At 35.9% G+C, this 72,089-nt stretch overlaps 1 pseudogene; it reads left to right on the top strand.

Annotated features, from left to right (window-relative positions):
* The first annotated feature begins 39,314 nt into the window (after window positions 1-39,314).
* On the top strand, window positions 39,315-40,153 carry LOC115296076 (annotated as a pseudogene).
* Window positions 40,154-72,089: the final 31,936 nt, after the last annotated feature.

Raw genomic sequence — 72,089 nt, 5'->3', positions numbered from 1 at the left:
CTAACACATGTGAGGTGATATCTCACTGTGGTTTCGGTTTGTGTTTCCCTGATGATTAGTAATGTACCTGCTGGCCATTGGATGTCTTCTGTGGAGAGGTGTCTATTCAGTTTCTCTGCCCATTTTATAAACAGGAATTTTGTGTTTTTTGTTATTGAACCATATGAGCTCTTTATATATTTTGGATATTAATCATTTTTCTAATATATGGTTTGTAAATATGTTCTCCCTTTCTGTAGGTTGCCTTTTCATTTTCTTGATTGCTTCTTTTGCTGTGTAGGAGTTTATAGACATCTTAACAACACTAGTTCTGCTAGTCCATAAATACAGGATAGTTTTCCATTTCTTTGTGTCTTCTACAACTTCTTTTGTCCAAGTCTTGTAGTTTTTACTATTCTTATCTTCCACTGCTTTTGTTAAGTTTATTTTTGGTATCTTACTGCTTTTGATGTTATTGAGAGTGAGGCTATTTTTTCTTTATTTTTCACATGTTTTGTTGTTGATGTATAAAAATGTAACTGATTTGTTTGTTTATTTTATATCCTGCAGCTTTTTGGTTAAGTCTTACCTCTTTCTTTTTTTACTTGAGTGTCTTTTATTTATTTACCTTCTCTGATTATTCTATCTAGGACTTACCATACTGAATAAGAGTGATGAGAGTGGGCACTCTTACCTTCTTCCTGATCTTAGAGGAAAGGTTTTCAATATTTCACCATTAAGTATGATATTAGCTGTGGGTTTTCCATATACGACGTTTATTATGTTGAGGTACATTCCTTCTATTCCAAATTTATCATGAAAATATGTTGTATTTTGTCAAATGCTTTCTCCCTGTGATTACATATAAAATCATCAACTCCATTCCCAGGGATATTAGAAGTTTAAATTATTAGAAGATGCAAATTTTTCCAGCTTGATGAAAGAATTTTATTTAATAAGATATATTGTCAATAGCTTAAAACAAAACTAATTTTTCCTTCAGCTTTTCTTGTAAACTAATAAGGAGGCTGTTTCTTAGAAATCCAAGTGCTTCTAAATCCTTACAGTGTTTTGTAACAGGGTATTTTCAGAAAATTTCCCATATTACATTAGCTCAATTATCATCAAATGATTGGTCTTTCCCTGCTTTCATTCAGGGAAACAATTTAAAGCAATTTTTTAAACTTTAAGAAAGAGTTTTAGTAATACAAATGTCAGTACTTTTGGCTTGTTTAAGAAGACTAAACAAAACAAAGAACACATTATTAAATAGTCATAGGACTTTCAAACTTTGAGAATGTTTACTTAGATCATTTTGGAAGATGAAAACATAGCAAACAAATTCTTAGTTGAGTCATATTTCTTTTATTCTTTCTATATCAACCAGAGTTAATAGTACCAAAGAAGTCAAACAATCATCCTTTTCCTATTTTTCCTATCCCCCAAACATGTGACCATAAAAAAATTCCTATTATAAATAGAGGCACATGAAAGTAGTATTCTCTGGAAGAAAGGGACAAGAGATAATGGGGGTAGAGTTTTATATTAAAAATCTTGGCTTCATTGGAAAAAGTATGTATATAATTTTAAAAAGTCTTATCGGTGAATCTAAACCATTTTTCTCTCCACCTCCTTATCCATACCTACTCAGATCAGAATTACAGTATTACAAAGAGGTTCTTTTTGACATGGGAATCCTATATTGGGGGCCAATCAAAAAATGAATTAAATGGTGAGGTAGGCAGAATAATGGCCTCAAAAGATGTCCACATCCTAACACCCAGTAATAGAATATGTTAACTCCCATGGCATAGGGGACGTCACATATATGATTAAAGTTGACACTGAGACAAGAAGATTATTCTGGATTATCTAGTAGGCCCAACCTAATCACACAAGCATTTAAAAGTACATCTTTCCAGGCTGTCATAAAGAGATATGACAATATAAGAAGGGTCAGATGCAAGGAGATGCAATGTTGTTGACTTGTGAAGATGGAAGGAGTTCATGAGCCAAGGAGTAGTCCTTAGAAGCTGAAACAGAAGAGAAATGGATTTTCCAGAAATACAGGCGCACTGACATCTAGATTTCAGTCCAATCATACCCATGTCACACTTCCAACTTACAGAACCATGAGGAAGAAATCTTTGTTGTTTTAGCCATTAAGCTAATTATGGTGATTCGACAAAGCAGGTAAGATTTTGACTTTGACTACTCTTTCTTAAGAAGTATCAGAGAGCTGCTGAACTTCTTTAACTTACTCAAATTCTATTATTATATTAATTAATGTATTACATTTGGGCATATTACAAAGCGTATTGTAAGCAAGTAAACCCATTCATTCACAATCATGCCGTTTGAGTAAATGTTTTCATTGTATTTAATTAGCAACTTCAAGTTTACTCAAAATATCCCTAATCACACTGATATGATGACATAGCTATCTGCAAATAATAGAGTACAAATGAATAGATTGTTGAAACTTTTCATAGTCTCCATGACAGGATAAATATAATTTAGTAAGTTTTTTTCTCAAAACATCCCAAAATCACATATAGTAATATCCAAAACAATGGATAAAGTGAAAATTTTTATGAAATATGCTTCCTAATTTTTCATACTCTGGCCTCACATTTTTGAATATAGAAATCAAATAGTGTATGCCAAGATTAAATAAATATATAATAATAATAAAACTTTGAGATGTCATGCAACTTATAATTCCTAAAGATAATAAATTTATTTAGGAGCCACACTAAAAAGAGAATATATGTATTAAAATGTATTACATATTATTTGTGGGAAAAGTCCGTATTTTTGATCCAGAGGAAATGAACACTCCCAAATAAGCAATTTCTCTGCTGAGTAGTCTCTATGGGCAGATCTGCTTAACATAATACTCAGGGGTTTATGAGCAGTTGATGGGGTTGAAGAAGATGAAGTCAGGGTAGTTCACTGCTCTCCTCCTTTTGTCTTGTTGCCAGTTTACCACACATATATACACAGACACCAACCCTCAAGTAGTACTAGAGTCAAGGTACATGGTAGTAAAGTTGGAGAAAGGTAGAGGGAGCATGTGTGAAAATTTTTATAATGCTCTAAAACGGTTAATCGAGAGCATATTATGTCATCTTCTATAATATTCACCTTTGGAAAATGAGTATCTTTTTGACCCCAGAAAAGTGATACAGAAAAAATACATATAAGTACTATCTTCATTTTAATAAATGAAACATAGAAACATAGAAATAAATAAGAATTCTCTAGTGATTAAATTTTTTTAATTCTCAGGCAAAAATATACTATACTTCCTACATTTTAAAAATGTACATTTTCCAAATTTTAGCATATCTGAAATTGAAATTAGCCTTAAAAGTGTTTGCTATACTTAATCTGTTATTTCAGTGGTACATCTTGTTGCTGATTGTTTCTCACAACAGAAAAAATTATGGCACGTAAATGAGAACTAAATAATTCTTTTAAAACAGTGATTATTATAGAAAACACATAGCTTTCATTTAAAGCTGATGACATAAAAATTATATGGCCAGATAAATAATAAAGCAGTGTTCTAAAATTTTAATCTAAGATCTTTAATGATGGGAAATCAAGTAAGAATTTCAATAAGAAACTGAATTTGTAATATGTTTCTTATAAACAAGATTGAAACTGATACAAAGCTGTATAATGAGTTTTGCAAAAAAAAAATTCATTATATTAACTCATACTGCCATGGAAAATATAACTTGTATGAAACTAAGCAATTTCCTACATCAGCCAAGGATTCCATTACTAGTCATTGATCTGACATTTAAATATTAGGCTAAAGAACTGGTGTCATTATGAAATGGAATAGCCTACAAGTAAACTTCAATATTGTGTTCTTAATGCCTTTAGTAGATCATGAATAGAGTTTAGAAAACCAGAAATGCCCTTTTCTTATTTTGTAGAAAGTGGGAGTCAATGTAACTGATTTGATTTTGGGTAATGTTTCACCATCTACATGTAAAATACTACTTTACTAAGAACTCTGAGTCTTTATCTACATCTAAGATCAATTCTAAGAAAAATCGCAGTAGGCTGATTCGGTTTTTTGTGGCCTCTTTTTTCCTCCATGTATACTCTCCATGCTTGCTTGTTTTTATAGGAAGAATATGCATTAAAAGGAATGTGGTTTTCACAATTGAGAAAAAGCCCTGAGCATCCTTACTTTTGGGGGGCTGATATCTAACTAACCTTGGGAAAGTTATCTGTGAAACTGTTCATCTGCAATGCACAGGCAAAGATAACCTTCTAGATTTGTTTTAATAAAAAAATGTTACAGAAATGTTACTGTATTCATGTCAGACATGCATGAAACAGAACTATACCAGTATATTGGGGGGGAGGCAGTAAATTGCAGACATTGTTTATAATCCTCTATTGATTTCTAGATTTTTCTGAAATTTTAACTCAAATTATGCATACATACATATAGTAAGAATTTTTAAATAAAAATAAAGTTAAGAAATAATGTAAATTTCCATCATGGATGCCAAGTAAGATAATGCCCAAAGTAATTCCCAATGTCTTTGGCAAAGAGGTAAACAAATGGTTACCCAAAAAGGACATTGCTAGTGAGGTGGCAAAAGCAGGAGCTAGAGTTACACAGTTGGAGAGCAAAGGCAGAGTTTGGAAAGGGAGACAGTCAATGGGATACAGGTAGAAAAGTCAGACCTGTGGTCTAATTACAAAGGACATTCAATCAAGTATGAGATCTGTCCTCAAGAAACATAACGGTTTTCGTCTCATATTCACATCTTCTACCAAAGAGACCGGGGAGTGTGACCCAGTAACTACCTTTCAAACCCATACTTTCTGCCTAATTTGTTGAGGCTTCATATAAATGACCCTAGAATTTAAATAAAAATTTGAAACAAACAAAAAATAATTTTAAAAGTACATCTTTTTTCTTTTCTCTGGGAGGAATCAAATATCTCCCAAAGAAAGAAATGTTAGTGGCTCTCAATAGGTGAGTGACTATATACATTACAGCCTCATCCAAGTTGTTCGCTTTTTTAATACTAATGTCAATGGACTGTCAAATTAGGATTTTCTTTTTTCTTCTTTCCTCCCTCCCCTCCTCCCTCCCTCCCTCCCTCCCTCCCTCCCTTCCTCCCTCCCTCCCTTCCTTCCTTCCTTCCTTCCTTCCTTCCTTCCTTCCTTCCTTCCTTCCTTCCTTCCTCTTGCTCTCTCTTTTTCTTTCAGTGGCAGCGGGCAGGGAGCAGGCTCTAATGTTTACAAAGCCTCCCAGGTCCTGGGAACACACAGCCAGGACTGGAGACCATCATTATATGGGAGCAGTTCACTGACCTGGGCTTGAAGAAGGGCTGGAGCAGAGAGGATGCAGCCCAGGCAGACACTGACAGGTGGTTTAGCTGTTGGGCTCGTGCATGGGCATAATGCTTCTGAAAACTAATTTTAAATTTTAAATTCTAATTCCATAACTCATATACCTTTACCTATGCTTTTAAGAGGATGGAATCAGACCGTCAGTGCTCTCTGCTTTTGCTGTGCAAGCTCATTCAGTTCTCAGTCAGCTGAGCTCTTCCTCACCCATGCACACTCCAGTGCGATGTTTTCTCTGTTCACTAGCAATTCCAATAAATGTTTTCTTATAATTGGCAGCTTTTTACAATAAAAATAAATAAAGCAAAAAGTTACTCTCAAAACCAACATTTTAAAATTATTTTATTTGTGGTTTCATATGGTGAACAGGAAGTCTTCCTTTTTCTGCCTTCTGTGCCTTTTGAAATTTGGATATGCCTTTCTCCGACAACAATATAAAGAAAACATGCTTTCCCTTAATTGTGTCACCCAATCCTTCAACCATGGTATTGAATGAATTAAGTCCGAGGAAGGCAAACTTTCCTGGTTTCATTTTCAAAGCACTGGGCTTCATCAGGAACATTTCTCTTGAGGAGACGGGACTGGGCATAAATCTCAGGCACAGGTGTTAGTTTCTCTGAGCCCCGAGGCCTGCTAGTGCACAAATGACCATGGTCCTTCCTCTTGGGTCTAATAATATCCTCCATAGGCTTTTATTATCACACTGACAACTTCTTTTTTTTTTACACTTGTTTAAGGTATTTTCCCCTCTATTACGTTCACAACTTTTTGAGGAAACAAATATACACCCAGCGCCTGGCACACACACTAGCACATGTGATTCCGTACCTGTTGCATTCCAAGGTCCACAAATAAATAAAGTAAGAAAATTGAGATATTTTTTTCATTCTTTCTTTGGACTAACTTGTTTTCCATGCTTGTAATAAAGACATCTAGCAGTACACAAATCTGTTCAATTACATATTCTCCTTTCTGATTTGTCTTTATTTTTCCTACATAAATTCGACAATTTGGGTGAGAATAAGTTGATTCTCTATCAGTTAGAGTTTATAGCCTATTCAGTACCCCATTCTCAATCAAAACATTTTTATTACGATTTCAAGAAAAATGAGAAATATAGGAATCCATACCAGAAAAACACAAAATGTTAGTTAAAAAACAATCTAAGTTTACTTCATATTTATTTTTATTATGTAAAAAATTAATACATGAAGGACTACAGAGTGTTGAGTGAAAATGTTTATAAACTAGGATTTGTTATGTTTTTACCCAAAAGTCCTGTTTTTTAAATTTCTTAAGAAAGTAATAAGCATAATACACATATAAGGACTAAGAAAATATTACAGCTGTAGGCCCAGACTGAAAATATTTCTCAAAGATACACTAACCATAAAACCACTTAATTATGGACTTGAAAGTAAGCAGTTTCTGTGAATATAATGACAAAATTATTCAAATGTTTAAAAATATTTAAGAGAAGACAAATTGCAAAACCCAATAATGTAATAAAAAATTTATTTCACATGTGAGATTAGACTAAGAAGAATAGGAAAAAAATAGAAGAGAAATACAAAAATAATAACATTTTCCAACAATGAATAAAATAAGAATTGGGTAATAAGTGAAAGATTAGTATGGTACCTTTTCCAAACACTTATTGTTAACAAAAAAGAGAAACAAATGTAATTCTTCTACATTGCTATTGGAAAAAAGAACAAGAATGAAAAAACTTAGCTCATAAAATAAAAGATACAAAACACAGGGGACCAAAAAAAGAGTATAAGAACCATAAATAAGATGAAATTAGTGAAAATTGATAAATCTGCATCTGTTATCATACTATATGCAAATCTTTTAATTCCTCTACCAAAAAACAAAGACTCTTGGCCTGGGTTAAAAAAGTCTAACCATATGCTTTTTAGAACAGACGTGTCTTAAATAAAGTATTTGAAAAGTTTAAAAGTAAGAAAATGTGAAAATATATATGTAGAAAATACACAATAAAATAAAAATAGGAATCTCAAGGGGAATAGTTGGTAAAGTGGGATTCAAAAAAAACAAGCAAGGATAAGATTTTTAAATATTATTTTGTATAAAACCTACAAATATGTCTACAATAGTGACCATCCTTTAGAGTAATATGGCATTAAATTAAACATAAAAGATTTATAAATATAAGAAATACCAGTAGAAAGAAAGTAACAGTACACAAACAAGTAGGTGACAATAAATTAGAATATAAAGGACTAATGGGGAAATTAAAATTTCAAAAATAAGGAAATAATACACAAAAAGCTTTTGGAGGAAAAAGGAAATGAAGCTGTAATTTTACAATGTTTAGAAAATAATTATTTTTTAAAAACCTTTATATAAAAATATAGAATGTATAGTCAAATTTTCTCAAAAATAAATTCATAGCCTTAAAGGATTTTATTATTAGAACTATTAGGAGCTAGATAATTAAAATATAAGACAGAAAATGTAAGAAAGGGAAGAAGGAATGTATAAAGAAAACTGAATAAGTAAATGAATTAAAAACAAAACAGTAATATATAAAAATTTGAGGATACAGATTTTGAACAAAAATAAGTTTATAATAACATGTGTAAACTTAAATTAATATAATTGAAAAAAGAAAAATAAGATAACAGGACTAAAAAACGGCACAAAATACAGATGCATGAGTTTACAATTATTATAAAGTACCATGTATATACTCTATCATAAATATGTATTATTTTATACATAGTCACAAAAATTAAAATTTAAAATAGATTTTCTTCTACAGTAATTTTAGTAGCCATGATAAATTTGGTGGTGGTTGTTGTTTGAGAGTGAGAGTGGCAGAGGGTGAGAGAGAATCTTCAGCAAGCTCCAATCTCAGCTCAGAGCCCGATGCTGGGCTGAGACAACCCTGGGAGCATGACCTGAGCTGAAATCAAGAGTCAGACGCCCTGGGCACCTGGGTAGCTCAGTTGGTTATGATCGCACAGTTCGTGAGTTTGAGCCCTGCATCAGGTTCTGTGCTGACAGGTCAGAGCCTGGAGCTTGCTTTGGATTCTGTGTGTTTCTCTCTCCCAGCTTCTCACCTGTTGGCACTCTCTCTCTCAAAAATAATTTTTAAAAAATACATTTTAAAAAAGTCAGATCCTCAAATGACTGAGCCTCCCTGATCCCCCCATGCTCTTATTGTAACGATATAAGTAATCATAAAAATAAATCAGACAGAGATAGAGATTCTATTTCTATTATGAAGAGATATTTAATATGCCCTTGAGTAAATAGTTTACTGGAAAAGAAGGAAATAAAAACATAAAAGCACTATCTGTACATTGTTTTCTTTCCCTTAAAGTAGGACTCATAACAATTTTACTTTTCTCAAATAAATTCAAAGAAGAATAAAATTTTAAATAAAACTTCATAAAGTCTGGAAATGGAAAGAGAATATATTTTTCATTTAAAAATTGAATTTTACCTTTAAAGTAATTTATACTATTTCCATTTCCAATCATAGACATGACTTTTTCAGGGCTTACAGCTCAGGTCACAAACCATGCTATGAAGTATAGTGAGTAGATCTGGATTCTGGGAACGTTGTATCCAGTATTTTCTCACTAGGCAGCCAAGATAGCAGTAATAAATTGAGGGAAAATATCTGGTCATTAAGAAAACAGTCTTTAAAATACACTATTTATAGCACAGGTTTCAAGAATGGTTCTGATTCCCTAATGAATTCATTAGCTGTTTAAATGCATTGTTTTCTAAACCTCTTGGAAATGTCTGATTTCAAGTTTTAATTTCTAAGCATTAACTTCATGAATGGGTAGATATTAAACATTTAAAGTAGATATCCAGGGATTCTCATCCCTCCCATGTTTTCCATCTATAAGGCACTTTGGATTCCTCAAAGTTCCGTAAGTAATACATAATATGTGAGGAGGCGTACAGATGCCAAACCTCTGTCTGTAAAGACAACTTTTTCAGGAGATGAAAACAGAAACAGAGCTTGCTAAAAGGTTTCCAGGCCTGGAAGTCCAAAAATGTTGGGCTGAAATGTGACCTCCATAGCACTGAAACCACTGGTGATATTTAAAAGTAAAATGTGGGCTTTAAATAACATTGCACATGCTGACTATAGAAAACGGAAACAACTTCTGGGTGTCCAGGCAGGACATCGAGAAGTCTTTAACAAATGGCAAATCACAAATCAAGTCAAATGTGAGACCAAGAATAAAAATACAGTGACATTGCATTATAATGAAGGAAAGTGAGTTTTTCTTATGTCTTTGATCTCCTTGAAGTTTGTTTATTTTCTTGAGTTTTAGAAGCATACACACCAGAGGCATAGCATATTATTCAGGCTTCCCCCCCCGCCCAAAGTGAGGTCTTTTCATGTTTCAAATATACAAATGAGAGCATTCTTAAAAAGAAACAGTCTTTTAAACCTCATGCTCCAAGTAGGTGTAGTCTGCTGACAGTACACGTGAAGGACTGTCAGGCATTAGTGTGGACTGTTCAGGGCTCGTCTTCTCTACACTGCCTGACTGCAGCTCACCGCCTCCATTACTCGGCCCCACTGTGTGGATGGACTTGCACAGCTGTGACAAATTTAATTACGTGCCAGAAGCCACTCTGTTCCCGTTCTGCTCCTCTTCTTCTCTATTAAGTTCTATTTCTATTTAAAAATATGGAAAATTAGAGCTGGAAACAGTCTTAAAATCACCCCTCTGATATTTTCTCACTAATTGTCCCTACATGCTACCAGAACAGTTAAATAATTGGGAGAAAAATCCAGTAAGTTGATTAAAAAGTTAATCCAAAATGAGTTTGGTTTTCCAATTGCTCTGCTCACTGGTACTACATTCTCGTTGCAGAGCTGAGCCTCTTTCTTAGTGAGTCGTGGGCTCAACGTGAAGATGAATGGGAAGTCTCAGACTATGGTCGGCCTCCACATTCCGACCTGACCCTGTGACCTGGCCACTGCCTTTGAGCAACCCATCTCCATGTTACAGGGCTCTAGCCCAGCTAGAGAATCTACCCGCTGCTTTCCTCCTTACTACCCTCCGTGTGTGCAACAGATGCAACCATTCCACTGTGGCTCTTGGCCTCGCAGGAGATTTCCTTTTTGCTTGTCTGAAGTACAGTCCCCTGACCTGGGAATCAGACTCATCCAAAGGGAATGATCATGTGATAATGGGATGTTATGGACAGAATATTTATGCGCCCCCAAAACACACATATTGAAGTCCTAACCCCCAGTGGGATGACATTTGGAAATGGGGCATTTGGGAGATTAGTAAGGTTAGGTGAGGTCATAGGAGCCCATTATAGGATTAGTCCCTTATTAGAAGAGGAAGAGAGAGCAGAGCTCTCTTTCTCCCCACTAGGTGCAGACACAGTGCAAAGCCAGAGAATCTTCACAAGGATGTGAATCTGCCAGCACCTTGACCTTGGACTTCCCAGCCTCCAAAACTGTGAGAAATAAATGTCTGCTGTTTAAGCCACTCAGCCCATTGTATGTGACTGTCATGGACTAAGCTGACTAGAGAAAAAAACCAATGAGGCGTCCCTCAGCACTGGCCCAGTGCATTTTCCCTCACTCAGCTTTGGTGCCCTGAATGTCTCCTTCAGTTAGTGCCTTAAAAGCTGAGAGATTTCCCTTATTCTCCCCAGGACTACTAGGTGGGGCTTGGTTGCTATTCTCCATATGTCCAGCCCATTACTCTTCCTCACCAAACCCTCCCTCTAATCAAGGATGCCTGGTAGGCATGAGTGTGTATATGCTATTCAAACTAATGGTGTGTGTGTGCACACGTGTGTGCGTGTGTCTTTCTTATGTTGCAATGTGTCTTATATTACAATGGAATATAATAGAATCAAAGTTATAAACTGAGCTGTAGCTTGGAGATCACCTCTGCTGTAATAGCTTTATTCTACCACTAAAGAAACAGAATCTTAAAAAGATTAATAGCTTACATGAATTCACATAGTCAGGATAGAAATAAGCACAGGAATAATACTCTGTCAATCTGTGCTGCACAGCTCATTTTTATTTTTAAAAATGTCAAGAAAAGCCTAAGGTATATTTTTCAAATCACACACACATACATATGCCCCATTCTATCCTCTAAGATTTTGGAAACATTAATATCACCATACATGCTTAATATTTTGCCACATGCTGCAATGACAGCATGACAAATCAGAGCCATAATCGTAACCATAGCTTCATGTTCTTTCAATTTGAATTGTCATTTCCTAAACTAAAAGTCTTGCACATCAGTTGAAGCAAAAATCAGACAGACCTGCTTGTTATGCATTTGGGGATGGGGAGATAAACGAGCAAGTCATGACTTAAGCAAAATATGGCCAATTTGGAGAGACTGACAGATGCACAAACTCTGTCGGTTGGCAATACGCTGGGTTCATTTCGAAGCTGCTATAATCAGAGACCAAAGTCTTACAACAAAACAGGGAAGGTCATTTCTTTTGGGAAGAATGAAGCGATATTTCATGTAAGATATCTTAAGTGGTGCGTAGGCTTTAGGCAGAGAGAAGACAGAGGAAGAAATGGGAAATAAAGAAAATTCTATGAGTGAGGAGGGAGCTCCAGGTGGACAATGACAGGGATCTCCAGAGAGGGCGGACCAGATCAGTGGCACAGGAGGTAAAGAAGGACGGAGGCAGTGGTAGTCAGGCAGAGACCTGGGAAGCCCGTTCAGAGCCTGCCTGATCCCGGAGGACTCACCATCCCATGCTAAGAAGTTCATTTTAAATGTAGTAGACAGGGGAGCCAAGAAGGGTGATTCTCAGTAGAGAAATGATCAGGTGTCTGTTAATTACAAAATTACAACAACAAAGACACATAATAACAATAAACAATTTTAAGACATTCTCCTTCTTTCTCTTCCTTTAGATATTCAGAACCTTGGTAATCCAGTTTATCATCAGTTATCAGTGAAACCATATCGCCAGAGTTATCCTTTCATTGTGATTTGTGATTTGTTTAATCTTTTCAAAATCTGCTGATGTTTTCACTTGTTGGCTGCCAAGACCCTGGCTCCGGCTCTAGTCATCACTGAACAGCTCCTTGGCTGCCCTTCTCCATTCATCCATCACATGCTTAAAGTCCATCCAAAATACCGCAGCACATCTCACTTTTTCCATTTCTTGTAATGCTCATGTTACATTGGCCTCACGTACACCTGAAACTTAGAGTCAAGTAGTTTTTGGTTCTGATGCTTCAAGCACTTCAGACCTCCAAGCTTACAGAGTGCCCTCCAAGGCCTGGTGGCACCCTTGTTGTTGAGACTGGATTTAGGCGAAGCTCATGGTCAAGCTTTAGCCTGATCAAGAATGAGAAGAACAAGGATTGTCCTGGACTTGTCAGTTAAACTGAGTTAAAGAATATCAGAGTGTTGATTAATCTGATGTATTATTCCTAAAACTGACCTCTATATAACCTGCTTCCTGTCCTCTTATATATTTTTCATAAATGTAAAACCACCTTACCCAATTATTTAGTATTCTGATGGTAGCTGCTGAAAATAGGAGTGTTGTAATTTCATAGAGATAAGGTTTAAGTGAAATGTGCAAATCCCTGTTTCAACAGACAAATCCCTATTTCCACAGATGAATTCCTCTCAAAAGTCACCTGTTTCTTCTCTCAATCTTTTTCCCTCTCTTCCTCTCTGTCTCTCTGTCTCTCTCTATCCCTCTCTGTCTCTCTCTCTCTGTCTGCCTTTCACTCCCTACCCACATACTTTTCATCTGTTTTCCCTATTTTTCATCTCTGAGAACTTATCCCTAGTGGCTCCCTCAGCAATTCTACAGTCAATACTTTCAAAGATCAGAAAAAAATTCCTTAGAGAAATGTGTTCATTTGGGGGATGAAATACTGAGGTACAGAGAAGAAAAAACTTTAGGTCTTTTTGTAAAGGCGGTTACAAACCTTTAGTATGAAAACTCAAATCTCCCAATCCTTATTCCACAAAGAAAATTATAACCTTGATTTATAATTAGTTTGAAAGAGATCATGATTCTTTCTTCTGTCTTGGAAATAATCTTGGCTTCTGGCTAAGAAACCAATTACATCACATCAATTAACTCAAGGACAAAAAAGTCTAAGACCTGACTGGGCCCACTTAGAAGAAATCCAGCTGTGGCTCAAGGAACCTCTTCTAGAAATGCACTAGTCTCAGCAGCTACCACAGAATCCTATCATTTGCTTACATCATTTTCCAGTAAATTGTTAATTTAGCAAATGTCATAGGCATGACGTATGTTAGTTTTCTGGACCAAGAGAGATACTTGGATTCAGTTTAGAAACTAATTTGTTTGTTTCTAGACTGCTATTATATATAAATTGATAGTTCTTTCCTCTGTGATTTGTTATCATTTTTAAATAGCTTTTTTCAATACCATTATAAATTTGGCTTCAATTTCTGAATACTGTAGAAATAACTGTCAAGAGTTATTATCATATCTGCATTAAAACCATCTTAGTTATTCATCCTTTATGGAAACTGACTGAATTTTTGGCATTACTTGTACTGCATTTACTGATAAATAATTGTTTAAATAATTATGCATAAGAAAAATAAAAAAATTTATAACTTACAAAGTAAATTGGAGACAGCTAGTTTTATGGATAGAGGTCTGGCCTTGGAAAAATAAAAAAGGAAGCTGTGCCATCTAGGGTTTAGGCAAATCACTTTATAGCTCTCTACATGGAACATGGACTTCTGGTTATAATACTCTTGTACATATTTAATATTATGGATATATTAGAAATTTTCCAGTTCAAGGACGGATCATATATATGTGCTCAAAAATATTAGTTCCCCTTCTCCTTTCCCAAGATGTAAGAACATTGCAGCATTGCAGTGATGCTTTTCACGTGGACTTTATGATCTCCTAGAAGTGACCATTCTTAGTTTCAATAGTGAAAGAAATTGTTTGCAAACTGAAAATGAGTCCATTTGTCTCTAATCATTGCAAAAGCACTTTGCAAACATATTTTAAGAGATAAATATTTTAAAGAAAACTATACTTTCCTCAGTCAAGCAGTAGAGCATTTATGGGGATGTTCTATAAGTTTTACTTTACTTACAACCTAAAGTCCAGGTAGTTTTTCTCATTAAACTGAAAGAAACTATTGCCTGGTTATATGTCTATTAAAGCCTTTGTGGGGACTTTTAGAATTATTCAATTAAATTAATATGTACTGTGTCTCAACTATGTGCAAAATCAGAGTCCCATTTGTAAGGCAGTAAATTATGAGCACTCATAATGGAGTAAAGATTGAATAAAGGAAGGAAAAATATACTAGAGGAACCATAAAAAAGAAAAAGAAAAGAAAAACCTTGCATCTATTTCTTTAACAAACTTTCAAAATGTTAATATTTTGCCATGGCCTTGGCCATATCACAATGTAAAACATGATTTATCTTTCTGTTTACCAATGTTTGGTCTTAAACATAACAAAAAGTCCTATTTATAAATTTATTCTCAAAATTATTACTCAGTTGTTTAGAAAATCTTGAAAATGTTGGATATACTAAAGGAAAGGTGAAATCCGATGCATGTTGGACTATGCAACTTAAAAGGTTTTCCAAACATTTTTACTTCTATAAAATCTAAATTTATTTTCTCAGAAATTATCAAATGTTTGTTTATGATGAAAAAAACAGGAAACCATTTTCCAATCTCTTTCATGAAGTTCAGACTTCTTTTTAAGAACACTTATTATACTGAAAGAATGAATTTTTTTACTAAAACTAATAAGTTTTTATTTTAACAGAGCTAGGAAAAAAATTTAAAATGCAGGAATTAAGGGTGTTAATTTTCACTTGGTTTGAAATTTATGACATTTTTTTGGAGAGTAAAAATCTGTATAACTTCCCGCCAAAATCCTTATCTCCCATGCAAAAAGCAATTCTAGGCAGAAGTGTAGTTCAAATCAATGCATTCTAAAAATGTAATAGAGCGGTGCCTGGGTAGCTCAGTTGGTTAAGCGTCCGGCTTCCTGCTTCTGCTCAGGTCATGATCACATGGTTCATGGGTTCAAGCGCCGCACCAGGCTCTGTGCTGACAGCTCAGAGCTTGGAGCGTGCTTCGGATTCTGGGTCTCCCTCTCTCTCTGACCCTCCCCTGCTTATGCTATCTCTCTCTGTCTCTCAAAAATAAAATTAAAAAGAAAAGCATAAAAAGTAAAAATAAAAAATAAAAATGTAGTAGAGAAAAAAGTACAATTATGTAACTTTGAAAATACCATCTTCTCACCTGATAGGTCAGTTTCATCAATAATCACAAGGGAATCCATTTAGAGTTTATATACATAAACTCCTTATTCTCAGAAAATTTAGGGGCAGATAGTAATAACAAAATTGCTTGAATGGTAATTATAAATTTTTCCTTATACATCTATATGTGACTTATTTAGTCATAATTAATTTACTCATTCATACAATATTGATTGAGAAAATTCTGTGTGCCAAGCACCATTCTAGGCTTTGAAACCATAGCATTGACAAGAAAGACAAAGTTTTTGTTCCTGCAAGTTGACGTTCCAGTGAGAGGCAGCAGATCATAAATAAAGTAATTTCAAAAGAAAATAAAACAGGTGATGGAGTACATAACGACGGTGGGAGGAAGCGTGGATAAGCTTCCTGTAGTGAGGAATCAGCCATGGAACGATTTGGAGGCAGAATTCCTGGAAGAAAGAACAAGTATGAAAGGCACTCAGGAATGATCTTGGAGTGTGCCTGTGGTAGATAAAATTCTTAGACACAGTTCCATTGTAAGGTGGCTTTTCTTCCCCTCCCCTTGAATCTGAACCAGCTTACAACTGCTTTAACCAAAAAAGTGTGTTAGAAGTGAGGATGTGCCAGCTCCAGGCTAGTCTCCTGGAGAGCAGATGGCTTCCACCTGGTCTCTTAGAGCCCTTAGCAGACATGTAACCTCTCCTAAACCTTCTGGAGAGAAGGCAGGGAGAGGACCCAAGACCCACAAGGAGACGCAGATGGAGAGAAGCCCCACTTGGCACAGCCTTCCTGCTGTCCATTATGAGCTCCAGACATATGAGAGACGCTATCTGTGGTCTCCCCCAGGCAGTGGCCAACTGAATACACCAGGGATGACAGACGAATCGTTGAGCCAAACTCTACTAGATTTCCTGGTCACAAACTTGTGAGAAGTAGTAAGATGGTGGTTATTGTTGTAAGCCACTAAAGTTTGGAGAAGTCTGTTATGCAGTAAAGGGTAACTGGAACATCTAGAGCAGAAAAGACCAAAATGTTAGATGCATAATGAAGCAAGGAGACTGATCTGGAATGGGGCCAGACATTTTATTTTGGATATACATGGGCAGCAAGATGCGGGAGAGAGTATGATTCTGACCCAATATACATCTTTTAAAGCACAGCCCTGCTACTTCTCAGGTAATAGATTTTAGAGAGGAAAGAGTATAAGAAGGAAGAACAGTTTTCAGAAAAGTATTATCTCATTTAATTCTCAGAACACTTGAGCTAGCATCTTGGAATGTCTTTATTTTACAAATATACTGAGAAATATAAAGGGCAAATTATTTGCCCAGGGTTTAATAGTAGAACTATGGCTGAAAGCCAGGTCAATTCCAAAGCATTTGGCTTAATTGGTTCTGTAAACTAGGCATTGTCAAAGAGTGGTCCCTGGATCAGCGGCATCAGCCATCGCCTGGAAATGCACAATAAATGGACATTCTTAGATCCCACCCTAGATCAACCAAATCAGAAACTCTGACAGATGGCCCCATGAGTCCGATTTTTGACAAATGCTCCAGATAATTCTGATAGAAGGACAGAAATTCTCTCTGTGCCACAAAAAAAAAAAAAAAAAAAAAAAGGAACAGCACTCAGAATTGAACTGAAAGACACAATCCGGGGGGTGCCTGGGGGGCTCAGCTGGTTAAGCATTTGACTTCTGCTTAGGCCAGGATCTCATGGTTTGTGGGTTTGAGCCCCACATCAGACTCTATGCTGATAGCTCAGAGCCTAGAGCCTGCTCCAGATTCTATGTCTCTCTCTCTCTCTCTCTCTCTCTCTCTCTCTCTCAAAAATAAGTAAACATTAAAAAAAGAAAAAAAGAAAAAATAGAATTGAGCTGAAACATAACTCCTGCATTTGAGGTCTGGCCAAGAGCAAGGAACCAGCACAGAAGAATGAAGAGGAGCAGTCAGTGGAGTAGAAAGGAAACCAGGAGACTGTAGTGTCAGCCAAGACAAGAAAATGATTCAAGAGGGAGAGGTTGTTCCATTGTGTCAAACATTGCTGAACAATCAAGTAATAGGAGTCTGAAGCATGATTAGTGGACTTGCCAGGAAACATAGAGCCACAGTTATCAAAGATAGCCACTGGTTACCATAAAAAAAGGGCAATTTTGTGGATTGTCGAAGAAAGCCTAATTAGAATAAAAGAAAGAATAGGAAGGCAGAAAAAGTAAACAAAAACATCATTTTTTTGAGAAAATTTTTTCCTATGAAGTATACAGATATAGAACGATAAAAGGATTTGAAATAAGTATTGTTTTTTTCTTATATAAAAGATATTCAGGCATTTTTATATGCCATTAGAAACCATCCAATATGGGGAGCAATTAAAGATGAAAAAGCAAGATATGATAATTACTTGAGCAAAGTTCTTGAGTAGCCAAAGGTAAAGTGTTCACCCTTAGGTAGGATCACAGACTCTTAACAGGAAGTGAAGCAAAGTATCTTGGAATTGATGGAGGTATGTCTGAAGACATGGTGGTGAGGTGAGGTGGGTCTTGTACTGCTTATAGCGGTGATATATGGTCTAAGAATGTATGTCAGAATTGAGAGTGATATGAAGAAGAGAAGGGGTCAAATAACTGTCTTAAAATGAGGGGAATAGAAATCTAGTAGAAGAATGAAAGACTGCTAGCCAGTGCGGGAGACCATCTGGAATTTGTGATTATAAATTTAATGTGAGACCGTTGAGAAGAATTATTTTCTCCTATGAGTTGAATCCAAGGCAGATGCTTTTCTGGGCTAATATAGTAAAGTAATACTGGAGAAAGACCATTTACAAGAAAGTGATTATAGTGATGGACATGGAACCAAGGACTTCAATGTGAGTAGAAGAAATTGAACTATAAAAAGGATGCTGTGCAGTGAAAAAGAGAGTCACAAAGGCAGGTGCCTGGAAGGATGAGAAATCGTGGGTGTAGGAGTTACTGGAATAAGTGAGCCAGATGCATGGCAAGTAGTAGTTGGAGGCTCAGATTCCTGAAACTGAGAATCTAAACTTTACATAGTCTTTATTGATTCAGAGTTACAGGAACGACCACAGGAGTGAGTGACCAGGGTGGCTGGAGAAAAAGCATGACTGTAGTAAAGGAAGTCAAGCGTGGAGTGATCAAGATACCAGGTAGACCATAAAGAAGGTAGCCAACAGCAAGAATGATGACTGAGTAGGGATAAAAAGAAAATCAATGAGTCAGGTATTAAAGTATGTGCTTCTGTGTAAATATAAAACATGTTTTATCTTTCTTTCTAGAGTACAAAGTTCTTGAAGGCAAAGTCCATATTTGGTTACTTTGGTCTTGCCTGTTGTATGGAGTATACATTGTTATATTCAGTATATGGTACTCTAATTTGATTTGGATAAAGGAATCAGTTGCTAACAATTTAAGAAAACTAGTCAGCACAGTAAAAAAAAAGGCTTAATAAACAACATTTATTTAAATCCTGATAGGTGTAAAGAATTGCTAATCTCCTACATTTACAATTCTTATATCAGTCTTTTAAGAACACAACTCTATACTCTGTTTCAGTTCTGCCTGTGACTATGCTCAAGAATCACACAAAAACATAGGTACAAAAAAGGATAATGTTGAAGAACTGCTTTTAAGAATTGCCATAGTTTCCAAACTTCCAATAAGGTGAAGCTCCAGTGAAAGGACACAGGTCTGAACCAAACTGACTCCAACACAGGCTTCAAGTTTCCCCTCTGACCTTGGAGGCCTAAGTGTTGCTTTCTCAGAATCATTAGACAATAAAAGGGCACAGAGTGCTCAACCACGGACCACCCTAGTAATACCCAATCAGAAGTGGCCAGCTAAAATGCTTAACATTCCTAAGGGCAGGCCTAGAGATAGAAGCTATAGATAATCACTTATTGCTTAAGGCTAGTTACACCCTACGTGAAGGTCCTTGGCCCACCCTGTAATTGGTTAATTTCAAAGATACTCTAAATATTGTGATTGGGTCCCGCCAAAAGTAATGAGCGCTCTAAACAAAAGGTATGGTTAAAGTTGCTGCCAATGATGTTATGCAATAATGATTGGATCACTGTACCTGTGTCACAATTTCCTGTAACTCCCCCTTCCAAACCCCATAAAAACCCTGCTCAGCCCTTGTTCGGGGCTCTCAGCACGGACCCACTGCGCTGGTGAAGTCTGTGAGCCTGAGCTCAAGCCCATAATAATAATAAGCCCTTTGCTTTTGCATGCGTGACTCGGTCTCGCCGGTGGTCTCTGGTTTTTGGGGACGACACTGTGATCTGGGCATAACACCAGTAACCTTAATTATTTTTATGGTACCCACGTATGTCAGTTTTCCTGGTTGATTAAGTATTTGTTCCAGGTTCTTTTTCACTAGGTATAATTGTTAGCAATTTCCTTAAGATTAGCGTGACTGGGTTTGATGGTACTCCATCTGGTAGTTCTAACGTCTGCCATGGTATCTCTTAACTAGTTGCGTGTGAGACACACATGAAGAACACAGAGAACTTACACACTATGAGAACCTACCACGTTTCTTTTCTCAACTATTTCCTGATGTGAGGAATGAATATTTCACTTTCCAGGACAGCTTGAAGGGTACTTACTGATAAAATTTTAGTACACTGGGCAGGAATGTCTGGGGACTACTCACTCCTCATCTTAGGTACCAGAGGGAGGAAAACTGAAGTTGGCATGCCAACCGGTGTGCCATGGTTGGTGCCTCAGTCTTCAAGGTGCATAAATTCCCCAGGCCACTGGGAAGTGAGCTCAGTGGGAACTATACAGGGTAGTCAGATGGAGGAGATCCATAAAATATGTGCAAGAGACTGAGGCTAAGCCCTGCCATAGGGCAAAGACAGAGTAATACTCTGAAGCTTTGGCTGCGCTGTTGTCATTTAATGTATGACACATCTTCAACTATTTATTTTGCTTGCAATGTTTTGTTTATTATTTTTAATAAATTTTTTCAACACACTAAGGTCAGCAGAAGAAAAGTACATTTGAAATGAATTAAATATATAGCTGCTATTCCTCAAGAAAGTTTATAATAAACATATACGGTACGTAAGATCTTTACTGATAATTGCTACCCACAGTGAGGCCCATGTTAATATTACTTCTGCAAACCAAAAGATATAAACATGCAGAAAAATCATGGTCATCTTTTTTTTTAAGGGTAAAAGCTTCATATTTTAATTTCTTTATCAGCACATTTCCCCCTGCTTTTTTTAATAGTTTATTGTCAAATTGGTTTCCATATAACACCTAGTGCTTCTCCCCAAAATGCCCCCCACCATGACTATCACCCCCTCCCTCCCTCCCCCTCCCCTTTCAGTCCATGGTTCGTTTTCAGTACTCAGTAGTCTCCCTTGATCTGTGTCCCTCACTCTTCCCTGCTCTTTCCCCCTTCCTCTCCCCATGGTCCCCTGCCAGGTCTCTCTTGTTAGACCTATGAGTGCAAACATATGGTATCTGTCCTTCTCTGCCTGACTTATTTCGCTTAGCATGACACCCTCAAGGTCCATCCACTTTGCTACAAATGGCCAGATTTCATTCTTCCTCATTGCCATGTAATACTCCATTGTATATATATACCACATCTTCTTGATCCATTCATCAGTTGATGGACATTTAGGCTCTTTCCATGATTTGGCTATTGTAGAAAGTGCATGGTCATCTTTTTAAAATGTTAGTTTTTTTTTTTTAAACTAACTGTGCCAAAAGATGGTATGTATAATTGTAGAGGATATGCTTAGGATTTCTCCAGAAGCATGACTTTTTCCTTCAGATCCAATGGAATATTCTTCTACATTAATTTTGTTCATGTTTTGCATTTTAGATTCCAAGTTTGTTTACTTATTTTTAACATAAAGAAAATGGAAACAGTTGTTCTTAATGTTTCAGTTCCCTTAGCAGAGGGAATATCTGTACAGACATATAAGTCATGAAAGGTTTAAAAAAATGATCAGTGTCATCATGGAGTAAAAACACAGTATTTGGAAATTCATTCTATTAAGGGTAAACTATCTGATATTATTATAAATGCTATTATAAATTCACTTAAAAGATTAGCTAGAAGAGAAAATTATTTGGGTTTTGCAGTAATAATACAAATATTAATTTTATTAGAGCAGAGCATAACACTACAAATAATATTCTTTTACTGAAAAGCAAAAGGAAAAGAAATATATTTAGAATTCACTGCAACACATACATAATTCACAATTGTGCTCAAGATTCTGTCAGTCTAAAAGCAAACCATAGTTGTTAAAATTTGTCATTTTTATATATTTCATAAAGTAACTGTCCCTCAAAATTTTGTTACAAAGTAGATACTGAATATGAAAAAAATTTTCTTCAGCACGACAGAAAGCAATTTTACTTTCTGTTACCATCATCGTTTAGATTTAAAAATGTTTAGAACTTGGAAGACTTATTCTAAACCAATGTATCTTACAATTCAAATTAATATTTTGCAAATGAGTTCCTTTTATTCCTATTGCACCATGTTCCAATTAGCTAGAAATCTTTCATCAAATCATTCTACAAATGCAGTATCAAAAAGTAGCATTTAAAGATTTTACTCAATTGAATTTATTAAAAGCCAAAATTATAATTGGGAAGACATCAAAATTTCTCTGTAGAAAAGCACAGGAGGAGCTGAATCAATTAAACAATAATTTGAAAGTATACAAAATTCATTTTGAAATTTTATAATTTTCCATGGAATATCATGACATAGGAGAAATCTTTTGATACAGTTCCTATATCTAACTGCAAACCAACTGCAAACATATATATGTATGTCAGTAGAATTTCTGCCTAAATTGGGCAGAAAATCAAAAGGATTATGAATGGAGACCTGCATTTTGATCATTTTTCTTTAAAAATATTGCTGTGGTAATTAAAGTTTAAAAAAAAACAGTACCTGTGAAAATATTTGGGTTGAAATATTTATTCATTTCAATTAAAAAACAGGAATGAGAATATCCCATATTTAGCAAGAATTTGCTGCAGACTTTTCAGGTCACTTACTATCTGCAGAGAAAATGTTTCCTCAATTAATAAGATTATACAGAGAAAAGGCGAACCTGGCTGGGTCAGTTGGTTAAGCGTCCAACTTCAGCTCAGGTCATGATCTCATTGTTTCTGCATTCGAGCGCCATGTCAGGCTCTGTGCTGACAGCTCAGAGCCCAGAGCCTGCTTTGGATTCTGTACCTCCCTCTCTCTCTGACCCTCCCCTGCTAGCGCTCTCTGTCTCCCTCAACCCCCCCCAAATTTTTTAACAACAAAAAAGATTATACAGAGTAAAGTCTAGTGTAAAAACCTTTTCAGATTTATTAACCACAAAATGTTAACTTTGAGCAAGAGTTCATGTACTGCTATGAAAAAAAAGTATTACAATAACAAATACATTAACTAAAAAAATACCAGTGATGTGGCATTAGAAATATATGTAGATTAAACAAATTGATGGAAGTTCTTGAATATGGAACAGGAATAACAATTCTACTTTTGCTATTTTTAAAATTAAAATAAGCAATATGAAGAATTGTTTTACATTACTTTTATGTACTATTATTTTTTAAATAATATTGATTCTTAATACAGTTTTTGAAAAGAATTACAGAATAACCAGTATAATAAAAACAATTTGTCAGTAGATGAATATGTATTTTTGCAGTCAATTTCAAAAACTAATACATTTTTAATTATTTTAGCTTTCCTCTCAAAACTGCTCTGGTTTATGACAAATTATATAATTGCCATAGTCATAGATTTGGGATTTTGTTTTTAGAATTACTGTATTATTTTATTTTATTCATAATGAATTATTGAGCAATGTTCTGGAATTCAAATAAACAAATGTGTACTATAGGTGTTTGTACTGGAGCCTCAGAAAATTTTAGAGCTGAGATAATAAGAAATCATGTAGTCCAGACTCCAGATTTTACTGCTAAGAAGCCAACACCTGAGGAGCTAAATGTTAGGCTCGAGTGTGTACCACTGATTAGGAGCGGAGTTAGGCCTGGACTCCCCTCTCTCCAACCAGTCAATCAATGTTCCCTTCAGTAAACGATGCTTCAGATGCCAGCTGTCTACTCAATAGTCCTACAAAGTGCTAATCTTTTCCAAACAGTGAATCCCGTTTTGCTATTCTTTGTTGGTTTTAATTTGCAAATTTACAAGTCAAAATTACATGTTTTCACCAACTTACTTCTTCCTAATAATTTTTCCATGTACTGCCCAGATAAAAACAATTGCATATGAATAGACAGTAGCCTGGCTTTACTTTTTATATTTTTGGCTTGGATCATTCCAAATTTTTTCCATAACTTTATGGTGATATGAGAACAATAATTTAAGGTCTTGATTTTCAATCTGTGGTTTAAATGCCGACATTAGGGAATCAGTAGTTCTTATTTATCTGAAGACTACTATTATGATGCAATTTCCTTTTTACAAAGCTTAAAAAAATAACCAGCCCACGCTTTTGCTGATTTATAGAGGGTGAAATCATGTTTGTATTTCAAGAGAACAAATAACCACCAAGTTAAGAAGCAGGTTGTCTTCAGTGCATGATATTTTCAATAGTTGTGGATGGGGACTCATAAATCAATGTGCTCCCATTTCTTGCTGTAAAATCCACTTGAGAGATTTCTGAAAATCTCTCCTAGGTTCTGAGAAAAAACACACTAGCAATGCTTTGTGCATTAGCTGATGGGAACTGACATCTTCTGGCTATTCTTTCAGACTTTGATACTTTTCACATTGATTAGAAAAAATAAAATGTCAGTGTCCAAGTAAAGATGAAAGGTTTTCCCGAGACTGTGTGTTTACCACAATCATTATCAGTATTACTCTTGGGAAATCATACACAAAAATTGTCAAAACAAAAAGATCTTTTCCCCACATAATGCTAATGGAAAAAAATGGATACAATAGCAAAAATGATAGAGGTAAATGTATATGCAGTCAATCCTCATTATTCTAGAATTCTGTATTTGTGGATTCAGCTCCTGTCTCAAATGTATTTGTAATGGCAAAATCAATACTCCCCTTCCAGCTCTGGACTTTCACCCTCATTCACAGACATGAGCAGAGTGGCAAAACATTTGGTCGACCCAATGTGCACCTTCCTGAGTTGGAACGTGACTATTTTCTCCATCTTCTTCTTTTATTTCTTGTACTATAAACAAATGTCCTTTTCACAGTCTATTTAGTGCCATGTTTTTTCATACTTTTGTGCCATTATATGAGGATTTCACTGTTTAAATGGAAGCCACGAGTAGTACAGCACTGCTGTCTAATGTTCTCAGATGCAGAAGGACTGGGATGTACCTTATGGTGAAAATGTGTGTGTTTGGGAAAATCTTTTTCAAGGCATGACATTTCCTGCTGTTGGCCTGTATTCAATATTAATGAACAATATATATTAAATAAGGTATCAGACAGAAAAATACATAAAATAAAGTTATCTATTGATTAGTTGACAAAAATATAACCAGAAGCCCTTGGAAACCTAACCCTGAATTTCCCCTAGGAACAATCATTTTATATTTACTAATTCAGTGTCCACAGCAATTTTCTAGAACATAACTACTGAGAATGATGAAAGCTAAATACATACACACGCACACACACACACACACACACACAAACACACACGGAACAAAGCCTTAAACCTAGCAGATGAATTTCAGGAGATATTATTTATAATATAATTATTGTCTGACTGGTCTGACTCTACTCTTTACCTTTAGCGTTCCATTCAGAGCTGTTCTGAGCTTATTACTATAAATACACAATCAATAGTCATTTTATTCTCTTCATCATTTTACCTCCTGGTTCTTGAGAATCCAAGCAGAGAACTTGCCATGAACACAACCCCAAGAATCAAAGCCCTAGCCAGTCCCACTTTATTTCCCTGTCCAATGTGAAGAAGGTCAGAGGATGGACCAGAATACTCTTCTCATTCAGGGAAGGCTACAAAGCAGATTCTCAAGACCCAGGAACCCCATACACCCACGGTACAGTCAAAGACATATAAATTCCTCTCTACACTTTGAAAAAGAGGATATAATCTCAGCATCATTTGTTTGTTTTCAAATGGAAAGCACAATTCTCCACATTTAAATAGGAAGATGTTAGCTGCAACCCAATGTAAAAGTCAAAAAAAAAAAGTTTTACTAAAGGCAGAGCGGTGTTTTTGTTGTTTTTCAAGGCAAAAATATTGTCATATGATTTGTAGAAATCATATTAGAGCTCATCTGAATGAAATGAAATTAAATGAAAATATTGAAATAATGATGTTTTCCTGACATTTAAGATAGTTCTAAACATTTCAAGAGTCGTCTTTTAAAAATAGTTTAATTCACATTCAGATTATAGTTTTAAAACTACCCATTTTATGGCTTGGGATGGTCAACAATACGCTATGTGACAAAAGCATGCCGTTTTCTTGGCCTACCTCTGTCTTTATGGCACTAGATGAACAGTCTTGCAAAGATGAACTGTCTCACAGACAGTCTCACTGGCTCAACAAAACACGCAGTTAAGTACAAGTTTACATTGTCTGTGAGGACGCTGGGTCAGTTACATTCCCTGCATGTCTTTAATATACTGGAATATGTCTATTTCTACCCTGATGCTGGAGTACTCTAAAGTAAAAATGCTAGAACACAGAAATGTTTAAGTTTTATTAAAATGAAAATGTAGATGCACACACACTGCAAAACTATAGTATTACAAAATGAGAGCTTAATTAAGTTGTTACATCTCACTCTTCTGCATAAATTCTCACCACACTAGGAATAAAATCCAAACCATCTTCCACGCCACAGGCATACCGGACCTGTCTCTGACAACCTCTCCAAACTTACTTCCCGCCTCTCATCTTCGCCAGCCACTTCAGCCACATTGTCCTACTTTATGTTCTTTGAATGACCAACACTGTCCCTGCCTTGGTGTCTGCACTTTCTCTTCACTCTCCCTGGAAAGCTGACCCCACATATTCCTAATACATTCTTGTCTTTCAGCTCTAAATGCAAAACTCACCTCCTACTGACTACCCATTTCAAATTAAACCCAACATTCTTAAATCCTCTATTATAACACCCCATTTTATATTCTCCATTGCCTTAACTCTATCTAAAACCACCTTCACATGTATTTTGCCTTTTTACCCACGTGGTACATAAATTAGACTATTATCTCTCTTATTCTACACTATTTCCCTAGCTCCTAGAAATCTGCCTAGGACATAGTACAGCTTACCAAATACCTGCTGGAATCTTTAAACTTATTTTATCTGGTTGTGTATATATAAAAGAGATTTGTTTAGTTCAGTTTAGGGTTTTGTTTTTTTTAATTCTTATCAAATTTCCAATACCAGCCAGACCTGCCATGATGCTCCTAAGAACATCAGTGGGCAGAAAAACTGGCGCAGCCTGCTTGGAAGGGATAGAAACATGCTTTCTGAATCATTTGTAGACATATGCATGGTCAGGTGTAGGAGGCCTAATTTCTGGAGAACATTGTTAACCTCCAAAACACTGCAAGAGTTTAAACTAAAAGAAATGGCAAAACTTCCATTGTTGCCAAAGGAACAAAGAATTTTAAGTATAGTAGTAAAACAAAAGATAAGAATGAGCAAAGCTATCTCTCATCTATACTTAAATCCAGTCTCCAATTGTAATCTCTGACCAGCATTTCAACCCATGTCTGAAGATATCTAAAGAATGCTTTATCTAAGATACCTCAGGGCCACTCAGGCATCCATGTGCTACAGTCGGATTCATCCTTCTTCTCCACAATATTATCCCTTTCATAGATCAAAATATGTGCAATCATCTTCTGCATTTTCCTCTCACTATGCCACATGTTCTCTCACATACCAAGCCTACCCAGCCTGTCTCTGAAATGTCTTTTGTCTCTGGTCCCTTTCTCTGTCTCAGAACCCCCACCTGGCCTAGATCCATGATCTTTCACATCAAGACTGTGCATTCATCCTCTCCTGAGACGGGCTGATCACCCCAAAGCTCAATTTCAAACTCTGATTGAGGTTTGGACTATGTCCCGCCTATTGAACTCTATTATCACTCTCACCCTCAGAATTATTTCTCTGTAGAAATAGCTTAGGGCAATAATCTGATTGGAAAGGAGGGCTACAGAACTTGGTTTGAGGTTTCATATACATTTTAAACAAGTCAGTACAAAATACTCATTATCCAAATCAAAGAGTGGGTTGAAAGTCTGGTGTAAATTATGGAGGTGTCAGAGACCCAAAGTTCACCAAAGCTATCTCTTATTGCCACTGATACCTAGGACCCAATTTGTCCTACTTATATATGTGCTATGGTTTCTTATTTGTGCAGTGGAAAATGTGGTATGTTGAGGGCATAAGGGTTTTAGGAGAGGATTAGCAAATCTCCTAACTCTAAATTGGTAAATTCTCGTCACTACACTACATTGTCTCATTCAAATGTAGACACAAGGAGGCATGATGACACGTATCCCTGTATCGTTTCTAAAATAAAACTAATCTGGTTACTAATCAACCTAGAGTAGGACTAAATTATAATTTTTAAAAGTCATTATTTTAATAATGAAACTTGTAGTAAATTTCATAGTACATGGAAAAAATATCTGCAAACGTACTCAGAAAACTAGTTCTTATTTTATTTGTTGAGGAATTTTGATACTGTAAGAAAACTAGTACTGCCAAATGCAAACTTACTTTAAATTCTTAGGCAACACAAGTTTGAACTTCAAACAATGCATGCATTTTAAAGAAAAGTACAAGAAGTTGTTAACAGAGGTTAACAAATCATTTGTAACAATGGTCCCTGTAATACACTAGTGCAGCTGGCAAAAGTAGCTGATTAGGCTGACATTCAAGCTCACCACATGTGAGGTAGTTAGCTCCAGTCTGCTTCCTGGCCACAAATTACATACCTAACTCTGGTCTACCAATTAAAGTGTATGACTTTGGTTGTACGGATGGCCAAATCACACGATGAAGCCATCTTGTGGCAACATCACTACTGGAAAAAACATTACCCTAAGTTCTATGCCTTCCTAATGATGGATCCATAATGTCATTGATACATAAATGAAGATGCATTTTAATGTACTCTATGAATCTACCTTCAGTGCACATTAATCTTATAATGAAGAAAGATGAACATGTTTTTCAAGGCCCACATAAATATATACTACAACTTTTCATTTTGCCACTATCCTGATACACCTCATTCTTCATTTCCAGTTCCACTTACTCAGCTACAGGTTGGTTTCTGTCAATTTGGCTAATCAGAGAATCGGAAATGCAATGTGTGCGTTTCCAAGATGCTCCCTCCTTCAGAACTATTTTCTGGGAATATGCTCCTTCTGAGAAGCTGAAATGATCTGTACTCAAAAGTTTTTGACAATAACAACAAAAACCACAGTTAGCCAAGAAAAAAATGGTAAGATACACTTTCCAACTAGATGGTATCTTTCCATACTTTAATCTCCTCTGGAACATACAAAGAACAAGAGAAAAGTAGCAAAGATGAAGTCTGAGGAGTCCCACATGCATATTCCATCACACCACCTAATCTCTTTGGAATTCTTCATTAAATTTTTCCTTAGCTTGTTTACCAGTATATAGTCTCTCTACTTCACTACTATTGCCCTAAGGATGTCATACACTAGCTGCTGATAACTACGAGGCTTGCCCTTCTGGTGGCACTGAGGGTATTCTTTCCCAGAACTCAAGCTTACCCAACTCTCATGCTGTGAGTTTATCCTTATTTTAGGAACATCTAACACCACAGTTTGTGCTCCTATAGATTTTTTTAAAGCATGGCAATTGACCATAAGCTCAACACATGCCTTCTTTGTGTGCAGATAAACTTTCATATAAATTGATATATGTGTTTTACTTAAGATAAAGGACAAGTACTAGAAGGAATGCAGTATACAGGAAACAACACAAGGCCAGTGTTCTAGAAGGCCCTTACTCAGCTAGGACCTGGATGAGATGAGATGGTATTCACACTCATGTGCCTGTAATTCTGAGGCATCGATTTTATGAGTGTATCATGGACTTTGACTGCTCTCTACTGGATAGAAAATAAAGTTAGATATTCTCAAGTGCATAAGTACTTCAGAAAAAAGTAAAAATATTGGTTTTCTTAAAGTCATTTATTTTGTAATATTACAGAGATAAAGGTTCCATTTCCTTATTCTACTTTTCTCTGTATAAGTTATTATTTATATCCTGAATTCTTGGGTTATTCATGATGATAATATACAATGATATATTTATTTTTAGCTTTACTTAAAAATCATACTTTGTCCTGAATTTATCCAAGTCACTTCCAGAAAATAGTATTAGCATCATTTCTTTCCACACACATAGCACTCAATGTTCAACCAACAATACTGTAATGTTGGTATTGTAAAAAGAAGTTCCCTATCTGTCCATCACACACAAGTGGGATACTAAACACACACACACTCACACACACACACACACACACACACACACACACACACACACACCACTCATGAGATACAAAACAATATTATGATGATCCTTTTTAAGTTTTAAAACTAAAAAAAAACCCAGCAAGATTTTAGTTTTGAAACTAAGAATCTAGAAGTTAGAGCTCTGGAGAGGAAACATGATGCCTCAGAGACACCAGCCTCATAAAAACAGGGAGGGTCAGGCTGCCCTCCTCAGGAAGGCGTCTGTCCCTCCAAGTGCCGACGCCATAGCGGAAGTCATGTTGGGAGATGGTTGATTAGGAAATGAAACTTATTGCTTCATCTGTGCCTTCTGTGCACCATTACATTAATAAAGAGTAAAGGCAACTTTAAAAAAAGAATAAAAGAAAGAAAGAGAGAGAGAGAGAGAGAGAGAGAGAGAGAGAAAGAAAGAAAGAAAGAAAGAAAGAAAGAAAGAAAGAAAGAAGAAGAAAGGGAAAGAAAATTTGGTAATACAAAGGAAATACCAACTGGCATAAAGAAAAATGAAAGCATATAACAAAAAGATAATGCAAAATTAAGATGAACACTTAGAACTTTCCTGAAAATAATCTTCCCTGAAATAATAAGCTTTCTTTAGACATTTCTTAGATGTACTTTGTAATGTCTGGCATTTAGGATGAAAAGGTATAAATAACATATTTTTTATTAGTTTTCAAACTGACCTAGAGGTAGTCCTGAGGCATTTTAAGTTTTTCTAAGGACTATCGATGCAAGGATGATTTTTAAGGGAGTCCATTTCTGATGCTTCAACTTTTACATATCCGTTTCTTCCTCTTTCCATCTTATTTGTCTAAGACTCAAGGAGCCTCCTGTATAATGGGTTTTCCCCACATACTTTTTCAAAAGAAAGATATCCACTCCTCACTCATCGGGACTTTTAGTATGGTGCTTGTTTGAGGCCTAAAAAAATCTCAAAGTTGCCAAAAGCACAATTTGTAACATTGATATGTTTGACAGGATGATTTTTTTTTATTTTGAGAGAGAGAGAGCACACATGTGTGTACATGAGCAGGGGAGGGGCAGAGGGGGAGAGAGAGAGAGAGAGAGAGAGAGAGAGAGAGAGAGAGAATCTTAAGCAGCCTCATGCTCTGTGTGGAGCCCAACACAGGGTTCAATCCCACAACCCTGGGGTCATGATCTGAGCTGGAATCAAGAGTCAGATACTCCACTGACTGAGCCACCATGTGCCCTGAGAAAATGATGATTTTAATAACTTTGCAAATCAAGGCTTTCCAATATTTTGCCTTCAACACAACTGAAGAAGGAACAAACTTAGTCATACCTAGCTCAAAATTCACGTGAAGAATTGAATGGCATTGGTATAATAAAACTTCCATTCTCATATAATAGATCCTCATGTTAATAAGGTTTATCATTTATCATTGCTTAAAATATGAACATGAAATATTGGAAGTGAATCAATAATAAATGCTGAGTCATTCCAGTAATAAGTAATATTTCTGTATACAGAAACTATTTGGGGGAGAAAAGCTAGATCTGTCTCATTAAGAGATAGATAAAGAGATTTTTCTTCAAAAATAGTTTCAAAAACTACATTTCTAATATTTTTTCAACAATTAGAATCTTACATTTACAGCAAATATTTTTAAAAAATTTCAATGTATATACATAATTTTATAGTATAGAAATATAATAAGTAATCAATAAACACTGACATGTTATATACACAGATAAAGATTATAAAAATAGAATGAAAATCTGTGTTTAAAGACAGAAAAAAATGATGCAAATTGTCTGAGATAACATTTTTCATATATATCTTTAAATGGATGACAGACATCAAATCATTATCAGATTTACTGTTCACTCTTAGAGTCACCATTAGGTTTTATTGGTTACACTGTATATATTAGTATATACGTGTATACATATACCAACTTCTTTTTAATTTAATTTGTAATTTCAATACCAATTTTCTTTATTCTAGGTAAATGGAAACTTTCATTATATTTTTAAGTGACTGATGTTTGTAAGCAGAAAGGCTATTGGTAATTTTATATGACCAAAAGCCAGTTTAACAAATTGTTTTATTTATACTAAGCATTCAATGGATTCTCTCAGGTTTTCCTTATATGTGGTCATAATTTAAGACAGATTTTGATAAGACAGTTTTATTTATAATTTCATACTATTTTTCTTACCTGCTTATTTTAGATAGTGCCTCCTGAACAATGTTAAACAATAGAAGCCACAGTGCATGATGCAGGCCCACCAGCATGTCAGATTAGGCCTGCCACAGTCCTTGCTACTACTCAAGCCCACTCCCCACCCTCCTTACTTTGCATTTTACACCTCAGTAATACAGAACTGCTCATTGTTTCCCAAATACATGATTCTGTTTCATGCCTGTATGTGGCCCTAACTCATTATCTATCCTTCCCTACCCCACTTTTTTACTTCCTGTTAATACTTCAATGTCCACTTTGGATGTCAGCTTTCCCAAGGGATTTTTCTTGAACACCAGCTCCTTTCATCCCAAAACTAGACCCAGGCTTTGGTTCTATAATGCTACTATAAACCTTGCCTGCTTTCATGATAATTCTACTTTGCTTTCAATTTATCTGTTTATATACCTGTTTTATATCAGGGGAATGAAAAGAGTTTGAGTTTGTTTGTTTGTTTGTTTCATCTTTAGATGCTTAATTTCTAGACTCCTATCTGCCACTGAACAGACACTCAACTGAACTGACCTGAACTATGTTAAACTTTCTCTCTGGCCTCATCAGGAAATTGAAGCTGTTGGCTTAAGTTTTAGAAGATTTTTGAGATCTCTTTCAATTCTAAAGTGATTTAAGACATTCCCTCCACAGATTTACAAACAATTTATTTATTGTTTTAGCTAATAAGAGACTAAGACCTTTCCAACTCAATCAGACTACACCTTGCACCATTTAGTGGACACTTTTGATCAGCAATTTTATGGTAATTTGTATAACTCTAAATGGCCAAGTTATTTCTCCTGGCCTCTCTGCACAAACCTTTCCTGGACTTCAATATGCTGCAATCAGCATTCAGTGTCTTCATCCTGCTTACATACTTTTAATAAATGTGTCATCTTTTGTTTATCCCTATTTTTCATTATGCTACTACTGCCCATAAAAAATCCCTCAAATTTACTTCTTCATAATTGTCTCTCAGGCTAACATAGTCTAGTTTAAAAGTCATAGAGGAATAATTTTTTCCAGATATTCCACCTTCAACTCCTCCTTCATTCAGTCTTCTTGATATGTTACAAAATTAAGTTCTAGTACAAGATTATTCCTCTTGACCTCAAACCCATTGATCGTAAAGTATCCTACAACCTACAGGCAGGAAATGGAATTCAACAAGCTTTTATCAAGCACATTCCAGTCAAATAATGGCAGTAAACCAACAGATGATTTTTGAGATGGGATTGCAAAAAGCTTGAATCCATCCTAGAGGACAGATGGGGTATGAACAAATTATCCTAAAACAAGGTAATAGGTGATAAATATCATGAAAGGTTTAAAGCAAAATTATGTAGGAGCCTGAGAAGAGAGTTGCTTTCTATTAAAGTGATCAAAGAATGTTTAATTAATGACTCAGTAATGAGGCTGTTTGTGGAGAGTCAATAAGTTTGTGGTAGTTTTTGATAGGAAGGGGGAGATGGGCATGGATAAAAGGATGGCGTGAGGAAAGAAAGGCTTGGACACTGAAGAATACATTAACTTACTGAGCCGCTTGTTTTATTGGAACATGGGGAAACAACTGAGCTTTAGGTGAACAAACTTGGTTGCAGAGGGATCATAGAAAGACATGGTTCAAACAAGAAATTTTATTCAGGAAATGGGATGTAGAAGACTGATGAATTTTGTGGATTGCAAAAAGGGACTAGAGCTATTATGCTAAGCAAAATAAATCAGTCAGAGAAAGACAAATATCATATGAGTTCACTCATATGTGTAATTTAAGAAACAAAACAAATGAACATACAGGAAAAAAATGAAAGAGGAAAACCAAGAAACAGATTCCTAACTATAGACAGCAAACTGATGGCTGCCAGAGGGCAGGGTGTAGGGAAGGGGTTAAATAGGTAATGAGGATGGGGGTACCTGGGTGGCTCAGTCCATTAAACACCTGACTTCAGCTCAGGTCAAGATCTCATGGTCATGAGTTCAAGCTTCTCGTTGGGCTCTGTGCTGACAGCAGCTGGAACCTGCTCCAGACTCTCTGTCTCCCTCTCTCTGCCTGCCCCTCCCCCCCCCCCGCTCACACTCTGTCTCTCTCTGTGTCTCAAAAATAAACATTAAACATTTTTTTTTAAATAGGTGATGAAGTTAAAAATGTTTTATTTATTTTTGATACAGAGAGAGACAGAGCATGAGAGGGGGAGGGGCAGAGAGAGAAGGAGACACAGAATCAGAAACAGGCTCCAGGCTCTGAGCTAGCTGTCAGCTGTCAGCCCAGAGCCTGACGCGGGGCTCGAACCCACAAATGTGAGATCTGACCTGAGCCAAAGTCGGAGGCTTAACCAACTGAGCCACCCAGGCGCCCCTCGGTGATGAAGTTAAGAGGGCACTTGCTGTGATGAGCACCAGGTGTATATGTAAGTGTTGACTCACTATCTTATACACCCGAAACTAATATTACACTGTAATTTATTAAACTGCATGAAGTGTAATATTACTGGAATTTAATTAAAACTTCTAAAAATAAATACTTAAAAAAGGGACCAGAGTCTAATGCAAAGAAGTCTGGACTCTGCCTGTGAGACAAGGGTGGTAGAGTCTACCTTCTGCTACATGTGTAGGGTATCCTTCTCTTCAGATGTAAAATGTATAGTGCGTAAATTATATTTTCCCAAAATAAAAGAGGTGATTATATAAGTACTTTCTCATCTGGTGGTAGAAAGAACATAAATAAGTTAATTACATAAAGTACTTAGCACAGTAACTGCACATAATAAAATAATTAATAGTAAAATATTCTAAGAGATCATATTTTAAAGATAGTTTTGTTATTGTTGTATGCAGTGAATTTTAAGTACTACTAAGATTTTTTTGTCAACCAGAATAATTATCAGAAACTTCTCTCTATGACAAAGCATATAAGTAAATAGTAAGTGCTATATAATGATTTATAAGAAGTATTTCTCAGATATTTGTGCTCTTCATCCACAGTTCCTGAAACCAGGTGAAATGAGTGTCTTGTAGTTAATGATAGTGATTTTGGACCCCATTCAGGAGCAGGGCTAGTTGCCAGGAGGACCAACCACATGACTATAGAGTTGAAACTTTCAGTCCCCTTCTCGCCAGGGGTTAAATCAGCCAACGGTCAATGACTTAGTCAGTCACAACTAGGTAATAAGCTCCCACAAAAACTCAAGACTACAGCTTTTTGGTCCCCTTTATCCAGAAATAAAGCACACTTGGGGAACCAGCATGCCAAGCCCCAGTTCCATAGAGACAGAACTCTTCTGTTAGGGAACTTGCCCATGTAGCTCTCCATTTGGCTATTAATTCTTATTCTTATTATATCTTTTCATAAACTGTTTATTGTGTTTCCCTGAGTTCTGTGGACTTCTCTAGCAAATTAATCGAACCTAAGGAGGAAGTCATTGGAATGTCCAGTCTTCAGATGGTAGGTCAGAAGCACAGGTAAGCCCAGAAGCACAATCCTGGGGCTTGTGACTGGCACCTAAGGTGGGGAGTGGGGGAGTCTTATAGGACCAAACACAGCCCATGGAATCTGATGTTATATCCAGGTAGATAGTGTCAGAATTGTGTTAAATTCTCAGATGTGCTGCTAGTGTTCGAGAATTGCCTGGTGTTGTGGGGATTCCTTCCAAACCTTGGAACTGGGTCTAGAAATATTAGAGTTATGTACTATAAAGTATTGCATTCCAGAAGGAACATACACAAACCTAACCTGCAAAGAGGGATTTCTCTAGGGGTTGAGATTATAGAGCATTCCCACTTCCTATGACAAACATTGCTAAGATGTTTACTTTTTAAATAATCACTAATTTCATAAGACAAAATAACAGTGAAAAAAACAGAATGCAGGCAAACAGATGTTTTACAACAGAAAATGGAAGTATCAAAGAAAATACATTGAAATATATTGATGACTTGGCAAATAACCCTAATGGGCCTCTTAATATCATTTGAATTTTTAAACAACTACTCAATTATTTACCTAAAAATAAATATTTTCAAATACATAAACTTTTTCTCAGTTCTAGTAAGTGAACTAGCTTTTTCCATCTTTCCAAGAATAATTTCCATGGTTTCATCCAGTTGGTTAGTACCAAAAGCTAGTTTGACACTATCTCATCATACAACTATGCTTTCTTGCACATATGTTTATTTTAAAGGTATATTTTGGAGTTAGAACTCAAAAACCCATGGTTTAACTTTAAGTGGCCTTTATTAATAGTTGATAGGTCTTCTTTGCAATATGTCATTAGGATATAAGCAAAGGGAGTCACTTTAGCAGTTTTCTAGTAATTTGGTTCCCTCTCCTCTGCTATTGTAACTGAAGAAATGATTTGATGCAGATAAAAAGCTAAATTTCTATAAATCTGATGTGTTTCACATTGCAAATATCGCACTAGATATGAAATTCATTTTCTAAAAATTTTAGAATACCCAAATTGACACATTTATAAATAATTTAATATGCCTTTCAGGCACAGAGATTTATGTGAATGCATCCAGGACACACAGCTGGTTAGGGTCAGGGTCTGGGCCAGGACCCAGATCACCTGACACTCACTTCCATGTTCTTCCCTCCACACTGGTTTTCATACCCACAAAAGATCCCCAATTCTAATTTACCCTAATCTTGTTTATTCAGAGCACAATTCTTATTTAACCTCTGCAATGTCAAAGACACTTCCTTTGGAACAGGAATCTCTTTGGAAAAGTTCTACAAGGAGTTAGAAATCATGCAGAGTTGTGTTACTGTTTTTGTTATCTTAACACACAAGCCGCCTCCTCCTACATGTTCATCATGAAGCCTTACTTTCTATGCTTTTGACATGAAATTTTAAGAGTTTATCGTATGGTTTCAATACATTGCAGAATGTTGCCTAGCCACTGGAATCAGAAGTCACACTTCGCTGTAAAATCAGATAAGGAAGAGATTGAAATATTCTGTTTCAACTTTGGTCTTTCTTTAAGATGTGCCATCCAGAGTCTGATCCCAGAAACAAGATGATTGTTTCTTTCTATATGCTCTTGATCAAATTAGAGCTAACAGGTTGTTGGTTAAGATCATTATTAACTGCGAAACAGAACCATTACTTTTAGACGATGGATACTAAAATCAGTGAAGATAAGCTGAAGAATTTAGTAGTCTGTTTTGGTCATTTGGCTTTTGTTTCAAGTTTAATCACTATGTTATATGACTTTTAATTTAAATTTTTGCAACTGACTCAGAAATCTATAACAATCCTTTTTAATATATTGCCATACCTTATAGTATACAATGGAAAAGGTCCTTTCCCCCTCAAAATAAAAGCTTTTACATTTGAAGGAGAAAAACTCTCAAGTGAAATGTTTCGAGGATCTACCGAGACATCAGACAATCTTTAGTTATTTTGAATATTCCTTATATAAAGAGGTGAAGAAAAATAAACTAGGTATTATTTAATTCACTGAACACACATTTTATCTTAAGAAATACTTATACTGATAATTTAGTTTAGAATTTTTAAGAAATTCTCTAATTCACAATTAGTGTTAAATGAAATAATGAATTGTATTATGAATGAATAGTAATTTAATTCAGTTCAATATTTTTTTTACCATTTATTCATTTTTGAGAAACAGAGAGAGACAGAGAGTGAGTGGGGGAGGGGCAGAAAGAGAGAAGGAAACACAGAATCCAAAATAGGCTCCAGGTTCTGAGCTGACAGCACAGAGCTCCATGTAAGGCTCAAACACACAAACTGTTAGACCATGACCTGAGCTGACATCAGATGCTTAACTGACTGAGCCACCCAGGTGCCCCTTAAGCTCAATATTTTAAATAACACCAGGAAGGGAATTCTTAAATATATATCTATTATTCTACATTAGACATTAATATGGGATACTATGAGATATTCTTTATTTACTATATTATTAATACAAAACCTTTCAACCTTTAGGAAATTATTAACTTAGGAAGTTGTTTGAAGTACTCCTTTATAGAATTCTCACATTGATAAAACAAGTTCCTTTTTAAGCTAATTATTTGAAAGGGCATACAGATGGTCAACAAGTATGTGAAAAGATGCACAACATCATTCATCATCAGGGAAATTAAAACCAAAACCACAATGAAATACCATCTTACACCTGTCAGAATGGCTGGAATCAGAAAGCCAAGAAACAAGTGCTGGCAAGGACTTGGAGAAAAGGGAACCCTTGTGCTCTGTTGGTGGGAATGTAAATTGTACAGGAACCATGAAAAACAATATGGATATTTCCCAAAAAATTAAAAGTAGAACTACCATATAATCCAGCAATTCTACTTCTGAGGATTTGAGAAAAAAAAAGTGAAGAAAATGAAAACTCTAATTCAAAAAGATACATGTACCCCCTATTTATTGCAGCATTATTTACAATAATCAAGATATGCAAACAACCTAAGTGGCCATTAATGGATGAATGGATAAAGATGATGTAGCGTATATACATACAGTAAGATATTATTCAGCCACAAAAGAAAGAAAACCTTGCCATTTGCCACACATCAATGGACCTTGAGGGCATTATACAAAGTGAAATAAGTCAGACAGACAAAGACAAATACTGTAGGATCTCATTTATATGTAGAATTTTAAAGAAGTCATAGATACTGAGAGAAGATTGGTGGTTGCCAGAGGTGGGGGATAGACTATGGGCAAAATGGATGAGGAGGGTCAAGAGGTACAAACTTTCAGTATTAAAATAAGTCATGGGGATGCAATGAATAGCATGGTGACCACAGTTAATAATATTGCATTGCATATTTGAAAGTTGCTAAGGGAGTAAATCTTAAAAGTCCTTATCACAAGAAAAAATTTCACGACAATGTATGGGATAGATGTTATCTAGACATATTGTGGTGATCATCTCACAACATATACAAAAATCAAATCATTATGTTCTTTTGGCTCCCTCAGCAGCGCCATGGTGGTCGGCAAGAACAAGCGCCTTACGAAAGGCGGCAAAAAAGGAGCCAAGAAGAAAGTGGTTGATCCATTTTCAAAGAAAGATTCGTATGATGTAAAAGCACTGGCAATGTTTAATATAAGAAATATTGGAAAAACACTAGTCACGAGAACTCAAGGAACCAAAATCGCATCTGACGGCCTCAAGGGTCGTGTGTTTGAAGTAAGCCTTGCTGATCTGCAGAATGATGAAGTTGCATTTAGGAAATTCAAACTGATCACTGAAGATGTTCCGGGCAAAAACTGCCTGACTAATTTCCATGGCATGGATCTTACCCGGGACAAAATGTGCTCCGTGGTCAAAAAACGGCAGACCGTGATTGAGGCTCATGCTGACGTCAAGACGACCGATGGGTATTTGCTTCATCTCTTTTGTGTCAGTCTTACTAAAAAACGCAACAATCAGATTCGGAAGACCTCTTATGCTCAGCATCAACAGGTCCGCCAAATTCGGAAAAAGATGATGGAAATCATGACCCGAGAGGTGCAGACAAATGACTTGAAAGAAGTGGTCAATAAATTGATTCCAGACAGCATCGGAAAAGACATAGAGAAGGCTTGTCAGTCCATTTACCCACTCCATGATGCCTTCGTTAGAAAAGTAAAAATGCTCAAGAAGCCCAAGTTTGAATTGGGAAAGCTCATGGAGCTTCATGGTGAAGGTAGTAGCTCTGGAAAAGCTACTGGGGATGAGACCGGTGCTAAAGTTGAACGAGCTGATGGCTATGAGCCACCAGTCCAAGAATCTGTGTAATAATCAGACATTTAATGGTGACAAATAAAAAATCTTATTTGTGAAAAAAAACATTATGTTGTATGCCTGAAATTAATACAATGCTATATGTCAATTATACCTCAGTTAAAAATTATTTGAAAAGCATTTCGAAAAAGAAGCCCAGGAAAAATCTTTCTTCCTACATTTATTTAGCTATGACAATTTCTGCATTGGGACACTTCTGACACAGCTTAATTAGATTTATTCTGGAATCCTCAGGTAGACCTTGTCAGTGGGTCTTGGCATACATTAACATCAGCATTCTTTGGGAGGCATTTTCAAAGAAAAGGAACAATGTCTCTGAGGAATGTCTCTTGGCAAAAACTCTCAACTGTTTTACTAATCACATTCAGAAGATGCACTTCCTTGCCATTCAGAGCAACATATTATATGCTGCTCAGGTCAACAATCTTTGTGGCAAATCTAAATAAAACTGGAGAATGAGTGACGGCCAAAAATCCAGTAGTTGTAATTTTCTTAAAAAGAATTGAAAAAGAAAGGGAGGAAGGTGAAGGAAAGAAACTTCACAGCATATTTAATCTTTGTATTTTCTAACGCTCAAGAAATGAAAATAATATAAAAATTAATATAAAATATGATATAAAAATATAAAAATAATATCAAGTCTCCCCAATACCTTGATGTACATAAACAATAATGCAATACATGTCATTTATAAATTGTACAATTAAAATTATATATGGTATGCTAACTATAAATACCACATGTTTATACAGCATTTTTTTGTAAGTAAAAAAGGGAGAGGATAAACAGCCTTTGGTTTTTATTCAGTTGATATTTAAATATAAAGTGACAGCAGTGGGCTTGACCTGGATGAGTTTTTTTATTTTTTATTTTTTTAATGTTTATTTATTTTTGAGAGAGAGCAGGCACATGCACACATGAGTGTGTGCATACACACTCACACACACACACTCATACACACACACACACACACACACACACACACACACACACACACACATACACATGAGCAAGTATGGGAGGGGCAGAGAGAAAGGGAGACACAGAATCCAAGCAGGCTCCAGGCTCTGAGCTGTCAGCACAGAGCCCAATGAGGGGCTCAAACTCGTGAACCAAGAGTTCATGACCTGAGCTGAACGCAGATGCTTAACTGACTGAGCCACCCAGGCACCCCTTGACCTAGATGTTGAAGCAGGGATTTTGTTGGGCCTCCAGGCCAAGAAGAGCACAACCCTAGCAATGTGCTTTGACCCAGTGTGAGATGGAGAAAGAATGTCTGCTAAAGGCCTGTGAGTTCACTGATGGCCTGCACCATGGACATCTCCTGTCAATGCTGTGGAAGCATAGTTTTCCTGAAAGTCTGGTTTGGCGTATCTACACCCTTGGGATTTCCCAGCATATACATCTACCTCTTGGTATCAGCAGGAGAATTATGAACAACCTGCTGGTTTACCTCAAAGTGCAGATATTCTCCATGCTCTTCCTTTTTTTTTTTCGTGATACAGATTCAGCCCATCATCTAAGTTCTATCCTCTCCTTAAAATTGTCCTAGGTTTTTCTTCTAATGCATAGAAAACCTTCTGGAGATATTTGAGTATAACCCAGTAATTTGCATTTAAACAAGTATCCCACCTAGATGATTCAGCAGCCCAAACGTATATTTGAGGAATTCCTCTCTAGTAAAAATAAAAGTGTTTGAAGATTTGTATGTAGAAGATTTACATAATCTAAGTTAAGTTTTAAAATAGTTATTTCTGGGGGTGCCTGGGTGGCTCAGTCGGTTAGTGACCAACTTTGGCTCAAGTCATGATCTCATAGTTCGTGGGTTCAAGCCTTGCATCGGGCTCTGTGCTGAAAGCTTGCTTGGAGCCTGGAGCCTACTTCAGATTCTGTGTCTCCTTCTCTCTCTGCCCCTCCCCTCCTTATATACTGTCTCATTCTGTCTCTCGAAAATAAATAAATGTAAAAACAATAAAATAAAATAGTTGCTTCTGGCTGCTTTACTGAGAAAAGATTCTTGGGGTCCAGAGTAGAATCAGGAAGACACAATAAAAAGAGTTTTTGCAGCAATTCAGACAAGAGAGGATGGTGCTTCTCACCTTGGCGGTTGCAGTGGAGATGATGATATATAGTCAAATTCTGAATATTTATGATGATAAAGCCAACAGGGATTTCCTGACATACTGAATGTGGGAAGAGAATTACACAACACTTAAATATAATGCCACAGTATTTGTCTGAACAACTAGAAGGATGGAGTGCTATTAAGTGATGGAGGTTTTCCGTGGAGCTCGTTTGGAGGGTGAATGGAGCAGTTTGATTTGAGAAATTATGAGTTTGAGATGATTGTTGGGCATTGAAGTGGAGATATCAAGTAGGCAGTCAGCTATACAGTCTGATATGCATAGGACAGGTTTAGGCTGGGGAGGTCAGATCTTGAGAGTGTCAGTATCCAGATGGCTTTTAAAGCTAAGTAGATGAGCCAGCCTCACAGACGGACTTTTTCCCTCTTTCCAAACAGAATCATTTCCCTCTTGACCACAAATATTGATCCCAGGCTGCTACTTAATAGAATTTTGCATGCTACAGTCCACCTGTGAGATCACATCCCAATCAGCCTTTCCCAATTTAGCTAAAACATGTCTAAAATAAGACTCACTCCTATATTTTGTTTGTTTCTTACCAGTAAGGCTCAAATTTCCATAGTTTTTAGTTTAAATTTATTCATTCTTTCTTTTATTCCTTTCATAAATATTTATCAAAAACCTACAATGTGCTGGTTACCTTTCCAGGAACTAAAAGACTAGAGCTTTTTACTAGTAACCAACTAAAGAATAACAAAGTCGGCATATAAACTAAAACTACAACATAGGTTTATTGAGGCATCACACTGTATAGTCTACTAAAGATTCATACACCACCCATCACTTAACAATACAACTCATATTTAGCATTCACATTTTCAGATAATAGGATTTTCCATGATGTGGGGAATGAACCTTTTATTATCAGTCAAATTTCAGTGTTTTCCTCTATTGTTGGTGGTTACCAATTGCTGCTAGATATTCGTAGAATTACTGTTATACCTATCTCTTATTTATCATTTTTCCTTGTTTCATTTTTATTGTCTCCAAGTCTTTGTTTATTCACTAGCAAATAAAGCTATGCATGGTAGGTAGCTGATGAATTATTTGCCATATAGTTAAAAAGGTTTGAGAGATATTGGTAGTTACAACTACTGATAGTCTAAAGGGTCATCTATCTAGTACAATTTCAGGAGAAATTTATAATCCAACGTATCTACTCCAAACTAGCCACAAAATTATATATTCAAAAATGCATTGCTTCAGGTAAAGCATGCCTAGTAGATTCCTGTTTACACAGAAAAAACTAAAAAGACAAATACCTTGTGTTGTTACTTACAGCAAAGTTGCTTAATCACTTTGCATTCCAAAGTAATATCTATCTTTGAACAAGATAGCAGAAGAGGTAAATTTAGAGAGTTTAAGGGAAGAGTAAATCATGGTTGATCATGTTTACTCTAAGGATGTTCTTTTGAACCCCCAGGGCAAACTTTGGGAACCATGCTCAAAGGGGCTACTCTGTGGGCTGTGGAATCAAAAAGTTTCATAGAATCCTGTCTTACTACTTCCCACGCCTTGCCTCTATGGCGTCGAGCTCTTTAGTAGCATCCTGCCTTGATCTCCTTACTCTAGATTGCCTAGATGATAAAATCCCAGAGAAGTTGTTAGGAATTCCAGATTCACACCCCTAAATTTACGATTGGCACCCAGTCTCCCACTTGGTCTAGAAAAGGAAATCAGAGAGTCAATGTGAATTAAAAGCAGGGAGAGCTGGGTGTGGAGCCACACTGGGATAAACCATACTATCAAAATGGAAGAATGAGCTATTGGTTCAACGAGGTGGCAAGAGACCAAGATAATGGTGCAGCAAAGGATGAAAAGAACAGGAGAGGACAGGCAGGCATAAAAGTCTCTGGACCACAGTGACAAGTTTGCCTACAGAAACGTGTCAGGAATTGATCATTTCCCACCTTGGAAATGAGGATGCTCTTGGGTGCTGCTTTGAACTCACCAAGAGGACAGGAGAACTTTTTACACTTGTGGTTTTCTTTTCAGTTTTTTTTCCTCAAATGCTGAGAGATGTTAAGTTCAACTTAAAAAGCAAAGTATTATCTTTGAAATCTTTAATTAAAAACAGAAATCCCAAAGATAAGAAATCCCAGAAAGACTGCTGGTGGGTTATATTTAAAGTCTGTAGGACTCAATTTATGAGTTCAATGTTTGCCAACATCAATTCAAACTGAAGACCTGCTTGATGGTGCTCTTGAAAAGCAGTAGCTATTGAAAAGTGTGCATCTTCCTAACACCTGCAGATGTCTCTAGTCCAACATGGAGGGCTCTTGACATGCAGCAAAAGCCTGGAATCTTTAGGAAAATAGGGAAATTTGGCCCCTTGTGAAGGCAGCAACAAGGAATAAGAAATAAAACTGTCAGGTAGCTTGTCATCAGTGCTTTTCCTTCCCAGACTTTCTTTCAACATGTGCCTGATCCAGGAATCCCATCATCCTCCACATAGCTTGCCTATTACCACCTTCCCTATTGATACAGAATCATACAGTATCTTAAGTCCTCAGAGACCCAGTTACCAGCTCCAAAACTTTCATCCAGCAATCTATTAACATCTTTAGGCTTACCTAAAGATCTGCTCTAGGATCTCTCAACTTAAATTACAAAATAAATAAATAAATTCCTTTATCCAGTGTTCCCGTCTACATTTTATAGGAAAGCTTCTCAAGACCCATTTTTTCTTCAATTTTCTCTTGAATCCACTCTAATGAAGTTTCTATCCCTACTGCTACACCAATTCACCCCAAGCCACCAAATCCAATGGATAATTCTCTGTGACATAACAACTTTTAACATGGTTAATCAACTTTCCCCTCCTAAGAAAATTATTTTATTTTTCATCTGAGACACCACTGTTTTTAGTTTTTCCCACTTGCCTCTCCTCCTTACTCTCTTTTGCTGGTCCTTCTTCATTTTTCTGACTCCTAAACAATCAGGCCTTGGAACTCTTCTTGTGATGGTTACTTCTAGAGTGATCTCATCCAGTCATGGCAGTAAATACTGTCTACACTCTGATGACTTTTAATTTTATCACTCCAGTCTGAATGTGCCTCTGAAATCAAGCCTTAAATATTCAACTGAGTTTTTCATATCTCCTCTTGGATTTCTAATAATCATTTTACCATACCTAAAATAAATGTCTTGGTTTTTCCTCCAAATCTGTTATTCTAATAGTCTTCCTCACTTTAATAATGAGAACTATGTCTTTCCCATTGGTCAAGGGTCACAGGTAACTCTTCCCTTCTCTCACATTCTATATCTAACCCAACTGCAAGCCAGCTATACTTCCTGAATGCATCCAGAATTCAGCCACTCCTCACCATTTCCACTACTCACACTCTGGTTCGTATCACCAATGTCTCTTACCCACATTATTACAACATAATCTTAACTGCTGTCCTTCCTCCTACTTCTGCCTCCTTATCTTCTACATACAGAGATCCCCTAGATCAAAATCAGAGCGGATAAAAATTCCAGTCAAAATACTACAATGACTTCCCACTGCATGCAGAATAAAAACCAAAATTCTTACCATGACTTATCAGGTCATGTTCCATAGCCCATCTGACCTCAGTCTCCCTTCTCTATTTGTTTGCTATGCTGCAGCCACACTGACACTGGTTTCCCTCCTCTTTCCCAACCACAATTCTGCTTCAAGGCCTTTGAATTTGATACTCCTTCTGCATGGAGTAGTCTTCCCACAAATACCAGCATGGCTCAGTCTCACTTTCCTTAGACTTCATTCAGTTCACATCCCTCATCTTGTCAGGGAGGTCTGTCTTTCTTAATATCACTCTATAATAAATAGACCCACTTCCTTCTTTATTTACTTTCTATCTACCTCACCCTGCTTTACGTTTCCTCAGAAGTTTTATCACTGATGTATTGTATAAGTAATGACTGGTTATCTACCTTACCCTCACTACCTTATCCATTTTGTCTCTGTGTTTCACTGCTGTGGTCACAGTCTTAGAATAGTGTCTGAAACTATATAGAAAATACTTAACAAATATGAGCTCACCTATTTAATTAAATAAATAACAAGTGTGTTTCTAGACTCTTTGATGCCAGTTGGGATTCACTTGTTTCCTTTCTGGTGCTACCTCCTGAATCTAGCTGCCAGAATTGTGGTAAGCTCCCCTCTTTAAGGAATGAAAAAAAAAACTCAAGGCAATCTGGTTACACACTTACGTGACATCCCTCATGACCTTGTAACATGAGGCCAATTAATCAGACTTCATGTTTGTGTTTCACCATATATGGGAGACAAAGAAGTAAAAAAATGTATAAAAACTATGCCACATGGTGTTCTGGGCTCAGGTCTTGAGGTACAAACCCAATTGAGTCGTGCCGGCACAAATCAAGATGCTTCCAGGAAAGAAAAGCTCGGTGTCACGACTCTCTATGTGAGATTCCTGCTACATTTCCCCAGGGTCTGCTTGTACTGGCCCAAGTGACCATTTTACTTTCTTATGCCACAGGAATATTTCTTCATACCATGTATAGAGGAGGAAGAAATAAATTGGGACATCCCTGTTTAATCATCAAACTGATCCAATCCTTATGCTCGGCACTGGGGATCCAGAGATGAAAGCTTTAGAAAAACAACTATGAACAGTTTAATTGGATGAGAGTGACAAAACAACAATTTTGTTCTGTTATTCAAAGTCCCATAACAGAGCACACAAAGGATTCTATGGGAGTACAGAACAGAGTCCTAAACCTTAATGAGGTACAGGGACACAGGAGTTGCAAAATCTCAAAGGTTATGACACTTGTCGGTACCAGGAGAGCAGGGATGGAGACCCTGGGTATAATACATAACTTGTGGACAGTCTTCAGGGTATTAAGAAGACTGCAGAGCAGGAAATAAGCTAAAGAAGTAGACAAGAGTCAGATCAGCAAGAATGTGCATACTGTGGTGAAAGAGTATATATTTTATTTTGAACTTGACAGGCAGACATTGAAGAGGTTTGAGCAAAGGAATGAAATGACTAGGATCTAGCTCTGGCCCTGCCCCTCACTGACTAGGATTTAGGCCAAATTATTTGATGCAATTCCTACCCAATTTTTTCAGCCAAAAAAGCCCTTGTTCACACAAAGGGTATCCAGAACTAACACATAAATCAGATAAAACAGAACATTCTGGTTGAAGAGCAGCCTGTTTGACCCTTTACTCTTTGCAGCAATCTCTGAGGCCCCTCCATGAAATCCTCAGAGCTCCATGGATTACGGGCACAAAAACCACCGACTACATATCTGTTTCCTCACCTATGCCAAATTCCATAATCTCTAGAAGGCTTAAAATATGTTTTTTCTATATAGCCTTACACAGTTGATTTTCCCCCAATAACATTCTAAAGCAATCTTGTTAAATCATTTGATTGTGGCAAAGGTGTCAAAACTATACTTTCATTTTTCTGCTAGAGAGCTTGCCTCAGTTAAAAAATATCCTTCCAGAGAATGACTTTTATATGAAAAAGAGAAATGTCCAGATATGATTGTTAGACTAAGTATAAGAACCTCATGGCATCTTAACCAGCAGTACATGCTAAAGCCTAACTGGAATATACAACTGTTAACTAGCAGTACTATCAATCGGTAGAAACACTAAATACAAAAGTCACACGTCAAACATAAAGTTGCTTAAGCATGTTATCAGAAAAAACTAGACAGTGAGATTTTTGTTGCCTTTCATGTTTATTCTTCTCAGGTACTGCACGCTAAAGTCACCTTTTAATGAAAGCATTATTTCTCTTCATTTTCTTCCAAAACTAACAGAAGTCTCTATATGATTCTATTAGTTTAGTTAACACTATCCTGGATAAGTCCCTTGAACTTATCTAATATAAAAAGTGAAGAATAGGCATTTTAGAGAGAAAAATATGAGACTACAGCATGAAAAAGAAATGCAAATATAGTAGGATATGTTGTGGTATCGAAGGATGTGTCTGATTTTCATTCTATTGTACTTCATCGCCCTCCCAGCACCTAGAGCATTCTGCCATTTCTGCCTGAAACAAGGATGGCCACAGCAGAAATACTATGGAAAAATAAATCAATCTTGGACTTAGCATTTCAAAACATAAGTAATAGCTTAAGTGGGATAAAAGAAGTGTCTTACATTTAAAAATTCAAAATTCTGTAGTATTCAGAGCTTGAAATTTATATGCCCAGATTAGGTGCACATGTTAGGCTGAATAAAAACCACCCAAAGATGTCCACATTTCAATCCCCAAAACTTGTGGATATGATACCACACTTGTCAATTATGCACCCTGATGTGGATAGATTATTCTAAATTATCCTGATAATTACAATGGAATCACAATAGTCCTTGTGACTGAGGCAGAGGATTAGAGTCAGAAAAAGTGTTTTATAGAAGGAAGAGTCAGAGCCAGAAAATATTGTTTCTGACTTTGACGATGGAGGAAGACACCACAAGGCCAGGAATGCAGGCAGCCTTGGAAAGCTGGAGAAGATAGGGAAACAGATGATGGCACTGACGACCCATTTTGGATTTCTGTCCTCTGGATGATTAATCTGTGTTATTAAGCCACTAAGTTTGTGATAATTTGTTGCCAGAGCAAAAGAGAACCAGTACAGATTGTGGCACTGAGATGGGGTACCTAACTATGTAGAAGTAGCTTGGAGATTAGGTAATGGGTGGAGGCTGGGAGCATTTTGAGTAATATGCTAAAAAAAAAAAAGACTAAAATTCCTTGGACACACTGATAGAAATACACTCAAAGCTATTGTGGTGAAGGCTCAGAATGAAGTAAAGAGCATGATAGAGAAACCTTTTCATCTTAGAAAAGTTCTTCAGGTAGAAATAAAATCATTCCAGAGGGAAACAGAAATGTAAGAAGGATTGAAGAGAAATGGAAGGCATAAATGTGAGTAAATATGAACAGATTTGATTAACAATATATAATTTAATGTCTAATGTAGGATAAAATGTATGTAGAAATAAAATCTATGCCAGCAATGTGGGGAAGGAATAAGAATAAAGGAAGTTAAAGTTTTTCAGAGTTTTAGCACTATTTTAGAAGTAGCAATGTGATCATTTGTTACAAGACATGCACTGATATTTGCATAGCCACAAAGCAGAGAAAACAGAACATAAAACAGGTGTATCAAACAGAAACTATTAATAAGATGATAGATAAAACCACAATTGTATCAATAATTATATTAAATGTAAATGGACTAAATGCTGAATTTAAAATACTATATTTTCAGGCAGATTAAGGGAAAACTATATGCTGCATGCCAGAAACACAACTTAAAGACAAATTTTTAAAGTAAAAAAAAGGAAAAATATATAGTACATATATGTTAACCAAAAGAAAGTCGGTGTAACTATCCTATTCAACGATGAATATTTTAATATTCATTGAGAATGAGAGAAACAGAAGACACATCCAAAATCATACAAGAGATTTTATACTTTTTCTTAGCAGATGGTGAAGGAAGTAAACCAAAGATCCATAAGGATATAAACCTAAAAACACAATTCATATATTTAATCTAATTAACATATATATAACATTGCATCTAAAAATGACCAAATTAACATTTTTGCAAGTACACGTGGATAATTAACTAAAAGTAATGCTGTTAACGCTGATACAACAGTCTTGATAAATTTCAAAGACATATATAATACATGAAATCATGCATTATATGCTCTTTGAGTACAAAGGAATTAAGCTAAAAATAAAGACAAAAAGATAACTAGAAAACTGTCAAACGTTTGGAAACTTAAGAAACACCATTATAAGTGGCCCATACATGAGTGAATATATGAAATAAAAATTGTGAATTTAAATGGAGTTGAACTAGAGTGAAGTTAGAACATACTGAAAATGGTGGATTGTATCTAAAGCAGTGCTTAGAAGAAAATATAATACTTTAGCGTTGAACTTCAATTCTCTATGCATGTATCTCAGGCACCTAGGAAAAAAATAAAAAACCAAACTCAAAGAGAATATAAAAAATAATAATAAGGGGAATCTGGATAGCTCAGTCAATTAAGCATCTGACATCAGCTCAGGTCATGATCCCAGGGTTTGTGGGTTTGAGATGACATCAGGCTCTGTGCTGACAGCTCAGAGCCTGAGCCTGCTTCAGATTCTGTCTCCCTCTCTCTCTGTTCCTCCCCTGCTTATGCTCCCTCTTTCTCTCTCTCTCTCGAAAATGAACAAACATTAAAAATTTTTTAGAAATAATAATAAATATAAGAGCAGAAATTGGTGCATAGAGAAAAATTAATAATCAGTTATTTTCAAAAGATTAATAATGTTGAGATATTCCTACCAGAACCGATCTGGAAGGAGGGATTGAAGTCATTAGGACTATAAAGGGGCATATCTCTATATATATCTAGTAACTTAAAATGACAATCAGAATATTATAAATAGCTTTATACCCATAGAAAATTTTATATAAAATGAATGAAATCCTTGAAAAATACAAATGACAAAAACAAGAAGAAATAATATGTGGATATTTCAAGATCAATTAAAGAAATAATGTCTATACCTAAGTACCTTTCCGCAAAAAAGGCTTAAACCCAGATAGCATCATTGGTGAATTCTTTCATTTAATTATTTACTTAAGGAAAACATAACATCAGTCTAGCACAAGCACTTCCAGAAAACAGAAAAAGATACAAACACTTCCCAACTTTTGTTTGAGGCTATCCCAACCTTGATACCCAAACTTGACAAGGACATTGTTAGAAAGGAAATTCACAGATCTGCTTCCTGTATGAACATAAACACTCAAATACTGAACAAAATATTAGCAAATTGAAAGCAGTGATATTTAAAAAGAATATACTACAACCATAAGAGAATTAACCCAAGAACACAAGGCTAGATTACCACTTAAAAATAACTCAATGTTAATACAGCCCATAACTGTTAAAAAAGAAAAAGCATATGATCATCTCAGTATTTACAGAATAAAAATTTTTGACAAACATTAATACTCATTTCTTGTAAAAACTCTTAGCAAACTAGAACAGAACTTCTTAACATAATAAAGACCTTCTAACACAATCTACAGCAAACATATTTCATGGTAAAATATTGAAAGCTTTCCCCCCTGAGATATAGGAAGAGGGACAAGGATTATGCTACCATTTCCAATCAATATTTTAGTAGTGTTCACTGAAGTACAATCATGGCCACCAGCGTGCAATAAAGCAAAACTGTAGGTGGTATTTTATCATTTCCTTCTTCCACTATCTAAGTGCCTTTTGTTCTCAAGCAGAAAATCAGCTAGACGGAATTTTTTACTCAGTACACAAATATAAATCTTCATTCCTCCTGGGTCACTCTCCTCTGTTGTTGTTGTTGATTGCTAGAATTATTTGTCAATTTTTACTTTGGACAGGAAAGTACTAAAAGATGTCTGAGAGAATCTTCTGGTCTCACATATAAAGAACATGGTTATGACACCACCCAAATAAGTGACCTTTGTGGGGAAAAGATGTGGTAGAGAATAAGAATTTGAAGAATAAGATATTTGCTTAAATTCAGTACAGATTAAATGCATGAAGCCCAGGGTCTATGCCTGTCCATCTCTGAAGTCAAAGAGCTATTTACATGCCAGATGCAACACTGACTGTACTCAGATGTTTTGACTTGAGGGTCCTGCTTTCCATGAAGCCTTTATTCACCGCTCTGGGTTTGTTTTGTTCAACCCTGTCAAGTTTCTCTGGTATAGTTATAATATATGCATCTGGAGCTCATTGATGCTTGCTTACTTTTTAATAATCATCAGATGGGAGTACTAAGAACTGATCAGAAATAAGAGCTTATAAGTAAAGGGAGTAAAGAAAAAAGCAGAGTGAAAGTGCTTTAAAATTATGTTTCATAAGTTTATTTATTTGGGGAGAGAGGCACAGAGAGTGAGCAGGGGAGGTGCAGAGAGAGGAGAGAGTAAATCCCAAGCAGGCTCCGCACTGTCAGCACAGAGCCCAACACAGGACTGAACCCATGAACTGTGAGATCATAACCTAAGCCAAAATCAAGAATTGGACATTTAACTGACTGAGCCATCCAGGCGCCCCAAAGATATTATTTTCCTTTAAGAAATGAACCACCTTTGACATTCCAAGTCCAGAGAAGGAACCTCAGATAGTTTTAAATGATAAAGAGCTTTTGTCTCCAATATAGCCTAAAAACTGGCAAGTACAGTAAAATAAACACTCAAACAAGCAAACACCTTGTACTCAGCAGAGTAAAAGTCAACAGAGAAAACATTACCAAAGGTGATATCTAAGGTGACATACCTGACATCTCACATCAGATATCTTCCATTTGCCCCTCCAGATGCACTCTCCTCTTCTATTTTGCTCTCTCTTTCCTGCTTCTGGTGGGATTTGATCAATGCAGACTATGGAAGAAAATGGAGAAAAAGTGTGATGTCAGGATATTTATTTCCCTGAAGCCCTTCCTGAAGAGTCACCTGAGATTGACTGCATCCCTTATAATGATCACTCCTCCTTTCAAATCAGCCTCACTTTCTAATTGTCTCCCCTTCTAGGTTCTGGTAGCCTCTTTCTCCTCACACTTTTAGGGTCTGTTACTAGTTCTGTGTACCTGTGCTATCCCTTGTTGTCTCCTTACATTCACCACATCTTTAAAATTACTTCCTGTGTAAATAAACTCTCTCTGAAATACATTAATTTGAATGTGCCATTTGTTTCTTATGGGGACACTTGTGAATATGATTCTTAGGTATTCCTGAACATCCTACTATGCTAGTTCATGGAGGCAGGAAAGTTCAGTTTCTTATGTTACCAAGAGTAATATGGACATAGCAGTAAGCCCTAGTTATCTTGATGGTCTTTTTGCATAGAAAGAAAAATGAATAATGGTGACAGGGCAAAAATCATATGGAAATGTAGCTGTCTTTACAGATGCTAGCACCAAAAAATGATGAAGAACCAGACCCTTCTTCATCTAATACCCCCCCACACCTCTTGACATTGCAATGCCCACCAGAGCATACTGGGTCAGAAAGCATAAATTAAGCTTTAATTTATAAGAAAAATTATTTTTCTTAGAAATGAGTCATTTCACTAAAGAAGACATTCTTGTTATACAATTGACCAAGAAATCTTGTAAATTTGAAGTCCTGTTAAACTATTCCTTCTCTTTCATTTTTTAATCACATTGGTGACAGAGTATTACAAATTTTCCTGCAAGGTATCTCTGAATTACATTTCTTCCTTTCTTTTTTCATTAATGATAACTTTCTTAGGTACTTATCTCTCCTTCCTGGATTATTCCAGCAACCTCTTAACATGTCTTTTGTATTAACCTCCAAAAAACTGGAATTCCTCTCAGTCTACTCATTTCTAACATAAGCATATCATAAGTATATAGATATTGACATAATATACATTACAATTAAGTTTCAACCCCTGGTACCAAAGAAAGAAGGATATCAACTCTCAAGACTAGGGCGAGTTCTCTGCACCAGGCATAAATCTTGGTCCATAGGTGTCTGCCTCACCTATAACACTTAAAAGCTTATAATTAATATTTACCCTATTCTCTGATTACAAAGAAATTATACATTAAGTAACAATTTAGTTAATTGAATTGTAACCTAGTAGCTTATTGGATGATTTGGATATAGTGGGGTGTAAAGCAAAAAAAAATAATAATAATTTTATTGTTTCCTACCACTGTCATTGCAAATCTGCCCCAAGATTTGCACTCATTTTAGGTAAAATTTGGGGAAGTATCTATAGCTTTCATGATCACTACAAGTCTCTCTTTGTAAGGCAATAAAATGTCCATTCTACCTTACATGAGAATTCTAACATTGATTTAAATTACAAATAATTTAATTTAAGTGTTTGACTTCTCATTTGGAAGGCTGTGTTAGAAAAGAGAGTCATGGTGTAGACTTTTCTCTTTCACCAATTCCCCAACTTCCAACTGCCACCTGAGATCTTTTCAGGGCTACAAACTGAGAAAGGAGAGGTAAGGGACAGAAATACTGTGCAGGGCTCACTTAGTCCTCATCTGGAGCTCTGCTAACTGAGCATGCTAATTCTTTCTAATTCTTTCTCTTGGCAATGCCACTTTTGGCTCTCCCGCTGGCTCACCAACACTTGAAAGTTTTCAGGTTAGGTTGTTCTCTTCCTTGTTCTAATCAACCTTGACTGATAACCCATTATGCAAATCAACAAGTTCTCTTGGACTTTGTATAAATGAAAGATTTAGAGTGTTAAAAATACATTCAGTCTCTATTTACATATCTAATGATTTCTAGGAAAATCTATAATACAGAGAAAAATGATTCCTATGTGCCAGGACCCTTACAAATGATACCTTATTTAATCTTCACAAAGCATTTTGAGAAGACTTTCTTTATTCTATAACAGATGAGAATACTGACACTCAGAGGAGTTAACTTGCCTAAAGTTATATAGGTAATGAATACCAGAGCCAGGATTCCAACCTCATAGGAGACTGATTACAAAAGTCAAATGACTTAACACGTATAAACGGCTTAACTTTATTTATTTTTTATAGTTTATTTTTGAGACAGAGAGAGACAGAGCACAAGTGGGGGAGGGGAAGAGAGAGGAAGATACAGAATCTGAAGCACACACAGCTAGCTCAGAGCCTGGAGCCTCTTTGAATTCTGTGTCTCCCTCTCTGAGCCTCCCCTACTCACACTGTCTCTCTCTCTCTCTCTCAAAAATAAGTAAAGCATTAGAAAATTTAAAAAAAAAAACTGAACAAAACACCCACAAGTCATTTTTATAGCTACCAATAAAGGCAGAACCCCAGAGCAAATTATGTAAATAGTAACTGATCTACCAAATATTCTCAAAAGTAAGGTGAACGGTTACTTATGGCTGGGGAGGATATGTGTTTAGAAAATAAAAAATTATTACAAAAAGAAGAAAGACATTAGTTCACTGACATGGAATAAAAAATAATGGATTAGTCAAAATAAGTAATATAAACAAAATAATTATTCAAGGCAATGTGGAAATAATAAGTTCTTAGTCAAGCTTCAAAAATAAAAATAGAAACGTTAAGGGAATATATTTAATGTGTTCTCTGGTTTTATAGCTGAGTGGTCCAGATTTAATCATTAGTTGAATAAAGGTGTTTGGCACTGAATATAAAGTTAGAGCATATACATGTAAATTTTCATATTCAAATTTAGGGCCTAATAAAAGACTAAAATTAAGTTAAAAGTATACATGAATTTTGTTTTACATTTAGTTTATTACTTGAGCTTAATCTTAAAACTATTTTTAAGTCCTTCTCTTAAAAGACATTTTAACAGATAATTGGCTAAAACTGGATTACAAAAATTTTTTTAATGAATTCCACAAGGATGGATTAAGTTTATGACTCCAAGTGCATTTTAAAGTTTAACTTCTAACCAATTGTTGTTTTGTCTCAAATTATCATTTAATAAACATATCTATTATTAACTCAATTATAACTCATCATCTTTCTGCCTTATATTTTTCAATCATATTTCTTAAAAGTCAACAGTCTTCTCTGATCAGTAAATGTGGAAACAACATGCATAAATTAGAGAAACTTAACCTACCTAAAAAATAAAATTAAAAAATATAAATCAGATTATATAATAAAATACAGAAGAGAAATTTATGCATTATATCTTGAGCATTTTGAGATCAAGTAAACTAATTTTCAAATAGTACACAGTTATGAAAATTTATGGAATGAATGAATTGAAGAACCCAAAATATGACACATAATTTATTCTTTTCTCAACCATTGTAATATAAAATACATAAAAATATAATGAAATGTCAGACTTTTATCTTCATTATAATAATCAAAGAAAACACTCATGCAATCATAGAAGACTGGAATCAACATTCATATTTGTTTTTTATTAATTTAACACATACTGAACTTATTCACTTAAGTGCTAAAAGTTTTAACTCAGAGCGAGATGATGAATACAAGTTTTTTTTATCATCATCCCCCCATTGATCTTGACAACTATCCATGAGTGAAAATACCTTTATGAGTGTCCCTGAGTCCATCAGAGAAGTTCCAGACACTGTTGAAGCACAGAGAGAGACAGAGACAGAGACAGAGACAGAGAGATGCACTGAAGCAGGTAAAAACAAGTTTTATTTTACCTGCATCATCTCTTCCCCAAAACAGCACTGCTCAGGGACAAGAGGCCCATCAGGCTGCAATTTCTCCCACCAGGGAAAGTGAAAGCATAATGTATGAGCCAAGCAGGGCATTGCCCAAGAAGTCCATTTCTTTCTCACCCCCATGATAAGCATGACTGGGAGAGGGGAAACACAGCAACAATGTCTCCAAATCATCAAAGGGCTGTGGCTCTTACTAAATGCCTCGGTGAATTCATGAAGAGGCCCACTCATGAGCCTCTGGAAACATGTTGCCTGCAGATCCTCTCAAAGGGTCCAAGAGGAACTTCTGTTGTGTACCTCACCCATCCCACTTTGGCCAGTTCCTCATGCATGTTAACTCCTCTCCCCCATACACAGATGTCCAGTGTGAGCCTTTACAGACAGCTTACAAAGCAAGCACAGAAAATCCTATTCTGGAAGATTAGGAGAAAGGACACACACTTGAGCATTTCATGGCACCACCTGAGGGAAAATAAACAGGAGACTCAGCATGCAGCCTGGCTCTGCAGGACTGAAAGAAGGCATACTACTTTAGAAATCCCCCACAAGAAGGAACTAGAGATATGGAATGGGTACATCCATACAAAACATCAAAGAGAGCATCAGAGAGCCTAGCCAGGCTAGGTGTTTCTCTCCGGAAGCCACGCAGCAAGGACTGCACGGTGTGACTATTTCTTAAAACACAAAGACAGCAATGCAAGAGTTCAAGGAACTAAAAAAAAATCAAGGAGACATGACATCACAAAAGGAACACAATAATTTTCCAGTAATAGACTTCAAAGAAATGGAGATCTATGAACTGCCTGAAAAGAATTTAAAGTAATTATATTAAGGAAACTCAGTGAGCTACAAGAGAACACATATAGACAACTCACAGAAATACACAGTACATGAACAACGTTAGAAGTTCAACAGAGAGACAGAAATAATCAAAAAAGAAGAACCAAAGAGAAATTCTGAGCTGAGGAATACAATGAATGAAATAAAAAATACAACAGAGATTGTCAACATTGACTTGATCAAAGGGAAGACAGATCTGTATGCATGAAGCCAAATCACTTGAAATTACCCAGTCAAAGAAGATAAAAGGGAAAAGAATAGAAAAGGATTGAACAAGCCCATGTGATTTATGGGACATCATCATCAACAAAACTAAAATACACATTATGGGAATTGCAGAAGGATGTAGAGGGAAAAGAACAGAAAGCTTTATTAATTTTTTTTTAATTTTAGAGAGAGGGAACACAAGTGAGGGAGAAGGGTAGAGGGAAAGAGAGAAAGAGAGGAAGGAGGAAGAGAATCCCAAGCTGGCTCCACACTCAGTATGAAGCTGAAATCAAGAGTCAGCTCAGGTCATGCTGTCACAGTTCATGAAATTGAGTTCTCTGTCAGACTCTGCACTGACAGTACAGAACCTGCTTGACATTCTTTGTCTCTCTGTCTCTCTCAAAAATAAATAAACTTAAAAAAAAAGAAATAATGACTGAAAATTTACCAAAATCTGGGTATAGATATATATGCATATTCAGGTATCTGAAACTTAATGGTCCCCCAAACAGGTTTAATTCAAAGATTTCACCAGAATACATTATAACCAAATTGTCAAAAATCAAGACAAAGAAAAATTTGAAAGAAGCAGGTGAAAAGGTTTGTCACATTCAAGGAAAACCTCAGCAGATTTCTCAGCAGAAACCCTGCAATCAAGAAAGAACAGGTTAATATATTAAAAGTACTAAAAGATAAAAACTTACAGCCAAAATAATTTAGCCAGAAAAAAACTATTTTTCACTAATGCAAAAAGGAGAAAATATTTCCCATTCAAATAAAAGTTGAGGGAGTGCAGCACCACTAGGTCTGTCTTACAAGAAAAGCTAAGCGGGACTCTCCAAGCTAAAATGAAAGGAAGCTAAGATAAGATGGGAAAGTAATGTAAAGACATGAAAGCATAAAACTGACTGACGAAGATCCATATGTAGACATATGCAGGATATTCTGATGGCAGTATATAAGTCACTTTTAACTCAGTATAAAGGTTAAAAGACAAAGGTATTAAAATAATACATATCATTTGTGGCATATATATGATGGTGTATCATGATAATATGTGGTATATATATTACATATATACAATGGAATACTATTCACCTTTTAAAATGAAGAAAGCCCTGCCATTTCCAAAAACATTGATAAATTTGGGGGACATGTATACTAAGAAAAATAAGACAGACACCGAAAAGCAAATACTGCATGATCTCACTTACATGTGGAATCTAAAAAAAAAGTCAAACTCATAGTAATGGAGAGTAGAATTGTGGTTACCAGGGCTGAAGGGTAAGGGATGTAGGGGGATTCTGGTCAATGGGTACAAACTTTTAGTTATAAGATGAATACTTTCTGGAGGCCTAATATACAGCATGATAACTATAGTCAATAACAATGTATTGTATATGTGAAATTTGCTGTGCATTGATCTCAAGTGTTCCTATCACACACACATATAAGTAACTATGTGAATGTGTGAGGTGATGGATATGTCAATTGGTTTAATTGTGGTAGTCGTTTCATAATATGTATGTATATCATAACATGACATTTAAACACAATTTTTATTTATCAATCATACCTCAATAAAACTGAAAAAGAGGAACCATCAAAAATATATAAACTTATTAATTTCATCTTTATAGCATCCTATGAGATAGGTACTATTATTATCTCCATTTTACAGATAAGGAAGCTAAAAAGCATAGAATATTAAAGAACATGCCCCCAAAAAAGCAGGGCTTCAACCCCAGGTAATCTTGACCCAATGTGACATATGATGCTTAACTACACAGACCCTTGATGTTACCAATCTACTTCACCATCTTTATCTTTACTGGGTAAATGTGCACCTTGAAACAAAAACAGTTTCATATAGTCCACAACAAAGTGTTTGTTTGTTTGTTCATTTGTGCTTTTCAGGTAGGCTCCATACTGGGTGTGGAGCCCAACACAGGGCTTGATTTCACAACCCAGAGATCAAGACCTGAGCCTAAATCAAGAGTAAGATGCTTAACCATCTGAGCCACCCAAGCACCCCAGTATTTATTTCTCTTTCCATAATGTCATCCTTCTTTAATGTCCCACCTAAAGAAATAGGACCCCCTCATTCATTCCACATTAAACAGAAATCAGATGCTTATAGAATGAAAAAATTGTTCTGATTTATCTCAGATTTCTTAATCAATATATCCCACTAATCCAATTCTGAGTACCAAGAACTCATATATAGCTCCTCTGAAATTCCAAATGAAGTAATGGGTTTCAGTCCATTTGAAGTCATCAACCCTTTGAAGAGCAGCCATAATAAGGATATTAAGCAATCAACAACACTGGTCTTAAGTTCAGGATGTGAGTTTCTCTTAGATTAATGGTGTTCAAATTTTAGCATGCATCAGAAACACCTGGAAGGCTTATTAAAACACAGTTCCTGATTCAGGAGGTGTAAGGTGGTACACAGCATTTACATTTCTAATAATTTCCCAACTGATACCGATGCTGATGATCACAAGACCAGACTTTGAGAAACACTGACGTAGACCAAGTTTTCCAATTAGAGTTCCACAGAAACTGCTTTCTTAGAATGATACTGTTTTCTATGAAAATGGATTTTGTGGTTTAAAAAAACTTGGAAAATTATATAAACTTGAGCAATCACAAAATACCTCAGTATATTATGAGAGATGGGAAAAAATATCCCATTTAATTTAGTTAAACCTAGCTTTTCCCAAGCTTATATGACCACAATTTTTGGCAGAACATGGAATTGGTGCTATGAGGGACACTGAGGAATGCTTGGCTGCCATTCAACATTAGTAGATGCTGCTCATACATTTATTTAGCCACAGGTGTTTTTGTTTTTCTCCTTGATTTACACAATATCCCATTAATGGCCCCAAAGAATTCATTTATTCCTAGTCAAGATTTCAATTTTATGAGTGAGATATAGTAGGAACATCGCCAATCCAAGCATCAGATATGAAATTATGATATCAGCTGACAGTGCACAGAAGATATATTAAGTTCAAAGGACTGTCAAATTGAGACCAGATACCTAAAAAATTTGCATGCACCCTGGCAGAAATAATAAAATTGCCATGGCGCACCATGTTCATTTTGAAGTTTGCTAAATCAGCATCAAAAGAAAAACATTTCTCTCACATGTGCCAGGTAATTAAAAATCATAGTTCTAACATTAAATACGATTAAATTACTTTACCCATTCTTATCTATGCCAACAGCAGCTTGCTGTATGGCAAGAGAAAAAAGGGTTCCAAAGCTTTGAACATAGGGGATTTTGTTTTCTAACAGAAATGTCTCCTCTAGCAACATTTGAGATGATTGTACTCGCTTAGGATGGGTTGATGTTTCCCTGAGCTAAGATTAACAGAAAGCCCTAGCATGGTCCTAGCATATAGACAGAATGTATTTAGCAACTGAAATATTTTCTCCAAATTATTTCTTATCATTAATATACATTTTAAAGAACAGTTTTAGATTTACAGAAAATGTATACAGATATACAAATAGTAAAGTGTCTATTACTAACATCTTACTACATCCTATATTTGTTAAAATTAATAAACCACTATTTACTCATTATTATTAACTGAAGTCTACAGTTTATTCAGACTACCTTAGTTTTTATGTAATTCCCTTTTTCTGTCCCAGGATACCACATTACCTTTAACTGTGGTGTTTCTTTTGGCTCCTCTTGACTGTGACAGTTTCTCAGACTTGTTTTTGATAATCTTGGAAGCTTAGAGGAGTCCTGGTCAGGTACATTGTGGAGCTCCCTGTGTAGAAATTGTGTTTCTCTGACAATTATCCTAGGATTATGGGTTTGGGGGAGGAATATCACAGAGGTAAAGTGCCATTTTCATCACATCATTTCAAGGTCACATACCATCAACATAACTAGTGGCTGTCAATGTTCACCTTGGCTAAAATCATGTCCGTCAGGTTTCTTCACCAGAAAGTTACTCTTTTTTCCACTCTTCTATATTGTAATATTTATAATAAATTCATTATGCACACCCCACACTTAAGAGGCGGAGAGTTATGCTTTCCCTCCTTTAGGGTGGAGTATCTCCATAATTTATTAGGAATTCCACACAAATTTTTCTCTCCTTTATATATTAATTTGTAATTTATTTACATCAATAGGGATTTACAGATAGTCATTTTATAAATTGGGTTATTATCTAATACAATTTGGTGGTGTTGCTATTGTTGCTCAAACTGTTCCAGTTTGGCCTACTGATATCTCTTTCACGTGGCTCCTGTGTTCTTTGTGCACATCCACATCATCCCCATCACTGTGGATTTCTTCTTCCCATCAAGTGAGTTGCTCCAGGCCCATCCTGTGCCTGTCATAGAATCAGTCATTTCTCCAAAAAGACCTGGTTCCTTGGAGAAGGTACTAGAAACCAAGACCTGGGCACTAGGCGTGATTGTTGCTACTGGTGTGTCTTTTCTTTTAGACCTTCTCAGATGTCAGAACAGAAAAATATATGTGTGTATACTAATATCTTTTAATATACATATACTTTTATTATTATACCTATTTACTTAATAACACCTTCTTAACTAAACTTGAATTCTTACAGTGATCTTAATTTTAATTTTCTGAATATGAACTATTTTGTTATGAGAACTAGGCTTCCTAAATCAGGTCACTATGTAGCACTGGTATTGAAAGGCCAGTTATGTAAAACTTGCGTTCTGTAAATGGAAAGAATGAGATCAAATGTGGGTGCAAGTCAGTGGGAGCACCGAGTCTCAGAAAGGCAACATGAAGAGGATGAGAAATCACTGTAATCCATTAAGAGAAACAGCCAAAAACTGTGCCTTCAGTACACATCACTAGTACTTTCCAATACCCCATTCTGCATCCTTTGAGTACAATACAATCACCAGTCCCCTTATGATCAGTAGAGCAATGTGTCTAGTTCTGCCCAGTGATTAAAAGAGGAAGCTATGTGTAGAACAGCAAGCTTGATACACAGCAATGGTAGTTAAGAACCTGGCATAGTGGTCTACTAGGACTACTGTAACAGAACACCACAGACTGTGTGGCAAAAACAGTATTTGCTTTCTCCCAGTTCTGGAGGCTGAAAGTCCACGATAAAGGTGTTGGCAGGTTTGGTTCCTCCTAAGGCCTCTCTCCTTGGTCTGCATACGGCCACCTGCTTACTATATCATCACATGGCCTTTGCTCAGTCTGTGTGCATGTGTCCCCAGTGTCTCTCTTCTTACCAAGATGTCAGTGATATTAGATTAAGACCTATGTCTTCATTTAACCTTTATGATCTCCCTAAGGGTCTATCTCCAAACTCAGTCTCATTGGGAGTTAAGGTTTCAACATATAGATTTGGAGGGGGACACAATTCAGTCTATACTGCCCAGTGCTATTTAGAATAGAAAACATGAGATACAAAAAGGCATCACTGTTATCATAAGTTATATTTATTTTTTTATCAAGACTAGAACTAGGGAGCCAGGAGAGTTACATAAAGCCTACTGATGGAAGATCTCAAATGTCAAGCCACTGATTTTTTAGGACATGGTAATTCCTAAGGTATTTTTCTCAGATGCCTGTCATACACCTACGTGCTATGTTTACTTTTTCTGGAACAACAGCCATAAAAGATAAAATATACATTTTAAATTAAATTAGAAAATTAGTTGAAGTCAATGGCAAAAATTAAAATACACACAATTAACTAAAATTAATAAAACTAATATACATTTTGAGATAATGATTATAATAAATCATAATTATAATGAAGACATACATAAGGACATACTGAAGCCATAAGGACATCTTGAAAGCAGTTAATATAGATTAAAATGAAGACATGAGAAGTCCCAAGGCCAGTAAAGGGTGAAGGAAGGGCCCTTGGAGTAGACGCAACCTTTGTGAATTTTCTTTGGCAGAATATCTCTTCAATCACATGGATCTAGTGTTCTGTGGGAATAAGTTTCACTACAGGAGTCTCTATCTAAATGTTTCAAAATATTCTGCAGAACACTTCCCCCTTGAATATGTTACCATTACCCTAATTTTAATATATTTGAAGCTAAATTCATTTTCTAATTTCTTTCCAAAATAAATTTATCTTTCTGAATTTAATATTTTTTCAGGTGTGGTATATTGTACCCTTTTTTATCCATTTTCTCAGACAAAGAAAAACATAATTGTTACCTTGGAGTCTTTCTTCTTGTATTTTCTCCTCAAACTCATCAACCAAGTCCTACCTACCCAAACCTTCAGAAAAAAAATTACTAAGAAATTAACATAGGTCAGGCAGTGTTCGTGGCAGTGGGGATATAGTGATGGGCAATATGAAAGTCCAAGGATCTTATATTCCATAGTGTAAGATAGACCATGAAATAAATAAATAGGAAATATAGAGTAATAGGTGCCCTGATCAGAAACAGGGAGAAAGGAAGTCAAATAATAGATCTTTGCTTTGTAGTCATTAATCTGTTCCTTTTACCTCTGTTACTATTCTAGTATATGTCCATCACACTTGCAATAAAATCCAAACTTCTTAACTCCATAGCCCACAAAGGGCTACATTTTGCCCCTACAAACTCTTCAAGGTCATCTCCTCCATTCTCTTCTTTATGTGCTTCCTTCCAACCACACTGACTTTTGCATCTGGCAGGTAAGCCTAGCTGTTCTCTTAGTTAAGGTCTGTACATCTTCTCTTCCTCTCAGCCCAGAAATTTTATCCAAGACATTTGTGTAACTTCATCGAATTTCTGCTCCACACAATTCCTTCACTCTCCATTCCTTTTCCCTACATCATTTTAACTGCCTAAAACTGTGTTATTTATTTACTTGTTTGCTTGTTTATCATCTAATTATTTTTAAGTAAGAGAAACAACTTTAAATACAGAGCTTTGTAGGGGCTCCTGGGTTGCTCAGTTGGTTAAGCATCCGGCTTCAGCTCAGGTCATGATCTCACGGTTCATGGGTTCAAGCCCCACGTCCAGCTCTGTGCTGACGTCTCAGAGCCTGGAGCCTGCTTCAGATTCTGTGTCTCCCTCTCTCTCTGACCTTCCTATGCTTGCACTGTCTCTCTCTGTCTCTCAAAAATAAATGAAAAACATAAAACAAATTTTTTTTAATACAGAGCTTTGTAATAACTAACCTACAAAAATAAAAATGAAATTGTTATGGTTTAGGGCTAACTTAGTTTTTCCCACTATGGGAATCAAAACTTGATTCCAAAAATAGAACAAACTAGTGTGCCAACTATATATATAACAATAATGTAAGGTATTCTTCAAATAAACAAGCAAAAAATCATCTATTGGGAAAAAGTAAACTCACACATCATAATGTGAACAGTACTTTTGTACCATATGTTCCTACTCAGAACTGACTAGAAAGTGTATACAGAGGATTCTAATTAAAACATAGTCCCAGTTCGTCCTCACTAAAGATATGGTCATAACCATATGTCCTACCCAATCTTTAATGGCATGTCCATGTCTTTTTTATAATGTTTATTCATTTTTGAGATATAGAGAGAGACAGAGCACAGGCGAGAGAGACACAGAATCCCAAGTAGGCTCTAGGCCCTGAGCTGTCAGCACAGAGCCTGATGCTTTATCTTAAAAACTGCAAGATCATGACCTGAACTGAAGTTGGACTCTTAACTGACTGAGCCACCCAGGAGCCCCTGAAGTGTCCATTTCTTGTTTCCTATTAGCACTCACAACAAAATTTTTGGTTTTTGCTCAAGTGCTTACTCAAAGTAATGTGTTAAGAACCATGTTTTTAGAAGTTGATTGCGATAGTATCCTTTCCAGAATGTTCTAAAACCCTGCTAAGTGTAGTTCAGAGACCAATAACATCACCTAGAACCTCATAATAAACTTAGAACTCCTCAGAGCTGAATTGGAATCTGTAATGTGATTCCCTAGGTAGTATTTATCCATACTCTGGTTCAAGAATCTCTGATCTTCAGCCTCCTTGCTTTTCTTGTGCAAGTAAATCGCTGAATGATGTTACAGCTGTTTCTCTCTGATGCTATTGCCTTCTTGGCAGCTGAAATCAGTGTGAAATTAACAAGCTCCACATGTTATGCTAATACATGGGGTACCTCAAGCCCTTTTTGATATGAAAGAACTTCCTGGAGCATAAGCTAAAGATATACTCTATTTTTCTAGACTAAAAATAACTTCCAATTAGGACCATTTATTTATCTTGCTTATTTATTATAAAAATACTTATAAATGTGCTTTAGATCCATTTCAGGTAAATAAAAACCTAATACAAATTTAGATTTAAAACCTATTTTCAAATTGTAGAAAATCTTATACAACTCTCATCTTTTCAATTTCTTGCTATACTCTATAACTTTATTTAAAGACATGTAATAATAGCTGATTAGTGTACAATTTATAACTCTTCTACCAAATGTAAACCTGAATTCTATATGTCACAAAATATTCATAGAATATTTATACTGCATCCTAAAATCCTGTGTTACATGAAACTAAGCATATTTCAATGTGATAAGAAGAAGTATTATCTCCCTCTCCCAAAGATGTTACTTATATGGAAAAAGGGACTGTGGGGATCTGGGTGGGGTCCAGAAATCACAGGAGTGTTTATAAAGGAAGGAAGGAGTCAGCAAAGTCAAAGGAGATATGACTTTGGAAAAAGAGGTCAAACCATTGCTGGCTTTAAGATGGAAGAGCTCATAAGCCAAGGAATGAGAACAGCATTTAAAAGCTGAAAGAGGCAAGGAAATCGCTCTCCCCTAGAGCTTCAGAGAGAACACAGCCCTGTGGACACCTTCATTTTAGCTCACTAAGAAATATGATCTCTAAAACTCTCGATAATAAATTTATATTGTTCAAACCACTAAGTTTGTGGCAATTTGTTACAGCAGCAATAGGAAACTAATACAATTAATTAAATCCACTTGTAGCAATACTATGTGAAACAAATGCATACAGACATCTACAGAGACTGCTTCCAAAAACCGGCAGAATTGTCACTGTCACGTCAGTTCACTTGTAAAATACCAAAAGCGCTGAATTGTCTCCAGGGTTGATATCCTTATTGTGATCCAACCAAGGTCTTATAATGCATCTAAAGTTTTCTGGAAATAGTATATGATCTCTAAGGTTTTATATATTTATTAGCCTTCATTTTTATTTTAAAACATCAAGTGTTTTCTTCATTAGAAGAATTATTTTTTTTAAAGAATTTTTATTGAAGTATGATTGACATTCAAAAAGCTGTATATCTCTAATGTACAAAACTAATAAGTCTGGAGATAAGTATACACCTGTGAATCCATCCCCACAATTCACACCACGAACATATCTATCACTTCCAAACGCTTCCTCCTGTCCTCTCTATTACTTATTTTGTGATAAAAACACATTATCTATACTTTCTTAACAAACTTTAAAAAATATAATAGAGGGGCACCTGGGTGGCTCAGTCGGTTAAGCATCAATGCTTGGTTTTGGCTCAGGTCAAGATCTCACGGTTTCATGAGATAGAGCCCCACGTCAGGCTCTGTACTGACAGCACAGAGCCTACTTAGGGTTCTCTCTCTCTCCCTCTCTCTCTCTCTCTCTCTCTCTCTCTCTCTCTCTCTCTCTCTCTCTCTCTCTCTCTCTCCTTCTCTCTCTGCCCCGCCCCTGCTCAGGCTGTCTCTGTTTCTTTCAAAAATAAATTAATTATTTAAGAAAAGAATACAATCCAATATTGTTAACTATAGACTCTATGCTGTGTAGCACACCTCTAGGACTTACTCATCCTATATAACTGAAACCTTGTGCCCTTCAGTGTACCCTCCCCATTAGCCCTTCCCTCCACCTCTGGCAATCACCACTGTACTCTCTGCTTCTCTGAGTTTGATTAGTTTAGATTCCTCATATAAGGAGCACCATGTAGCATTTCTCCTTCTACATCTGGCTTATTTCATTTAACATGATGTCCTCCAGTTTCAACATGTTGTCACAAATGATAGCAAAAATGCTTGATCGAATATTTTTCCATGTATTAAATATTTTTTATAGAAACATATTCGAAGACTCTAAATGGGTACTTCCTTGTGTGCGCTGGCAATATAAAAGAATGCAATTGTGGTGAAGTTATTAGCCAGAATTTTTATTGAAAACAGTGAGATGCTTGTTTTTGATTTGAAATTTCCATGGGACAATATTTTCTTAGGTAGTTCAGACACTCTAGATTTTCCAATGTTTACAAATTGCAGATTTTCACCTACTCTTGGACTTTTCTAATTCAGTATGTTAACAAGTGGAGAAAATGCCTAAATACCAAAAAATAAAAACAAACAAAAAAATCATGAGCTCTATAGATGAAAGACAAGTGAGATATATTTGTAAAATGATTAACTCATCTATATGAAACAATTTGCTTTAATTTTTTTTATGTTTCTTTATTTTTAAGAGAGAGACACAGAGAGAGTGTGAGGGAGGGAGGGAAGGGCAGAGAGAGAAGGACACACAGAATCTGACGCAGGCTCCAGGCTCCACACTGCCAGCGTAGAGCCCGATGCAGAACTCAAACTCACAAACTCTGCGATCATGACCTGAGCCAAAGTCAGAGGCTTAACCAACTGAGCCACCAGCTGTCTTTTTTTTTTTTCCAAGATTTGGTTTAAAATGCATTAGAAAATCATTACATGGGACAGCTATAGTCCATGTTTTTCCCAACTTAAGACAGTGTTTAAGTACAATAGGTGGATGTGGTATGGAGTTATCCTATGCACCTACATCACCCTCCGCCTTGTCACAGAATCATTTCCTATTAGAATGAGACTAGAATTTGAGACAATCTGTTCTGGCCCATTCGTTTCTCAGTTAAGAAAATTGAAGCCAAGAAAATACTTCAAAATACTTAAAACCAAACTTCTACTCCAAAGTTTCTTAAGCTTTCTCAGTTCACAGATCCCTTAGGTTCTCAGCAAATTTTTCATGATGCTCCTAGTACAAAATAAACATGTACCAGCTTCATTCATTAGTTATATCCAAACAACTTAATAAATTATTTATGCTCTAACAACTCAGCAGTCATTTAAACAAAATCATACATGTTAACTGAAAGAAAAAATAGCATCCTTACTTCATTCTTAACCACAATTACTTATTAATGGGATATATTTTCCTGTTAGGCACTGTATGATTCCTCAAAACTTGGAATCAGGTTGTACACCCCCCCTCATTTCTGTTCCACATTGATTTTCATGTGCTACTTGATTTTTATCACAGTTACTGTTGAACCTTCAGCTTCACAAAAATATGATGTAACTGAATGTTATATAGTGTGACATAACATCAAAACCATGAACTACCTTGAGCTAGAACTTTCAGCAGTGTCTAATGTATGCCAGGTGTACTATGTTTCCCCTGAAAAATGTTAAAATATCTCACAGTACCATGAGATCACTGCTCATGTCCCATGGTGCTCTGGTGCATAGTCAGAGTTCGATGCAGCTAGACAAAGATAGAGATAGGTCTAGAGCTCCCAATTCCTGATTCTAAGGTCAACGTTCTTGCTATTATCTTAAAAATTCATGTGCAAGATATATTATTTCTTTTTAAACACTCATTTCTATTTCAGCAAACTTTCTCATGTAGCAGGTAGAGTATTAAAATAATTTGCTCAGCATCAAAAAGCTACAGCTTTCTTACCCCCAGCCTGAATCATAATGTTAAGAGTTACATATGTAAATTCTTCTCAGTATAGTGCAGTGATTAAGATCAGAAATCCTATGGGTGCCTGGGACTCTTGATTTCGACTCAGGTCATGATCCCAGGTCAGGTCGTGGGACTGAGGTGGGGTGGGGCTCATCATGGAGGCTGCTTAAGAGTCTCGCTCTCTTTCCCCTTGCCCCTTGCCTGCTTGTGTGCTCATGCATGTGCTCTCTCTCGCTCTCTTTTTAATTAAAAGAAAGAAAGAAAGAAAGAAAGAAAGAAAGAAAGAAAGAAAGAAAGAAAGAAAGAAAGAAAGAAATCCTAGAATCTATAACCTAGGTTTAAATACCAGTTTTGCCATTTATTAAACTATGAGTTAAATTACTTAGGCTCTCCACTTCAAGTTCTTCATTCGTAAGGTAGAGAAAATAATATCTACGTTAGAGTAGGGGTGAATATCAAATTAACTATTCCTATTAAATCATCTGAGTTGTATCAGAATTGAATTCTTCCATTATTTTTCAGTCTTCATCATTACACACATGTCAGGTACATTTCAGATTCACATAAAGTAATGTTGCCTTTTAGTGTCACTTTATAAAACACCTTAGGCTCTATTAGTTTCTGCCTATCTTTATTTTTAAATGTAAATGGCATGTTAAATCTCATGCTAGGGAACATGATATTGAAATATGATACCTGATATACATGTTGTAAGTTTTCACGTAATAAGATGAAAAGGTACATACTATGAACAGAGGGGACATAATTCATACATGATAGAGCTTGTAAGCACTATAATTTGAAATAGCATTTTATGCTCTTATATTTACAGGAACCTGAAAATATTAGTCCTTGTATATCATGTATAGTTAAGTTTCTTCTCACTGAAGGACCAGAGAGGTGCCTCCGAAGTATAGTATCTACAGTACTCAGAAAAAAAGTGATTATAAAAGATTTTAAAATGTCATCATATTGTGAATATCTTTAGCTTTGCTCTCCAAGGTCACATCTTTTGTCCATGAGAAAACACAATTTTCTTAGTCATATCTGCATTGACCTTGAGTGGTGAGCTCATGGAATACCTAATAATAAAATCCCAATCTGGCAAGATTTTATTAAATAGACAGCTATGGGATTTGACTCTTCAGAACATCATGTCTCAAAAATAATAATACCTTATTTATACTTTGAAATGATGCATTTATCATAGCCTGAGAAGGCATACAAATAACTGAAACCTTATTCATTAAAAATGCTTACTAAATTGTCAAAGAAAAACAAGTCATCAACAACTACTATAACCACATTATCCACCCACACAATGCTCTATGACTAATGCGAGCGAACGTCAAAAATGCAGAATTTAGAAGTGCAGCAGTACTCAATAATGACTAACTCCTCAATATCCTATACAGGTCAAGGAGACATTTTTATTTCCTGAGGTTTTCTGTAACATTTATGCAAGTTGAGCAGTTTGGTTCAATTTGATTGTGAGTTACAATTCATCTTAGAGCTACATGCAAATACTATTTATTTTAAAATCATGAACATTTAAAATCCTTGCTTTGTTTTAATCCAAATGAGTACAATGGATGGTACATCTTGGCAGAAGCGTATACGAAAACATGAGAGGTAAATAGATGAGTTTCCTTATCCTCAAGACATTTGTGTAGGAAATTCTTCTCTGATTTGGCCTATTATGATGTCAGAGTAAGTACGCACATTAAAACTATCTTCCTAGGGTCACCTGGATGGCTCAGTCAGTTAGCCATCTGATTTTGGCTCAGGTCATGATCTAGCAGCTCATGAGTTTGAGCCCTGTGAGTTCCAACCGGTGTTAAGCTCTGTGCTGACAGCTCAGAGCCTGGAGCCTGCTTCATATTCTGTGTCTCCCTCTCTCTCTGTGCCTCTCTTGCTCGTGCTCTCTCTCTCTCTCTCTCTCTCAAAACTAAATGTTAAAAAAAATTATAAAACTATCTTCCTCATATAAAGAAAATAAAATTGTACAAAGACCTTACTTAAGCATTTAAGTTTCAGAGAAACATTCAATTCGGCAATTACATCTTTAACTCATTCTAGGTTTTGGCATTTGGTAGGCCAATAGTTCAGACCAGAATGAGCGATGAAAAACTACCAATTAGAAATCCTAAGAGGCCATCAACAGGCATCTCAAATAGATATTTCGAGAATCAAAACCTCTCAAGTGGGGCCAGAACTTTTGGTTTGTATTTTTGTGTTGTTTTGTTTTTAAGTACCAGAGGTAAATGTAATGTTCAGATAGAGTTGATGAACACCAGTGTGGGAAATTTTAAGGCCCTTGACTTGACCCTGGGTAAAATTTTCTGTAGTTTGGAAATAAAGGAAGAATTCTAAAATTAATTAGTATAATTAATCATGTATGCAAAGTTAGTATTTTTTAAGTTAGTATTATTTATCAAATTCTATACAACCTTCAAAGCCCAGCTCAAATTCACTTTCATGAGTAGTGTTCTGAATCCACATGCTTTGTGTTCTAGCCCTATTGGTCTATTATGTATTCTGAAAAAGTCCATGTCACAGGTTCACTTGTGCTCTTTTGCTCTGCCCCCTCCTTCACCTGCAAAGACTAATCAGGAGAAAAGACTAAAGAAAGAACACCCAAATCTAAGCAAAACCCACGAGTAAATGTGCAAATGCCTTTTCTACTGTCCTTTCTGTGAATGTTTCCAAATATTCCAGCTGAATTCATCTGCCCCACTTCTGTCTTCTGATGGCATTTTACCCATGCCATTTTTATAGATTAAAACTATGTTACAGTTGTGTTTTGCATAGTTGTACTATAATTTTTTTAGCGTAAAAACCAAAGTGAATACTTTTGCATCCTGAAAAAG

Source organism: Suricata suricatta, chromosome 7, assembly GCF_006229205.1.
Source record: "Suricata suricatta isolate VVHF042 chromosome 7, meerkat_22Aug2017_6uvM2_HiC, whole genome shotgun sequence".
Lineage (NCBI taxonomy): Eukaryota > Metazoa > Chordata > Mammalia > Carnivora > Herpestidae > Suricata > Suricata suricatta.
This window is presented reverse-complemented; position numbering and strand designations above follow the sequence as displayed.